Source organism: Rhinichthys klamathensis, unplaced genomic scaffold, assembly GCF_029890125.1.
Source record: "Rhinichthys klamathensis goyatoka isolate OS25496 unplaced genomic scaffold, OSU_Roscu_1.1 h1tg000281l_1, whole genome shotgun sequence".
NCBI classification, from domain to species: domain Eukaryota; kingdom Metazoa; phylum Chordata; class Actinopteri; order Cypriniformes; family Leuciscidae; genus Rhinichthys; species Rhinichthys klamathensis.
This window is the reverse complement of record NW_026606800.1, coordinates 927,170-999,258: the sequence shown is the minus strand read 5'-3', so window position 1 is coordinate 999,258 and position 72,089 is coordinate 927,170. Positions and strand designations below refer to the sequence as shown.

The 72,089-nt window shown below is 40.2% G+C and overlaps 5 protein-coding genes and 1 long non-coding RNA gene across 6 annotated transcripts; all 6 read left to right on the top strand.

Moving 5' to 3' along the window:
* Positions 1-34,209: 34,209 nt before the first annotated feature.
* Positions 34,210-35,189, top strand: taar15 (trace amine associated receptor 15). The gene is given in 4 exon segments (XM_056269407.1): positions 34,210-34,303; positions 34,306-34,593; positions 34,596-35,092; positions 35,094-35,189. Coding segments are annotated over 4 exon segments (975 nt in total).
* A 441-nt stretch (positions 35,190-35,630) lies between these two features.
* Positions 35,631-45,767, top strand: stx7l (syntaxin 7-like). Its single transcript, XM_056269408.1, has 10 exons — positions 35,631-35,719; positions 36,543-36,650; positions 37,172-37,241; positions 37,360-37,450; positions 38,981-39,118; positions 41,372-41,421; positions 43,484-43,580; positions 43,705-43,777; positions 44,881-44,963; positions 45,473-45,767. Exons 2-10 carry the CDS (start codon positions 36,572-36,574, stop codon positions 45,566-45,568), a joined length of 777 nt encoding a protein of 258 aa, XP_056125383.1. The 5' UTR covers positions 35,631-35,719; positions 36,543-36,571; the 3' UTR covers positions 45,569-45,767.
* Positions 45,768-47,252: 1,485 nt separating this feature from the next.
* LOC130103205 (uncharacterized) lies at positions 47,253-47,842 on the top strand. The gene is made up of 2 exons (XR_008809328.1): positions 47,253-47,357; positions 47,511-47,842. It is a non-coding gene; the product is annotated as an uncharacterized LOC130103205 (long non-coding RNA).
* Positions 47,843-48,951: 1,109 nt separating this feature from the next.
* Positions 48,952-50,694, top strand: LOC130103196 (trace amine-associated receptor 13c-like). Its single transcript, XM_056269403.1, has one exon. The coding sequence runs from the start codon at positions 49,546-49,548 to the stop codon at positions 50,551-50,553; it is 1,008 nt and encodes a 335-aa protein (XP_056125378.1). The 5' UTR covers positions 48,952-49,545; the 3' UTR covers positions 50,554-50,694.
* Positions 50,695-57,133: 6,439 nt separating this feature from the next.
* Positions 57,134-58,136, top strand: LOC130103200 (trace amine-associated receptor 13c-like). Its single transcript, XM_056269406.1, has one exon. The coding sequence runs from the start codon at positions 57,156-57,158 to the stop codon at positions 58,134-58,136; it is 981 nt and encodes a 326-aa protein (XP_056125381.1). The 5' UTR covers positions 57,134-57,155.
* Positions 58,137-63,363: 5,227 nt separating this feature from the next.
* Positions 63,364-64,484, top strand: LOC130103023 (trace amine-associated receptor 13c-like). Its single transcript, XM_056269204.1, has 2 exons — positions 63,364-63,378; positions 63,474-64,484. Exons 1-2 carry the CDS (start codon positions 63,364-63,366, stop codon positions 64,482-64,484), a joined length of 1,026 nt encoding a protein of 341 aa, XP_056125179.1.
* The last annotated feature ends 7,605 nt before the right edge of the window (positions 64,485-72,089 follow it).

Below are 72,089 nucleotides of genomic sequence, written 5' to 3'. Positions count from 1 at the left end.
CACCCATGGCCCAAAGTGCTGTTGTATGCTTTTCCTCCCCTGTGCCTGATAATTTTCACTCTGGCCAGGGTGAGAGAGCACGGCCTGTCTCTCACTCTAATAGCACCCAGGTGGCCCAAAGCCCCATGGCTGGCAGAGATAATCCCTCTGTTATACGCCGAGCCATGGCGCCTCCCCCCTCGCACGGACATACTGTCCCAAGCCAACGGGGAGATTTACCACCCCCACCCGGACAGGGTGGCTCTCTGGGCCTGGCCCGTGAGAGGACGAACCAAAATGCACTGGGGCTCCCGCCGCGTGTAATCGCCACTACTCAGAAGGCCAGGGCCGTTTCCGCGCGATCCCTATATGGCTGTAAGTGGCAAGTGTTCGAAGGGTGGTATGATGGGCGTGGTTTCACATCTTATCAGTGCTCGGTGCCTGATATTTTGTGTTTCCTGCAAGACCTCATGGAAAGAGGCAGGTCCTTTTCCACTATTAAGGTCTACCTGGCTGCGATTTCAGCCTGTCATGTGGGTTTTGGGGCTCCACCGTCAGGCAGCACCCTCTAACCCGCAGATTTATGGAGGGTGCACGCCGCTCTTTGCTGGTCATCAGGAGATCTGTTGAATCTGTCCCAGAGTGGGACCTCTCCATGGTGCTGGAAGCGCGGTCTCTGTATCCTTTTGAGCCTCTGGGGAGTATTTCCCTTAAGCTGCTGTCCCTCAAGACAGCTTTGCTCTCGGCCTTGGCATCTGCTAAACGGGTCAGTGAGCTACATGCACTCTCGGTTCACCCCTCGTGCGCCAAATTCTCCCTAAGTGGAGATAAGGTTTTCCTTAAGCCTAACCCGGCCTTCATGCCGAAATGCTTCCCTGCGTTCACGTCGGAGGTTTTGGAGCTATCCGCTTTTCACCCTCCACCCTTTGCCTCCCCGGAGGATCAGGGGCTGAATGCTCTGTGTCCCGTCCGTGCTCTGCAAGCATAATGACCAGGACCAGTGCTTTCCGCAAGAGCGACCAGCTCTTTGTTTCTAGGGCTCCCCTGCACAAGGGGAGTCCCATTTCAAAGCAATGCCTCTCACATTGGCTTGTGGACGCTATACTATGGCTTATGAAGCAAAGGGAGTGCAGCCCCAAGGGGCATCAGAGCTCATTCCACAAGGGGCTTAGCCGCCTCTTGGGCTTTGTTCAGGGGAGTGCCACTGCAGGACATCTGCTCCGCGGCCAGCTGGGCCTCTCCTCATACCTTTGAGCGTTACTACCGGTTGGATGTCACCAGAACTTCGGTGGCACACTCGGTCCTAGGGGTAGGGTCCTCTTAGCCCTTTCCCACAGCCCCGTTTGGTTAACCAACGAGGAGTGAATGGGCCGGCTGGCCATGTTCATTCCTGTCACCAAGCATTCGCATTCCTTATTGGGTTTAGCTATGTGCATTGGTGGTGCGGGGGCCATTATCATGTATGTGTCTCATGCATGTTTCATGCCCTGCTTGTCCACAGCAGTTAGCGTGGCGGAAAACTTGCAGGGTCATGTTTGTGGGACATGTCAGGCACCGCCTCTCTGAGGTGACCGTCCTTCTCTGGCCTTCAGAACCTCACTGTGAGTGTATTGGGCAATCGGGGAGCTGTCCATGTCTCTCCCATAGGTGGATCTCGAAACGAGATGATGAAAGAGAACAATAGGTTACTGTCGTAACCCCGGTTCTCTGAAACATCGAGTGGAGAGATCCACCAGCCTTGCCCCGCTTGCCGCACGAGAAGCGAATATACTGACTGAGGAATAGCAGCGCGCCCAGCTGTGATATGCCCGTAGGTAAGGGGGTGGGGCCTCACCTGGCATTGGCTGCGCGCTTCTGTCTGTTAGCCAGACTTGGTGCAATTGGATGCTTCTGCAGAGGTCAGGTACGGATGCCCTTCCCATAGGTGGATCTCTCCACTCGATGTTTCAGAGAACCGGGGTTACGACAGTAACCTATTGTTTTCGCTCCATTTTATTTTGCTTTCAAATTCGCTTCCAAACTCAAATTCAAATTCAACGTTGACATTCAGGAACTGCAGGAAAAGCAGTAGATTACCGAGCATAATCTCCATCTGCTGTTAGTCGACCTCACCAGCAGCGCGTTTTGTTGACGAAGACCAGAGCAACAGTTAGAACAAGCCATTCATTCATAAAAACTGTACAACAATTGAGCATGCATTACGTTTTTTTGTGATGATCATCTGGGTCAGTATATGCGGAAAAGATGATAAAGGCACAAAAGCTGTTTTTATGTTTCATTCATTAACTTAATTGTTACTTTCCCTGTCTAGCCTTACATGTTATCAGCTTTTTCTACCATGAACGGGATTATAATCGGTTTCCCTCAATACCTCATCATCATACTCAAGGATTCCCTTTCTGTCGGGACAAAACTGACAATTCCTGTAATGGAATAATACAGTGATATAAAAGACAAAACTCACACCTTATTGAGGAAGTATGCCTACATATATGTACTGCATTAGATTAAACTGGGAAGGGTCATATGAATATATCGACTATATAGCACTTTCATATTGTTGTGCTATATTGTTAGTTTAACTGTAAATCGCTTTGGATAAAAGCGTCTGCTAAATGACTAAACGTAAAATTGTCTTGACATTCGCACATTTAGGGACCGTCTCTAAAGTAACATTGGTAGTCCAATCAGGCCTAAACGTTTCTAACTTCAATAGCAAACTTCAATTTATTTGAATAAATTGCGCATTATACCTGACACATGAACACTTTACAGTTGGTTTTATGACTGTAAGTCGTTCTCTTCAAATGCTATTGAAGTTAGAAACGTGTATACCCAGTGGTGTAGTGCAGGGTATACGCAGGTATACGGCGTATACCCACTTCTTTTTCAGTCGGCATTGCGTATACCCACTAATCCAATCTCGTGAATAAAAAACACCCAGTCAGGGTCGTACCCCTAATATTAACTCTAATTTGTTGCTGCAATGATTCTCCTATCGCGACGATAACTGACCTAATCTGATCTGCTTCAATCAGCACTAAAACACCCGCTCGTCAATGTCAAAATGTTTGAGACCAATCAAAGCACACAGAAGCGCGAGCCGAGCTAATCCCAACGCGACGCTTCACTTCAGTTTACGATCATACAGTGCGAAATAAGATGCAAGTAGCTAAAAAATACGGCTGTTTTTCGATAGAATTTTTAAATGACCGACAGAAATAATCAGTTTGATCAAAGACAGTGGAAATTATAAGCTCAATTTAACAACACAATTACCCTATTAAATATATTGCCATTATTATTGTATAAATATATTTGTATAACGTTCGACTGTGTTCGACTTTTCACTGTTTGTATCACTCCGCCTGTCTGTGTTTGCGCAACTTGCATCATTAAGCCAGAAGGCGGCGACAAGTGACTGTCTTTATGAGTGAGCAATTGACTCTTCGCTAAGCCCCGCCCTCCTTAATTACTGTTGCTACGCCTGTCAAGCTTTCGCGGCTGCCACGTATATTACAGTGTGAATGCACCGGTGTCAGACATTCCCAAGGAGATAATTAGTCATTTTTGGCGAACAGGTGAAATATCTGAGAGAGCAAGACAAAAAGGACAGCAGTATGCATTCGAGGGATATATCCACGACATAATATGCAACCGATTAGAGAATAATTTCATCAAAATTGAAGCTAAAGCCTATAATGTTAGGTCCCAGCGCAAGCAGCAGCCGCCTCCTTAGCAGACCATTCACATGGGAAACACACAAATTGAACAGCTATGTTCGTGCACAGCAGAGTAAGTGAAATGTGAAAATAATCTAATAATTACAAATCAAACAGCTTATCCATCAATCTAACACCGGGAGAGCCGCGATCGGATTGGGGTAAAGTTACAGGGGTAACGTTAGAAGGCCGTCGATTAACAAAATGCTGAAATATATTTTAAAGTATGCCAGTGAGCCTCCGTCTGGCCTTTAATCGTCTTATTTTACGTTTAAATATATGCATTATGAATATGAACAAAGAACCGAACCATTATTTCCAAGCAATAGGCGTTTTTTTGTTTTGTTAATCCTGTCGACATTTAGTTGTGAATGGGTCTTCACACTGCTTGATCCATGCCCGGGATTTCCCCCTTTTGGCTTTTAGGTTTCGGGAAGAGAAAAAATGCCACCCCACCGTCCAAACTTTTAGAATACCGGGTATCAGATTTGCACAATCCATACGCACAACGCGTCGGCATGTTTCCCTCGCTCGAAAGCTTGACAGACCTCCCGCGCCTAGTTACGGTTGCTAAGCCACGATTGGCCAGTGGCGGTTTTCGGGCGTGGCTTAGCGAAGGGTCAATTGAACCATTAATTAAATGAACAGATTAGTCCAAAAACATTGATTAATTTAGGAAAGAAAAAGTAGCTGAAACTGGAACTGATTCTCAAGTTTAAGAATCTGATCAAATACTTCATGCTTTTAAAGCTACTGTTGTCCATTTTTTTGGCCATCAAAACACCTTAAAATGCTCATGTCGAGATCAGGAAAATCAATTTTCTAGGGGGGGTTTTCTAACCCCCCTAGCAATATCATTTATGTGACCTGTGTATTTAGAAAACCCTACGTACGGCCCTGATATGCAAGAATACTAGTGATTCTATATGTTCTACTGTATTCATTATATTCGTCTTGCATACTAATGCAAGACTAGTCTTACGTCACTGTTTATAACAAAGACTGAGTGTTCATCCTTTGCTGGGACGCTTAAAAAAAATATTGGGGGCATAAATTAAGAGTATACCCACTTCTCCAGGCACCACTACATCACTGTGTATACCAATGTCGTATGTAACTTTAGAGACGGTCCCTAAATGTGCGAATGTCAAGCCAACTTTATGCCAGTATCACTGAGAAACGCTGAGCATTAAACTTTGCGCGTTAAGTTAATATTCTGAGTCCTTCTGCTTGCCTGCGAGTTTGGTATTTTATATGACTGTATTAGTCCATTAAGCCTTGTATATGTCCAGCAGGGGGATCCTGACGTATTGAGGGAAACCCTAGTAATGCATGCAGCACATTGCCGCAACTAAACAACCAAGAGAAATATATGTCAAACTCAAATGTAACATTGGACCTGTACATCCGCATCGGGGGGAATAACATTACCTCGTTCACGGTAGAAAGATGCATGTAGGCTACACAGGAAAAGTAATCGTGAAGACACTGAATTTCACATAAAACAGATGTCATAATAATCACAGATACACTTACATTATTGTAAATTATTTTTTATGAATGAATGGTTTGCTCTAACTGCTCTATCTTCGTCAACAACACGCGCTTGTACCCCCTGCTGGTGAGATCGACTAACAGCTGATGGAGATTATGCTCAGTAATCTACTGCTTTTCCTGCAGTTCCTGAATGTCAACGTTGAATTTACTGTCGAATTTGAACCACTGAATTTGTGGAAGCGAATTTGAAAGCGAAATAAAATGGACCGAAAACCGCCTGTTGAATAGGTTGTATTTTTAATCAGTTTGAATATGTTGGAAGTGAAATATGAAAGTTGAATATAGATTATTGGAAATGTACTAATGAAAATATGTTTGAAATGTTTTTTAATTGAAATATTCACAGCTTAAATATTCAACCATGCTAAATTTAAGCCCATAAAAATGCAAGCCCTAAAAATACAATGCATTAAAATAAAAGCAGAGTTAATGCAATGCATATTTTTTTCAAGTAGTAAAATTCAACAGGCTTTTTGTTTCAAAAACATTTGTCATTATTTTGTAACGTTCGGCCTAATCGGCAGAGTTACGAAGTAAATTAGGGGTCAGTTTTGCCAGAAAGGTAAGTCCTTAAGAGAAACTCCTCGATCCTGCTTTGGTCTGCTTGACAGAGACCTTAGGTGTTTCTCAATGTCAAGGATACTTCCTTGGCAGGACTCGTCCTTCCAGGTCATTTCCTTCAAAGGCTAGGCGAGGCTCCTCTTAGCATTCGGAGAACACGTAAATGGAACAGGCTAGCAAGTGCACGTTATTGCGTCATTACGTCAGTGAAAAGGTCCGTTGGTCCCTGCTAAAAAAGACGAGAAAGCTATGAATAACGCTCCGAATGGTATAATATTAACGTTACATTACTTTGTACAACTTAAGTAGTTATTTATAAAAGAAATGCTGGTGACGGCAAGCTAACAATTGTTAAAATGACAGGTCCGGTTCAGTTACCCTTGTGAAAAAAAAGTGCACTTTAGTGTACTTTTCTAAAGTGTACTTATTACAAAAATAATACACTTTAAATGTATACACTTAAGTGTGAATTAAATGCAATGTTTTCGCCACACTGAATGCACATTAAGTGTAATTGATTTCAAATATATCACATATTAAGTTCAAATAAAATGCAATAAGTTGTCATTAAGAGTGATTTTTCTGGTACCACTTAAGTGGGACTTTAATACAACTTTATATTTACTTTCATAATTGCTTCTAGTCTATTTAAAATGTATTTAAAGTGCACTGCTCAATGCACTGACAAGCAATTAATGTAAACTAAAATGTACTTTAATGTCAGTTAACAATACACTTAAATGTGAATTAAGTGTAATGTTTTCGACAAACTTATTGCATATTATATGTAATTGATTTCAAATGAATCACAGATTAAGCTCAAATTAAATGCTATTAGTTGATATTAAGAGTGTTTTTTTGGAACAAATTAAGTGGGATTTTAATACATTTGTATATGAACTTTGAAATATGGTAAAGTGTACTTCCAAATATACTGACAAGCAATTAATGTGAACTAAAATATACTTTAATGTAATATACATGTACACTATTATATAATTAAATACATTTGTAATTAAAAATAAATAAATAAAGTTGCAAATTATTTCAAATTTGAACAAAAAAAAGTCTTAATAACCTTGCTACAATCAACACAAATTCAATTTAAAACCCTCCACATTTACTGACAAAACAATCTCTAAAATAAATACATAAAAACCTTTCTGTTGATGCACAAGAAAAAACCCAAGAAACACTATATATAAACAGTTACAACACTTTAAAGGGATAGTTCACTTTAAAATGAAAATTCTGTCATTATATACTCACCCTCAAGTTGTTTCAAACCTGTATGAATTTTTCTTCTGCTGAACACAATGAAGATATTTTGAAAAATGTCAGTAACCAAATAGTTAACTGGTCCCATTGACTTCCATGGTATTTTGTTTCCTACTATGGAAGTCAATGGGACCAGTTAACTGTTTGGTTACTGACATTCTTCAAAATATCTTCCTTTGTGTTCAGCAGAAGAAAGAAAGGTAACACTTTATAATAACTGCACACTATTATTCATTAGTTAAGCATGAATTAACAGTTAATTCATCATTTATAAAGCATTAATAGACATTAATAAGAAGTTTATAAATACAGCTATACATGCTTTTTCTTGATTTATAAGCATATCTATAATGTGTTTAATAATTATATTTTCATACTTTGTTAATGATAAATTAATAATTTCTAAATGAAGTATAGCATTATTTACAAACCAGTTATTTAAGAGTAGTCAGTGATTCATAAGATCACTTAAGTGTAAGTTGAGGGTGAGTATATGATGACAGAATTTTCATTTTAAAGTGAACTATCCCTTTAACTCTCATTTATAAAGAGTCTGGAGGGCAATAATGCTTATATGCACAATCATTTTCTCCCTCATACAAAGGTACCTAAACCTAAACCTATCATCACAGAAAACATTTTTGTGTTTTTACATTTTCAGAAAACATCATTCTGTATGATTTATAAGATTGTTTCCATGTAATTTACTGGTATTACTATACTTTTGGGGTAATTTGGTCCCCATAACCTAGGGATTACCAGTACAAACATCATTTTAGAAGCAAACACACAGTACATCAAACACACAACCCATGAATTAATACAAACAAAATGTGATGTGACGTTATACTGCAAAATGTGAACACTAAGATTCAGACGGGTAATGCTTTACAACAAGGTATTATTAGTTAACTCCTTCAGTTAACATGAACTAAGAATGAATAATACTTTAAGCATTTATTAGTCTTAGTTAATGTTAATTTCAACATTTAATAATCCATTATTATATTCAAAAGTTGTGTATTAAAATTATAATGCACTGTGAACTCGCATGAACAATGACTATAAATTGTATTAACTAACTTTAACAAACTATATTTTAATTAACTAATATTAACAAAGATTCATAAATACTGTAAAAATATGCTCATTTTTAGATCATGTTGGCTAATACATAAACTAATATTAACAAATGAGACCTAATTAAAGTGTTACCGAACCTTGTTAATTTTAGCTCTTAAACCTTTTCATAGCACCAAGATTAAACAGGACAAAATGCTTACTCCAGCATTACAGTGAATATAAGGTTGTCTAAAAACAAAAAAACAAAACAAAAACTGAAGAAATCTAAAGGCACAAAAACAAGAAAACCAAAATCATTTGTCACCAAATGTTTTGAAGTAGTTGGAAAGTGCTGTTTATGTCAATGTCCCGGTGCTCTCCAAAGTAAATGTGAATGGATTTGTTCCAAAGAGGCAGGAAAGTCAGAAAAAAATACCTTGAGAAAAAAAAAAGTGAAGGAAAACATTTGTTTATAAAACAGATCCAGTCCATTATTATATTTGGCTCAAATGAATGAAAGTGATAGATATTTTCCCGTTAAAGTTTATATACACCTTGCAGTATCTGCACAATGTTAGTAATTTTAGCAATAAGAGGGAACACAAAAATGTATATGTTCTCTTTTTATTTAGTACTACCCTGATGAAGCAGTTTATTCTGCAAGGTGTACGTAAACTTTTGACTGCTAACTGTTGATGTGATGAATTACCTCATCAGGGTCACACCGAAGTAGAAAGCTGGGCAAGGTTCCTCTATTTCCCACAAACACCAGGATTGCACTGACCACACCATCTTCACTGACACTGGGCTTAAAGTTATTAAAAATAGAGAACATTTATTTTGCTACTTTACAAGGAATTAAACATAACTTTATCAATTACACACATATAGGTTAATGACCCATGCAAACCCAAGACCCATGCAAATTGAGAAAGGTAATCGTGAATTTTAAGCTTGCCGCACGTATCTTCATGAAGGATGTTCCTGTATTTACCACGGTTGACACAGTAATGCGGCAGCCTTCTTCATTTGGTTTGTTACCTGTAAAATATATGATGATTATAGGGGCATATGTAAATGCACAGGTGGGAATCTATAACTTGCAAATGGAAAAGATACAAAGCATTAAAAGCTATAGGGATACTTGGTGACTTGATAGCAGTGTTTTAGCTTGGTGTGCTGGCTGGGCAAAAATTCATAATAACTCTTGTAACATCACCTCATCAATACAGGTCTGTGATTCCACACCGCTTGCCCTGTATCTCCAATAACAAATGTGAACTGATCCTGCAAAATGAATGTTTAATCCAGATAAGCACAAAAATATTACATATTCCAAAACAAATAGTAACTGAACAACTCTCTCTTCAAATTAGGGCTGCAACGATTAGTCGACGTTGTCGACAACGTCGACAATAAAAATTTGTCGACAAATATCTTTGTTGTCGAGTAGTCGTTTGATCTCACGTGACCTAATGTAAGGGCCTGCAATATCGCGATTTGACCGCTACGGCACTGTAGCGCTAGAGTGTAGTGCAGCCCTTACAAATGCTATTGCGGTAGAAGAAAACACAGCGCGAATTATGACAGTGCAAACGAATCCGAACTAGCAAGGTTTAGGTTTGGGAAAGTTTCACAAAACTTCAAATCAAGAATGCTGTCGTGTGCAATAATTGCAAGGCGCAACTTGCTTTTCTCCCGTGAAAAAGCACAACATGCATGTTGGAGTGCAAGAGGAAACATCCCGGCAAAAGAGGAGCTGGTGAGAAGTGAGTGTTCTCCAGCTGGAGCTTACTAACCAGCGGTAAATCTCTCTTTATTAGAGAATGCAATACTACTAATAATAGTAATAATATTATCAATAGTAATATAATTACAGTAATGTGATGACTTATTTTGCATAGAATAAAGCTTGATCGAGCTTAGGAGTCAGGGCTGTTTTTATTATTGTAACACTATTAGTATATTAGGTATTATTATAGTCTTATCACTTGCCTGTATTTTGTTCAATAATCATGAAGACTTACAAAACGAGATGTTATATCCTTCCTATGATATAGGAAGAATATCATGGCAGTTACTTTATCATACTATAAATTAAAAGGTGAATGAGAACGTCTCTGTCAGCTCAATTGTCATGTAAAAAAAGATTGTAAATTTATACTTATAATAATTGTTTGCAGATTAATATTTTACCATTCTTTGTGACCTGAAGTTAATGTCCCTTTTTCTGTTTCAGTTCTAAGAAAAGCAGTGGGCCTATTAAACAATGCTTAGAGAGCATTTGAGTGTGATTTGAGTTGGACCGAAATCTGAAAACTTAAAGAGAATGACCTGTTTAGTTGGCTCAAAGTTCATTAAAACAACTATTTCAAAAGCTGAAGTGATTTTCTTTTTTTATATTATAGTTAGATAATATGTATAGAATATGTTAGATATGTATAACTCAATGTTTTAACTAATTGTAAAAGCTGAATAATCGTTCCAAACTTACTGATTAGTCTGCGAAATAATCGACGATTAGTCGATTAATCGTTCTAATAATCGTTAGATTAATCGATTATCAAAATAATCGTTTGTTGCAGCCCTACTTCAAATGCAAAACGAAATTAAATACATTACAAGCATTATTTATAGAGGTGGGTGATATATTAAATATGTAACGTTATGGTGGTTAAGATTAATTAATATAAATGACTTCGAGAGTTACAATTGGATCAGCATTCAGCATGCAAATTTAACTTTAAGTCATTTAGTTTGTTTAAAATTATTTTAAAAAGTCGGTTTAAAATAAATAAATGAAAATATATATATATATAAAAAACACATTTCAGTAGACAAATTCCTCGAACACGCCCACACACGCGAGCACATTACGATGTAAGACATTATTAGAATGCAATCATAGATAAATTAGTGGAAACATGATTAATTTACCTCCCGAATCTGTTGCGTATAACTTTACTATCTGCGATTAAAAAGCACTCTTAATCGCAATATCAACTGCGGTGAAAAAAATTTCAATAAAGAAAGCATCAAGATATACTTACTTGACTGATTATTTGCAGTATAACATCTCATCTGCAAACAACCAAACGTGGCGCTCCTTTTGTTTGGGAAGCTTCAGTTTCCTCATGCACCGCCATTACAGAAACATAACAGCGCATTTTTCAAACTCTAGTGAAGTAGTGCGTCATCATGACGTAGTATTTCTGGCGCATGCTCATTAAACACCATGTTCGTATAGAGTATATTTTCATTTTAGCTTTTCTGTTTAAGTTGAAGTTGTTCTAACTCAATGGGCTCTATGCACGGCGGTATTTCCGGTGAAGGTCAAGGATGCTCGATAACTTCCGCCGATCATAGAGTCCAATGCAATACCGAGAATTTATATTGAATTGTATACTCCATGGTTATACTAAAGAAGCGTTAGTCACAAAAACTGACAAAACAGACACACCTCGTTGTGTTTATGCTTCTTTTTAAAATTATATTAAATAAACATAACTATATATAAAATTACATCTAAACGTATGAAAGTTTCGTTTCAAAGACGGGAGGACAGTAAATTTTGAAGACTCTGCCATAATCCCGTTTTCCTCGTTTTCCTCCGCTTTAATCTCCCCAACCGGAAACTGACGAGCATCCTTGCGTCAAATGCGGAACTTATGCGTGCATATAGCCTATTGTGTTGTTAGACTCTGTAAGTTCACAAAACTTTACTCTTTCATCTAAAAGTCAATATTTTTGTTCAATGTAGTGTAGATTGCAATTAAATGTGTTTAATTGACTTAGAACAACATAATGATATTGAAAGTATTCTGTTCACAGATGTAAAGTACAACACATTACTGCTAAGACTCCTCTCATAAATTAAATTGTATTGTCAAATATTATGTAGAAAACTGACAAAAATGTCAACAATAGGTTGTCCTGGATTATACTGTATTGCAAATTTATTGGAAAAATACATTCCAAGTGCATTAATGCACACAGTATATATTATAGACTAAACACATTTAAAATACATGAACAAATTATTTTTGGACAACACACTTGAGTTGAAATTAAAGTGAATTACTTTCCATGTTTTCCATTAAAAATATTATTTTATTTAGTATATTAGTCAATACATCAAAATAAATTTCATTTAATAACTTATAACTTTAATAACTTTAAAACACTATAAATTCATAATTATTTAACATGTATGTTTAAGTAAAACTTAGACACAATTAAAAAGTGATTTTTTTAAAACATGCACTTAAGTGTGTTTAGAAATATTGTGATGAAAGTGTACTTACTTTAAGTTAAGCTTAATTAGATATTATTACAAAGTGCATTTGTAAAAAGTGCACTTAAGTGTGTTTAGAAATATGATCATGAAAGTGTACTTTCTTTAAGTAAAACTTAATTAGACATTATTACAAAGTGCATTTTTAAAAAGTACACTTTAGTGTGTTTAGAAATATTGTCATGAAAGTGTACTTACTTTAAGTTAAACTTAATTACATATTATTACAAAGTGCATTTTTAAAAGTGCACTTAAGTGTGTTTATAAATATTGTGATGAAAGTGTACTTACTTTAAGTTAAACTTAATTAGATATTATTACAAAGTGCATTTGTAAAAGTGCACTTAAGTGAGTTAATAAATATTGTCATTAAAGTGTATTCCCTTTAAGTACACTTAAGTGGTCTTTAATTTTAATTATATTATATTATCTGCAAGTACACTTTTCAAAAAGTATACTTTTATGAGTTTAAGCACACAAAAAGTACACTTTCAATACAATTAAGCACACTTCTTTTTCACAAGGGTACCCATCAATAACGTATTAAATTAGTATATATTTGTATAATTTGTAATATCAATACGGTAGTAATTTGTACTGGCATTTAAACGTTAAACTTTACTTATATGACGGTTATAACAAATGTATGGTAACGTAAATATTTACATTTGAAAGCATATTGCCCCGTTATTGCTCCGACTCCGCTAACGTCCGACATTAACAAGATAGCAAAGCTACGCGCATAGGATTGTGGGCGATTTGAGAGCGCGAAGAGCGCGAAGTCTACACATATGCATCCTTTCCTGTGTATGGGATATTTTCCGAACGAAGGACTCAGTCCTTGGTTGAAATTCTGAGGATCCTCGACATTGGAACAGTCCTTCGACGGATGTCGATGACGTAGCATCCTCGAAATTCCGGCTTCCGAGGATCCTTCCTTGACATTGAGAAACGGCTCTTGTTTGTTTGCCATGCTGCTTCCTTTATGCTGGCTATTTCCTGTTTCCTGTCATGTGATCGCTCACATGACAGGCAGCCTCATAATTATTTAAAGACATACACACATAAAACAGATAAGAGGAATAAAATGGACTAAAATGACTAAGACAACATGTAAACCTATTAAAACTCTAATATAAATAAAATCATCATAATATATACATAGAGTGGTTAAAACATGTGCCATGTGTGACAGCGTCACAATTTTACTTCCATAAACATGGATCCATCATGCCTTGTTACCACTGTGCAGGCTGGTGGTGGTGGTGGTGTAATGGTGTGAGGGATGTTTTCTTGGCACACTTTAGGCCCCTTAGTGCCAATTGGGCATCGTTTAAATGCCACGGCCTACCTGAGCATTGTTTCTGACCATGTCCATCCCTTTATGGCCACCATGTACCCATCCTCTGATGGCTACTTCCAGCAGGATAATGCACCATGTCACAAAGCTCAAATCATTTCAAATTGGTTTCTTGAACATGACAATGAGTTCACTGTACTAAAATGGCCCCCACAGTCACCAGATCTCAACCCAATAGAGCATCTTTGGGATGTGGTGGAACGGGAGCTTCGTTCCCTGGATGTGCATCCCACAAATCTCCATCAACTGCAAGATGCTATCCTATCAATATGGACCAACATTTCTAAAGAATGCTTTCAGCACCTTGTTGAATCAATGCCACGTAGAATTAAGGCAGTTCTGAAGGTGAAATGGGGTCAAACACAGTATTAGTATGGTGTTCCTAATCCTTTAGGTGAGTGTATACTAGTACTTATTCATTAGATACTAGTACTTATTCATTAGCTACTAGTACTTATTCAATAGATACTAGTACCTATTTATTAGATACTAGTATTTATTCCAAATGTTACTAGTAACTATTCTTATCTTACTAGTCACAACTGATTTTTTACTATAGTCTTATGTTATGACTAGTCAGAACGGCCACTGTAGAGTTCAATTAAAAATCTTACTAGTAAAATAAAAAAATCTTACTAGTAACATTTGGAATAAATACTAGTAACTAATAAATAGGTACTAGTAGCTAATGAATAAGTACTAGTAGCTAATGAATAAGTACTAGTATCTATTTAATAGGTACTAGTATATATTTAATAGATACTAGTATCTAATGACTTAGTACTAGTATTTATTGAATAAATACTAGTATCTAGTAATAGGTACTAGTATCTAAAAAATAAGTACTAGTTCCCTTTCGAACGGTCACTTCGTATTGCGTAGCTATACGCAGTGGGGAAACTCCTTTTCCTCGATTTACTGAAGTCTATATGTAAAACGCATTTGCAGCTGCACAGCTAGCACACTGAGCGTCTGACACGCTCATAGGCTGTGCTGCAGCAACTGCACATCCAATGGCGCGGGCGACTCTGACGCGCGACCAATGAGCTAGCCCAACGTCAGAGCCCGCCGAGGGGGCGTGGCCCAGCCTATATAGACCCCCGAATTCGCCATTATAGCAGATTTTACTCCTTCAGCGACAGTACACATGTCCCTGAGCTTTTTACTGTGTATTCGCCGTCGAACAAGCCTTTCAGCCTGAGCGAGCTTCTCTTCAGCAGACTTCGCCTGCACATCGATTGTCTCCTGACGCCGTCTCACCTGTGGCTATCCGGCGACATCCTATATCCTTTGCATTATATTGTGTTCTTTTCAGAATGCCTCGTTCATCCTGCGCCACGTGCGGGTGCGGAGCCGCCGCCTTCGCCTTATCCAGCCAAGCCGCTGAAACAGGCCTCTCAGCCCCGCCCTGCGGCTGATAGCCAACGCCAGTCAAGGCCCGCGAAGCGCTACCCACTCCCCAGGCGTCAAGGCCCTCGACCCAGCGCCGTGGCCGACCAGGTGCCTCCGAAGTCGTCCTAGCACGGAGGGGAAAGAGAGAGGGCTCGTGTCTCGCGCTAGCCGGACCACCCTCGAAAAAAACAGCAAAACTTCCCACAGCTCCCTGTTCAGTTCAGGCGGCTGGGGATTTTATTATTGTAAACAGGCCCGCAGCAGTGAGCGCGTCTTTGCAAACAAACGCCGTTTTCACGGCGACCCAAATAAAGCACAAAAAGAGCATGTTTCACAATCACAACACACAGGTTCACGGTCCCCCTTCACTAGGCGGCCCCCGCCCTGTTGTAACACTGACTTCCCCCCGGGCAAAAGCCTATATAGTCAGTCAAACACTCAGTATGTGCACAAATCACATTATAAGTGTATCAGGTCCCCCTATGTTAGGCGGTCCCCCCCATTCAGTGTGTCACGCCCTAGCCACACGGGTGATGGCCTGGCAAGTGGTCATAAACACTATAAAGCGAGGCTACTCGCTCCAATTCGCTCGCAGACCCCCGAAATTCCAGGCGGTTATCGAGACATCGGTGAGAAGCAGCGTGGGTCACGTGCTTTGCACCGAAGTTCAGGAATTATTAGCAAAAGGAGCGATAGAGTCAGTCCCTCCCGCGCTAATATATTCGGGGGTTTACAGCCGCTATTTTCTAATTCCAAAGAAAGACGGCGGGCTCAGACCCATACTAGATCTGAGGCGTTTGAACAGGGCTCTCATGAGACGGCCTTTCAGAATGTTAACACTCACACAAATTCTCGCGCAAGTTCGCCCGGGGGATTGGTTTGTTTCAATGGGTCTGAAAGATGCATACTTTCATATTCAGATCGACCCTCATCACAGGCCATTCTTGAGATTCGCCTTCGAGGGGAGGGCATATCAATACACCGTTCTGCCGTTCGGTCTGTCTCTGGCACCCCCTACATTCACGAAATGTATGGATGCAGCGCTCTCCCCGCTGAAAAGCCAGGGAGTGCGTGTGCTGAATTATCTCGACGACTGGCTGGTGCTAGCGCAGTCGAGAGACGAACTAATAGTTCACAGGGATTTGATTCTCGGCCATTTAAAATGCCTGGGTCTCACAATCAATGTTGCCAAAAGCGAACTGAACCCCAGCCAGACTGTGGTCTTTCTGGGCACGGTTTTAGACTCGGTGACAATGAAAGCGCGGCTCACTCAAGAGCGCGCGCTCTCTGTGCAGACACTGGCAGCCGCATTCAGGGCGCGCGAGCGCGCGCCTCTGAAGAGGTTTCAGAAACTGCTTGGTCTAATGGCAGCCGCATCATCAGTACTCCACATGGGATTACTGCGCATGCGCCCGCTGCAGCACTGGCTGAAACGCTGTGTGCCAACCCATGCATGGCAGTCAGGCAGCTTGCGCATTATGGTGAATCACGGGTGTTTAAGAACACTGATTCCCTGGCGGGCTCAGGACTGGTACCGCAAGGGGGTGACCATCGGGATAGTTTCCAGGAGGAAGGTGGTTTTTACAGACGCATCCAACATGGGTTGGGGAGCGCTGCACGAGGGCAAGCCTGCCTCCGGCCTCTGGTCGAGCACGGAGCAGAGCTTACATATCAACTGTCTGGAAATAAAAGCAGTTGGTTTGGCCCTGGAAGCTTTTCTGTCAAACCTCAGGGGTCACCACGTCCTGGTCCGTACAGATAACGTGTCTGTGGTGGCCTACATAAATCGCCAGGGCGGTATCAGGTCAGGCAACCTGTATGCTATGGCGAGGGACCTCCTCATGTGGGCACAGGCCAATCTGAGCTCTCTGAGAGCAGCGCATGTCCCGGGCATCCAGAATGTGGGCGCGGATATGCTCTCAAGGGGCAACACTCCCCTAGGCGAGTGGTCCCTGAACCCTCAGACGGTCAGTCTAATATGGGAGATGTTCGGCGAGGCCGAAGTCGACCTTTTCGCCTCGAGAGCCAACACCCACTGCAGGGTGTTCTTCTCGAAAAACAGGGACGCGCTGGCTCATCTCTGGCCCAGCCGCCCCCTTTACGCTTTTCCCCCCGTCTCGATGATCCCACAAGTTATCGAGCGGGTCAGGGAGACCGGATGCCCAGTCCTTCTGGTGGCTCCTCTCTGGAAATCCAGACCATGGTTTCCGGAACTGGTTCAGTTTTCAGACACGACCCCCTGGCCTGTTCCGATGAGGAAGGATCTCCTCACACAGGCCAACGGAACGATATGGCATCCCCGACCCGATTTATGGGCCCTCCATGTGTGGCCCCTAAACGGGTACCCGGGGACCTTCCTGACAGGGTCTTAAGCACTATCTCTGAAGCAAGGGCCCCGTCTACTCTGCGCCTTTATGCTTTAAAGTGGTCGGGTTTTTCCAGCTGGTGCTCGAGAAATCGTATTGACCCAGAGTCATGTGAGGTTTCGGTGGTGCTCTCCTTCCTGCAGGAGCTACTGGACGCGGGCCGCACCCCGTCCACGCTCAAAGTGTACGTGGCAGCCATCGCAGCGCATCATGCTCTGGTGGCTGACCAATCACTAGGAAGGAATGACCTGGTGGTAAAGTTTCTGAAAGGTGCTAGGAGGATTAACCCCTCCAGGCCCCCTTCGGTGCCGCCTTGGGACCTCTCCACGGTCCTTAGGGCCCTGAGGGGACCACCTTTTGAGCCGCTCCAGTCGGTTGATCTAAAACCACTTTCGCTAAAGACTGCTCTCCTGTTGGCATTGGCATCTATCAAGCGAGTGGGAGATCTGCAGGCCCTCTCTGTGAGTCCTGCATGTTTGGAGTTTGGATCGGATGACTCCAGAGTCATTCTCAAACCCAGGCATGGTTACGTACCCAAGGTGCTCTCAACGCCGTTTAGAGCACAAGTTATTACGCTGTTAGCCCTTCCCCCTTCTGCCGAGGATGGGGAGGTTAATCTTCTCTGCCCTGTCAGGGCGTTGAGAATCTTCTGCGTCTTTTAGACAATCAGAACAGCTGTTTGTCTGCTTTGGTGGCCGATCTAAGGGTGATCCAGTCACTAAGCAAAGACTGTCTAGATGGATAGTGGATGCCATTTCTTTGGCCTACACCTCAGTGGGTCAGGTTTGCCCCATAGGTGTCAAGGCCCATTCGACCAGATGTATGGCCTCGTCGTGGGCTTGGTCATCTGGTTTTCCCATTCAAGATATTTGTGATGCGGCCGGCTGGTCCTCGCCTTCCACATTTATGAAGTTCTATAATATGGAGGTACCTTCCCTGCAGGCGAAGGTGCTTTCGGTATGATTGAGACCTGACAGTGGCGGGTATTGTCTACAAAAATTACTGTGCATAATCACATACACATTTATATAAACCCGCTTCGGCCGGTAATAAAGTTATACTAATAATCCCGACGGTGTTAGTATATTCTGTTAGTTGTTACTGACTTTATATATATTATTTAGACCCGACTGTGTCTGGTCTGTTATATATATACCTATATGCATATGTTATTGGGTTCTGGCTTGTTCTGTTAACTCAGGGGTCCTGAGTTGCAGTGCAACCAGTTACTCAGGGTGCGGCGTTTTGCATGGCGTCCCCACTGCGTATAGCTACGCAATACGAAGTGACCGTTCGAAAGGGAACTACTCGGTTACTATCGTAACCTCAGTTCCCTGAGAGAGGGAACGAGTATTGCGTAGCCGGCCGCACTATAGTAACTGGTGAAGTTGACGCTTCAGTCGTATAAACCTGCTATAATGGCGAATTCGGGGGTGTATATACGCCCCCTCGGCGGGCTCTGATGTTGGGCTAGCTCATTGGTCGCGCGTCAGAGTCGCCCGCGCCATTGGATGTGCAGTTGCTGCAGCACAGCCTATGAGCGTGTCAGACGCTCAGTGTGCTAGCTGTGCAGCTGCAAATGCGTTTTACATATAGGCTTCAGTAAATCGAGGAAAAGGAGTTTCCCCACTGTGTATAGCTACGCAATACTCGTTCCCTCTCTCAGGGAACTGAGGTTACGATAGTAACCGAGTAGTATATGTACTAGTCACAATTGGAATACATACTAGTCAGAACTGAATAGTTGATATCTAAATGACAGATCCCCATAGAAGTCAATAGCAAAAAAAAATGTGTTACTATTAACAAAAGAATAGTTACTAGTCACTATTGAAATAAGTACTAGTATCTAATGAATAAGTACTAGTATCTAATAATAAGTGTACTAGTAACTAATGAATAAGTACTAGTATCTAATGAATAAGTACTAGTATCTATTTAATAGGTACTAGTATCTAATGAATAAGTACTAGTAACTAATAAATAAGAACTAGTATCTAAAGAATAAGCACTAGTATCAAAAGATAGGCACTGGTACCTAATGAATAAGCACTAGTATCTAAAGAATAAGAACTAGTACTGTCAGGATTCAGGCTCGGAGACAGAGGTAAGTGATAAACATAAATGTATCTTTATTTAACTCAAAGGTAAGTATGCAGGGTTTCGGGAGTTCAACGGTGATCTCGAAGAGGATATATGTGGCAGGAATGCATCCAGGTGAGTGAATCCTCTTCTTAAGGAATAACGTGGCGGGTAACACAGATCAGTAACTTGAGTTTTTCTCTCTTTTCAGATCGTTCGTGGATAGGCGTGATTCAGGAAGGATTCCAGGTGAGTAGATCCTTTGAAGTGCACTTGACAATGAGCTCACCAGTTCAGTGATACTTTCACTTTCTCTTACAGCTCATCCAGTGGGAAACGGGATTCGTGGCGGATTCCAGGAAACGGAGAACATGAGTCATGGAGCGGATCCTGGGAACATCAGAACAAGGACAACAAGGTTAGTTTCTTTCAGGTAAGTATACTTTACGTCCGTTGCTGAAGGATGGCTCAGAGTGAGACAAGTGGTGACTGGTAAGGGTCGTTCCTGTTGGAGGCTTGACAATGACTGGGAGTGAATCGGGTGCTTTTGTGCTGGCTGGGAAGTGAGTGCTGAGTGGAAACAGGTGCAGGTGATCAGTAATCTGGGGACAGTGATCTTTGCGTGGTGACATGTGAGGGATCTGATTGGCTCCTGACAGTACCCCCCCCTCCAGAGTCCGCGCCAGCGGACCTTGGACCTCGACGTCGTGGGGGTCTGCCTCTGGGTCGTGGTGCAGGTTTCTCGGGATGCTGAGCATGGAATTCTAGGAGCAGACTGGGATCAAGAACATCATTACGAGGTACCCAACTTCTCTCTTCTGGCCCATATCCCTCCCAATCAATGAGGTATTCTAACTGACCTCCCCGACGTCGAGAGTCCAAGATCTCCTTGATGAGGTAGATGGGCTCGGGTTCAACGGGTGGTATCGGGGGGTTTTCTTCGGGTTCGACCTCGTTGACTGACTGGGGAATCTGTGGATGATGGGGTTTCAGAAGTGAGACGTGAAACGTGGGATGGATACGGTATTCTGGGGGCAACCGGAGCTGGTAAGTGACTGGGTTGACTTGCTTGACAATTGGAAAGGGTCCGATGTACTTGGGATTTAATTTCTTACATGACTGGCGCAGTTTGATATCTCGAGTGGAAAGCCAGACTAGTTGCTCAGGTTGGTATTCTGGCGTGGATCTTCGGCGGGTGTCAGCGAACTGCTGTTGTCTATTCACAGCTTGTCGGATGTGCTGATGAGTTTGGTTCCAGACCTGTTCACTCTCCTCAAACCATTTGTTAACCGCGGGCTCTTCTGAAGGTTCACCGGACCATGGGAATAACGGAGGTTGGTAACCAAGGATACATTGGAATGGAGTCAATTGAGTGGATGCTTGTCGGAGGGAATTCTGTGCATATTCTGCCCAGATGAGGTACCTACTCCAGATGTTCTGGTTGGAGTGGCAGAATGTGCGCAAGAACCTACCTAGATCCTGGATCTTTCTCTCGGTTTGTCCATTGGTTTGTGGATGATACCCGGAAGACAGACTCACTGTCACATTCATGAGAGTGAAAAATGATCGCCAGACTCGGGAAATGAACTGTGGCCCTCGATCGGAGACAATGTCCTCTGGCAGACCGAAATTTCGAAAGACATGTTCCATGAGAAGCTCAGCAGTATCAAAGGCGGTTGGAAGTCCCTTTAATGGAATGAACTTGCATGCTTTCGCGAAACGATCGATGGCTACTAGGATGCAAGTATTTCCGTCAGAAATCGGAAGGTCAGTAACAAAGTCCACTCCGATGTGGGACCAAGGTCTATTTGGAATAGGCAAGGGGACCAGTTTCCCCACTGGCAGATTTCTTGGGACCTTGGAGATGGCACATGGGATGCAACCTTGAATGAACTGAGTGATATCTTGGCGCATGTGAGCCCACCAATACTTCTCCTGAAGTGTGGCTAAGGTCTTGGTTATACCTGGGTGTCCAGTGGCCACTGAAGAATGAGCTGAGGAAATCAAGGCGTTGCGAAATTCTTCAGGGACATGAATCTTCCTGGGAGGACATCCGGGAACTCTGGGTTGCTGATGAGCCAATTCTTGAAGCTGTTCGTTTATTTCCCACTGGATAGGATTTACGAATAACCTCTCGGGTAGAATGGTCTCAGGTTGATCAACAGGGCTCTCAGGGGCATGGATACGGGAAAGAGCGTCTGCACGGGTATTCTTGGATCCTGGACGATAGGCAATCTTGAAATGAAAGCGTGTAAAGAATAACGCCCATCGGGCCTGACGTGGATTTAACCGCTTGGCATCTCTCAGGTATTGGAGATTCTTATGATCGGTTAGGACTAGAAATGGGTGTTTGGCTCCCTCTAGCCAATGTCGCCATTCTTCCAAGGCAAGTTTTACTGCGAGAAGTTCTCGATTTCCAATATCGTAGTTTGCCTCTGCTGGAGAAAACTTTTTGGAGAAGAATGCACAAGGGAGTGGCTTTGAGGAGAACTCGGAACATTGGGACAGGATTCCTCCAACCCCGGTGGTGGAGGCATCGACTTCCACCATGAATGGTTTTTCAGGGTCTGGATGGTGAAGCAAAGGGGCACTGGTGAAGGCAGATTTCAGAGCATGAAAAGCTTTCTCAGCCTCGGGGTTCCACTGCAGGATCTTAGGTTTTCCTTTTAGCAAGGAGGTCAATGGAGAAGTGAGAAGACTGTACTGGTTGATAAATCTCCTATAGAAGTTGGCGAACCCGAGGAATCTCTGAAGCTCCTTCACGGACTTGGGAGTTGGCCAGGACAGGACGGTCTCGGTCTTTTGTTGGTCCATCTCCACTCCTCGATCGCTGAGTATGTATCCCAGGAAGTCGATGGTGCTTTGATGAAAGGTACACTTCTCAGCTTTCAGGAACAGAGTGAATTCTCTGAGACGTTGTAGGACTAGAGACACATGTCTCTGGTGTTCGATTGGATTCTTGGAATAGATCAAGATGTCATCGATATAGACCAAAACAAACTTCCCTAGAAAGTCTCTGAGGATCTCATCCATGAAACTTTGTAAAACGGAAGGAGCGTTGACCAAACCATATGGCATGACAAGATATTCGTAGTGGCCAGCAGGGGTTATGAAAGCAGTCTTCCACTCATCTCCTCTTTTGATACGGATTAGATTGTACGCACTCCGTAAGTCAAGCTTGGTGAACATCTTTGCCTCTCTGAGTTGTTCGAGAGCAGCGGGTATGAGAGGCAAAGGGTAGCTAAACTTCACAGTGACTTGATTCAAGGCTCTGTAATCAATGCATGGTCTTAAACCACCGTCTTTCTTGGCCACGAAGAAGAAACTTGCGGTTCCAGAGCTAGCGAACACTGGAGTAAAAATCCGTTGCAGTCCTCCGCCCGGCCAGAGAAGGGCGCTGGGCGCGACGGGGGAGTTGCAAAGCAGGTAATCGAAGAAGCGCCGCTCGCGGAAGTTCTCACTGGAGTAAACATGGGTTCTGTCGGAGGATCGGTGGTAGGTGTGGAGCTGGTAGCAACAGCGGGCTGTCCGGAATCCATCTCTCACCTCTTTCTGTTGTTAGGTCAAGCCTTCTGTCAGGATTCAGGCTCGGAGACAGAGGTAAGTGATAAACATAAATGTATCTTTATTTAACTCAAAGGTAAGTATGCAGGGTTTCGGGAGTTCAACGGTGATCTCGAAGAGGATATATGTGGCAGGAATGCATCCAGGTGAGTGAATCCTCTTCTTAAGGAATAACGTGGCGGGTAACACAGATCAGTAACTTGAGTTTTTCTCTCTTTTCAGATCGTTCGTGGATAGGCGTGATTCAGGAAGGATTCCAGGTGAGTAGATCCTTTGAAGTGCACTTGACAATGAGCTCACCAGTTCAGTGATACTTTCACTTTCTCTTGCAGCTCATCCAGTGGGAAACGGGACTCGTGGCGGATTCCAGGAAACGGAGAACATGAGTCATGGAGCGGATCCTGGGAACATCAGAACAAGGACAACAAGGTTAGTTTCTTTCAGGTAAGTATACTTTACGTCCGTTGCTGAAGGATGGCTCAGAGTGAGACAAGTGGTGACTGGTAAGGGTCGTTCCTGTTGGAGGCTTGACAATGACTGGGAGTGAATCGGGTGCTTTTGTGCTGGCTGGGAAGTGAGTGCTGAGTGGAAACAGGTGCAGGTGATCAGTAATCTGGGGACAGTGATCTTTGCGTGGTGACATGTGAGGGATCTGATTGGCTCCTGACAAGTACCTAAAGAATAAGCACTAGTCGCTAATGAATAAGTACTAGTACTTAATGGAATAGATACTAGTATCTTAAAAATAAGTACTAGTAGCATGAAAATAGAGACTAGTAGGTTAAAATGATTAAATGTTAAAATGGCTTGCCATATAAGCACTAGTATCTAAAGATAGGCACTAGTACCTAATGAATAAGCACTAGTATCTAAAGAATAAGAACTAGTACCTAAAGAATAAGCACTAGTCGCTAACGAATAAGTACTAGTTAATTCACATAGTGGATATCTCCAACTGAATTGTAGATATCTGTAATGATAAACCCCATACAAATGAATGGCAAAAGTGACATCATTTGTCCTAGGAAGAATGTCTTTGTGGATATCTGAAACAACAATTATGGATAGGAAGAATGTAGTTGCGGATATCTGTTCTTTTTGACCAGGCAAAACTGAATTACAGATATCTGCAACACATATACAGTCTAGCTGTTAAATGTTAACATGGCTTGCCATACAAAACTGAATTACAGATATCGTACTCGGTTACTGACGTAACCTCGGTTCCCTGAGAGTAGGGAACGAGTATTGCGTAGCTACTACGCAGTGGGGAAACTCCTTTTCCTAGAAATATTGAAGCTTTCATTTAAAACGCAGTGCAGCTGCACAGTGAAACGCAGCAGAGCGTCTAGCTCGCTCATTGGCTGTGCTGCGGCAACTGCACATCCAATGGCCGAGCGCCTCTGGACACGCAACCAATCCACTGACTTGGCACAGAGTACGTCAGAGCGCGCCTAAATGGGTGTGGCCAAAGCCTAAAAATAACGCTCATTTCGGCCAAAATACCAGGTTTAAATCGACTGAAGCGACACATCCTGGCAGATTGCAATAGTGCGGCATTACGCAATACTCGTTCCCTTCTCTCAGGGAACCGAGGTTACGTTAGTAGCCGAGTACGAGAATGGCTTTCGAGAATGGTCACTTCGTATTGTGTAGCTAAGACGCAGTGGGGACGTAATGTAAAACACTGCACATTAGCAATTGGCTGAATTAACTGTAGCCTAGGGAAAACACCCAGAGGCTCAACAGAACAAGCCATAATCAGTCTCCCAGTATAGTGACACCAACAGGACAGGGTCGGGTTTATGAATAAAAACTGGGGCTCATAACCGTCCTAGGACTACTTGTGCTTATAGACAGTAATATGCTAGACAGATAAAAACCAGACACCGTTGGGTTAATATCATACTGAGAGGACCTTGGCCTGCAGGCAAGGAACCTCTAGATTATAAAATCTGACAAATGTGGATGGCGAGGACCAACCGGCCGCCGCACAAATATATTAAATTGGTACACCACTGGACCACGTCCACGATGAGGCCATGCCTCTCGTGGAATGGGCTTTAGCGCCTATGGGACAAACCTTACCCACAGAGGCGTATGCCAGCGAGATAGCGTCCACTATCCATCTGTATAGTTTCTGCTTCGTGACCGGAACCCCTTTGGTGCGGCCGCCGAAGCAAACAAAGAGCTGTTCTGACTGCCTAAATGGCGCAGAACGCTCTAAGTATATTTTTAGAGCACTAACGGGACAAAGTAGATTAGCGCCACCATCATTCTCCGAGGGTGGGACTGCTAACAGAGTAATGACCTGCGCTCTGAACGGGGTTGAGAGCACCTTAGGTACATAACCGTGCCTTGGCTTGAGAATGACCCTGGAGTCATTTATCCCAAATTCCAGGCAGGAGGGGCTCACAGAGAGCGCCTGCAAATCTCCCACTCGCTTAACTGATGCCAAAGCCAACAGCAGAGCAGTCTTCAGCGAAAGTGGCTTGAGATCAACCGACTGCAGCAGTTCAAACAGGGGACCTTTCAGGGCCTCAAGGACTGTGGAAAGGTCCCACACCGGTATGGTGGGGGGCCTGGGGGGGTTTAACCTCCTGGCTCCTTTGAGAAAACAGACGATAAGGTCGTTTCTCCCCAGCGACGGGCCAGCCACAGGAGCATGGTGAGCTGCCATGGCCGCCACATACACGTACACCGCATCCAAAAGCTCTTGTAGGAAGGAGAGCACCACTGACACTTCACATGAGTGGGGTTCGAAGTTTCTGGCTGAGCACCAGCCAGCGAATACTGACCACTTCAGAGCATAGAGCCATCTAGTAGACGGTGCTCTAGCCTCAGCGATTGTATTTATGACCTTTTCTGGGAGGTCCCGGGATACCCGTTCAGGGGCCATACATGGAGGGCCCACAAGTCGGGGCTAGGGTGCCAGATCGTCCTGTTCGCCTGTGTGAGGAGGTCCTTCCTCATTGGCACTGGCCAGGGAACAGTGTCCGTCATCTGTGCCAGCTCCGGAAACCACGCTTGGGTTTTCCAGAGGGGGGGGGCTACTAGGAGGACTGAGCATCCGCTCTCCTTGATACGTCTGATGACCTGAGGGTTCATAGAGACCCTCAGGTCAGCTGGGGTGATGATGGCGCAGTGGATAAGACACATGCCTTTGGTGTGAGAGACCCGGGTTCAAATCCACTGTGAGACACCAATGTGTCCCTGAGCAAGACACTTAACCCCTAGTTGCTCCAGAGGCGTGCGACCTCTGACATATATAGCAATTGTAAGTCGCTTTGGATAAAAGCGTCAGATAAATGTAAATTTATTAATGAATAAATTAATGAATAAATGCAGACCGGTGGGAATGCATACAGCGGTAGACTGGGCCATGGGTGGGCCAGCGTGTCCCTGTTCTTCGAAAAGAACATTGCGATGTGAGCGTTGTTCCTGGAGGCGAATATGTCGACCTCTGCCCTGCCCAACACACTCCATATCTATCAGATGATTCGTCTGTGAGTTGAGAGACCACTCGCCTGGGGGAGTGTTGTCTCGAGACAGCATGTCTGCACCCACATTTTAGACTCCTGGGACATGCGCAGCTCTCAGGGAGCGCAGGTTGGCATGCGACCAAAGTAGGAGTTTTCTGGCCATGACATACAGGCTGCCTGATCTGAGGCTCCTCCTGGCGATTTATATAGGATACCATCGACCTGTTGTCCGTGCGGACCAAGACGTGGTGTCCCCTGAGGTCTGGCCGAAATGCATTCAGGGTTAACCAAACTGCTCTCATCTCCAGGCAGTTTATATGTAAGCTCTTCTCCAGGCTTGCCCTCGTGCAGCACTCCCTAACCTTGGTTGGAGGCATCCGTGAAAATCACTTTTCTCCTGGAGGCCACACCCATAACTACACCCGACTCGTACCAGTTCTGGGCTTTCCAAGGGACCAGAGCCTTCACGCAGCACTGGTTCACCATAATGTGCAGGCGGCCTGACCGCCATGCATGTGCGGGCACACGGCGCTTTAGCCAGTGCTGAAGGGGGCGCATATGCAGTAGCCTCAGTTGGAATACTGATGATGCGGCAGCCATGAGACCAAGAAGCCTCTGAAAATTCCTGAGGGGTGCGCGTGCACCTGCTCTGAAGGAGGCTATCAGCGGTTGGATAGAGAAAGTGCGCTCTGGTGTGAGCTGTGCTCTCATTGTTACAGAGTCTATAACTGTGCCCAAAAAGATTACATTCTGGCTGGATGACAGTTTGCTCTTGGAATAATTGATTCTGAGACCCAGACATTCCAAATGGCTGAGTATCATGGATCTGTGTGTTAATGATTCGGTCCTCGACTGAGACATAATGAGCCAATCGTCGAGATAGTTCAGCACATGCACTCCCTGTTGCCTCAGGGGAGAAAGCGCTGCGTCCATGCACTTCGTAAATGTACGGGGTGCCAGGGACAGACCGAATGGCAGGACCGTGTATTGATAAGCCCGCCCCTCGAAGGCGAATCTCAAGAATGGCCTGTGGCTGGGCGTTATCTGAATGTGACAGTAAGCATCTTTCAGGTCCACCGTGAAAAACCAATCCCCGGGAGAACCTGCGCAAGGATTTGTTTGGTAGTTATCATTCTGAACGGCCGTCTCATGAGGGCTTTGTTCAAATGTCTGAGGTCTAAAATGGGGCGGGTGCCGCCGTCTTTCTTTGGTACAAGAAAATAACGGCTGTAAAACCCTGACCGGCTCTACGTGGGAGGGACCAGTTCGATCGCCCCTTTTGCTAGTAGGTTTTGCACTTCGGTGCGAAGCACGTGAGCCACACTGCTTCTCACCAAGGTCTCGACAACAGCCTGAAAACTCAGGGGTCTGCAAACGAACTGGAGCGAGTAGCCTCGCTTTATAATGTTCACAACCCAGTTTGACCCATCGGGAATGGCTTGCCAGGCCTTGGCCCTTGTGGCTAGGGGCTGAACATATATTAGGGCTGGGTCGCCTAACATAGGGGAGCCTAATACCCTTGTGTTGTGTTTTGTGCACATGTTCTCTTTTGGGTTGTTTTGACAAACCCAACAGAGAGATAGTGACAACTGAGGGCGGGCGGGGGGGGGGCGGGGGGGGGGGGGGGGGGGGGTCGCCTAATACATGGGGACCAAGTACCCTGGTATTGTGTGTTTGAAATATACTCTTTTTGTGCTTTATATGGGTCTCTGTAAAAACAGCGTTTGTTTGTATGGGCGCGTGCAGTGCAACATTGACTACATTGTGAATAACTCCAGCCTCCTGAGCTGAACAGGGAGCTGTAAGTTTCAGATGAGCTCTTTTTGAGGGCGGTCCGGCTAGCGCGAGACTCAGACCCTCTCCTTTTCCCCTCGCAGCTAGGATGGCTTCGGCGGCTAAGGGTCCAACACAATGAGGGGTCGGGGCCCCTGGCGCCAGGGCAGCGGGTAGCGCTTAGCTGACCTTGAGCGACTTCGAGTGTCAGCCGCAGGGCAGGGCCGGGAGACCCGAGGCGCTGGTTTAGCTGGCTGAGGAGGCAGCGTGAGCTGGAGCGTTTTGGCAGGAAGTGTCTCATGGCCTGAGAAGACTTCTGCGCCTCAGTGAACCTCTCAGAGAATCCTTTCACCGCCAGGCAAAAGAGACCGGTGCTGGAGATAGGAGAATCGAGGAACGCAGTTCTGTCCGCCTCTTTGATGTCAGTGAGGTTCAACCAGAGGTGGCGCTCAAGCACAACGAGGTTAGCCATGCCGCTATTGATGGCCTGGGCGGTAGCCTTTGTAGCGTGCAGCGCTAGATCTGTGGCGCTGCGCAGGTCACGAAATATGTCAGGGTTCAGGCCAGACTCGTCCATCGACTGGAGAAGTTTTGCCTGATAGACTTGCAACACCACCATGGTGTGCAAAGCCGATGCAGCCTGACCGGAAGCTGAAAAAGTGCATCCAGCGTGGGCTGAGGTTTTCCGGCAGGGCTTTGAGGGGTGCACTGCTTTAGATCTCCAGCCAGCAGCAGTGGGTGGACACAGGTGGGCGGCGACTGCTTCATCGAGCGTCGGCAACTTCTCATGTCCTTTCTCCACTGCGCCGTCGACAGATGAGAGCATAGCGGAAGCGCTCGTGCGAGCTGAGTATGGCGCGCGCCATGACTTTGCGAGTTCGTCGTAAACTTCCGGGAAGCAGGGCGCTGGTTTGTGGTGGGGGGCCTTGCAGAAACCAACCATTCAGCCGATTCCTGAACGGCTCCTCCGGTGAGGCCCATTCGAGACCGAGGTCTGAAACGGCGGCAGTGAGGATGCGCAGCATTTCGGCGTCCGAATTAGTCCTCGTGGCTTTAGCTGTAGCGCTAGCACAGGACTGTGCGAGGGCAGGGTCCACCGAGCCCGACCACTCTTCCTCAGATGCAGCAATGGAGAGGCTGTCGTGTTTGTCATCCGATAAAGAGCTAACTGCATCCCTAGCGTTGAGATGGGCAGGCTCTCGCAGTGAGAACAGCCCGCTGCAGAGAGTGCAGCTTCAGCGTGGGTGGGTCCCAGGCACCTGGCACACTCCGCGTGACCATCATTCTTGTGTAGACGAGCTCCGCACAAGGTGCAAGATGAACGAGGCATTTGAAACAACGCCTCGTCAGAAATTTGCTCTTTCACAAAAGCTGAGTATCGCAGCGCGAGCACAACAGCAGTAGTAAAAGGATATATGTAGCGTTGTCTCGCCGTATGGCCACAAGAGAGCAGCGACAGAAGAGGAGCGGCTAATCAGGGTAAGTTAAAGGCGTTGTCCGCTGTTTTCAATGCTTGCTCTGGCTGATTCTGGCTTGGTTCAACGGCGAAAAGCTTAGGTGAGGACTCAGAGACGTGAAGTGTCGCTGAAGTTGAGTAAATCTGTATTTTGGCCAAAATGAGCGATATTTATAGGCTTAGGCCACGGCTGTCACGGGATAATTAGGAAACATAAGCGAGGACTCAATTGCAGGAAAACAAAGGTAAGATTTTAATTAACCAAACAAACAAAATACAAAGTACAAACAAAACTCCCACATGGGGGAAAAACCAGAACAAATACTACCAAGGCAAAAACACGAGGAACAAGAAACAGGAACTTAGACAAACGAACCAGCACTGGACCAAAAACACAAAGGAAGCTATAAAGGAAACACACACAGGAGGGTAACGAGACAACAGGTGAGGAATGTTAATACTAAGCAGATAACGAGAAGGGAGGAGCTAACAATTAGACAGAAAGCACATGGCACAGGAATAGTCAAGAACCATGTGCTCACATGAAACTAGACTAACATAAACACAAGACAGACAGGAAATGTCATAGCTCTGTCACCACACAGAACTAATAACAAAAGCAGAAGAGACATAGCCATGACAACGGCCATTTAGGCGCGCTCTGACGTAGTCGGGGCCAAGTCAGTTGATTGGTCGCGTGTTCAGAGGCCCTCAGCCATTGGATGTGCAGTTGCCGCAGCACAGCCAATGAGTGAGCTAGACGCTCTGCTGCGTTTCACTGTGCTGCACTGCGTTTTAAATTAAAGCTTCAATATTTCGAGGAAAAGGAGTTTCCCACTGCGTATTAGCTACGCAATACAAAGTGACTGTACTCGAAAGGGAACTCTATCTGTTGTTTCGACTAGTTACAATTACGTTACAGATATCTTGAATGACAATTCCAACTATCCAAAATGTAATTACGACTATTCAGAAAGACGTTGTTAATATCTACAATGTTAATTCCCGATAGTCAAACTTAGCTTTTAAATGTTAAAAGGGTTTGCCATACGTCCGACTGCATACAGTGATGCGCAGACCGATCAGCGGCTGACTTGAAGCAGTGCAAGCCGGTTAAAAAATGTTGTCCGACTTGAGACAGCGCAGACACCAGTACAGTACAGACACGAGAGGTATGTTGTGATCTCTGTTTAGAATTTAAGATTAAAGGGTGATCTTGATCTAAAATCATGAACAAATAAACTGGCAAAGATAAATTAGTCATTCCAACTAGTGGCCTGTATCACAAGTCAGGGTTCCAAGTTTTCAACATCGACAAACAAAAGTGGTTCAAATTAGTTCAGGTTAGATGAATGTGTCACAAGTGGATATATGCCCACTTGGCCACATGAAGTGAAAACATATAAGCTCAACAAAATAGGCTTAATTACAGTTTTTTTCGATTGCTAAACAACAGTGAGCACAACTGGAGCTACATGTGCAAAACTCTAACTACAGTCTGCACTACCAACAGTCACCTGAGCTAAACAGTTCACATCACCTGCAAAACGCATTCCAAGCAACACAACTCTTAACACATGGCTCAAAACAGGCTCATGCAGACAAACACTATGCACAACCCTCACTGAGATAACACACACTGTCACTCAGAACACACTGAGGGAAAAAACACTAGCATCAAACACCAATACAGAAAATACTAACTTTTCATCTTTACAATTTGAACAATTTCAGTGACTTCATAGAAAGTAATATTTTCTTCAATGAAAAGATTGACTTTCTTTCACATGATTTATTTACATTAACAATTCTTTAAGGGTAAATGAAAATTAGCAGTTTGCTTCAATAGTCTGTAGTACGGTAATTTACGGAATTACAGTAATGAGAAAAAAGGTAGAAACTAAAAGTACATACTGTAATTCTAACAAATAATTGAGGGGCTAATCCTGCTTCTCTCTAGCATCAGGCCACAGGTTTTCGTCAACATCACATCTAATGTTCTCTCTTGCCATGCACCTGGGGAAGAACCTTCTGGAGTGCCTTATCCATCCCTGGCAGTCCTCTGGACTCGTGGCCTCACATCCGGCACGCATGGCTTCCAAAAGAGACATTTGGTCATGTGGGTGGTGATCAAACACTTTCCACCTCCAGGCAGAGAAAAACTCCTCTATTGGGTTGAGGAAGGGTGAATATGCAGGCAGGTACAAAATCATAAATCTGCGATGTGCTGCAAACCAATCTGTGACAGCTGCAGAGTGGTGAAAAGCAACGTTATCGCAAACTATGAAAAAAACTTGGGGGTTTCTTACTGGCTCCCCTTGTTCTGCTGGCACTAGCTGAGCATATAGCTCTTCTAGGAAAGCTATAAGCCTTTCTGTGTTGTATGAGCCAATGAGTGGTGTGTTGAGAAGCAAACCATCATTGGCCATTGCAGCACACATGGTGATATTTCCCCCCCTTTGGCCTGGAACCTCCACAGTGGCCCTTTGACCTATAACATTCCTTCCTCTATATCTGTGTAAATATTCTATAATTGCAATACAAAACAATTTCCTGTAATGCTTTTATTTATTGTAAGGATGTAACTCTCACCTGTTTGTATGATGGAAAATTCGCATTACAGATGCCACTGTGGATCTTTGCAGATTGGGTTGCACCCTCAACCCTATGGTTCACGACATGGTCTATAAGTGTAGCCCTTATTTAATCTGAAATAACAGCTCTTTGTCTTCTTTGTCTCCCTCCACGAACCCGCCCTCTCCCTGCCACCCTTCTCCCTCCACGAACCCGTCTTCCTTGTTCCATTTCCAAAATTAGTCTTTCTGAGCTCTACCTATATATATATATATATATATATATATATATATATATATTTACGTGTGTTCACTAACAAGTCTAAAACAAGACACCTGCTTAGCAGTGTTTGAAAGGCACAAAGCTGAAATCTATTCTGTTTTGAATGTATGGTTCACAGTTTTGACAGCAGTGTGTTAGCATTTGAACAAAGTGCTGTAAATCCACAGTGTTGTGCAGGTTGTGGTTAAAGTCATGGGATAAGTGTGTAGAGTTTTGAAAACTGTGTTCAAGCACTGAAAGACGAACTAGTGTTTGGTCCACATGAACTGCTGCTGTGCAGACTGTAGTTAGAGTTTTGCACATGTAGCTCCAGTTGTGCTCACTGTCGTTTAGCGATGGAAAAAAACTGTAAAAGCTTTATATAATGTCAAATATCATGCACTGATGAAAGTGAACAGATATTCACAAAAAAATATATTTACCTTTTATGTTTTATAAAGAATGAAATCAAGTAGCCGAACAATTCTAATATCTAAAAAAAATTAAGAAGACTGTGACCCCCTGCTTTCTTATTATAGTGCTAATAGCTCATTTTGTTATAAGTAGCAGGTGTGTGTGTGTGTGTGTGTGTGTGTGTGTGTGTGTGTGTGTGTGTGTGTGTGTGTGTGTGTGTGTGTGTGTGTGTGTGTGTGTGTGTGTGTGTGTGTGTGTGTGTGTGTGTGTGTGTGTGTGTGTGTGTGTGTGTGTGTGTGTGTGTGTGTGTGTGTGTGTGTGTGTGTGTGTGTGTGTCTGTGTGTGTGTCTCTGTGTGTGTCTGTGTGCCTGTGTGTCTGTGTGCCTGTGTGTCTGTCTGTGTGTCTTAGTCCTTTCTATTAGGAAGGAATATTCAAGAATTAAATTGCAATTATGTATCAAAGAGCACAATAAGTAAATCCAAAACAAATTGTATAGGCCTGGTTTCACAGACAGGGTTTAGATTAGGCCAGGATTAGGCCTTATAGGCCTCATTAACTTCCATCCATAGTATGGAGAAAAAAAAAATATGGAAGTCAATGAGGCCCATAAACTGTTTGGTTACCAACATTCTTCAAAATATCTTCTTTTGTGTTCATCAGAAGAAAGAAATTCATACAGGTTTTGAACATCTTGAGGGTGAATAAATGATGACAGAAGTTTAATTTTTGGGTGAACCATCTCTTTAAAGCCTTGTCTGTGAAACAGGGGGATTCAATTTTAATTGCAATATTACTTTTTTTTTAATCAACATGACATAATATAAGATTGATACATATATATAGATTGTAGTTGTTGTATGATAATTGTAAACTCTCATAACTGTAGAATGCTTACAATTCTTGGTCACTCCCATAAACGACACCTGTCATTTGACTTATATAAGCAAACTGGCAGTGAAACCATCTTTAGGATTTTGGATCTGCAGTCATATCACATGGGCATTGAATTTAAAGCAGTGAAGACTTTCTCCATGGAATATTTTGAGTATCACTGCTTTCCCTTCTGGAATACAAGCTGCTCTTTTGACTTTCATTTAAATAATGTCAATGTATTGTTTTTCTACTACTACTACTAGTACTACTAAACCTACTTGTCATCATCTCTATAACAGTTTTCAAGCAGCTTAATTCACCGACCAACCTCCTCATCCTCTCACTGGCTGTATCTGACTTCTTGGTGGGAATTTGTGTGATGCCGGTTGAAAGCGTCAGGAGCATTAACTCGTGTTTTTATATGGGAAAGTCGCACTGTCGTATCTTTCATATAATTATGTCCATTCTTGTGTCTGTGTCCCTCATCAACATCATTCTTGTGGCTATTGATCGTTATTTTGCTGTGTGTGATCCACTCCTGTATCCAAAATGACAATGAGAAAAACACTGATCTGCATAAGTTTAGGATGGACTGTATCCATCTTTTATAATCTTGTATCAGTGAATTTTGGAAACTATAACCTGACAGGGACAACTGTGATCTGTTTTAGAGAATGTGCAGTCGCTGTCAGCAACGCCTGGGGTTCAGCCGACTTGATAGTGAGCTTCATTGCTCCGTGTATAGCGATATTAATCCTGTCTGTAAGAATTCTCGCAGTGGCCTTGAGACAAGTAAAATCCATCTCCAACTTTAAAAAGAAAAGAGTCTCTCAGAAAAATCTAAAATCCTCCAGGAAATCAGAAGTGAAGGCAACAAAAACATTGAGCACAATTGTCTTTGTGTATTTCATTTGCTGGGTTCCCTGGTATATAGGTATGCTTAATATCAAACAATTTCAAAAGTCATCTTTGAGCGTCTCTGCTTTACTGTGTGTATTTTACGCTAATTCATGCATTAATCCATTTATATATGCAATATCTTCAAAAGGTCTTCAAAAGGTCAGTGAAGCTTATTGTTAGCCTAAAATTACTTCAGACAGCAACTAACCAGTTTAACTTGTTTCCTGAAGACTGTTAATATGAAAATGCATGTATTTGTTACAAAAATATGTTTGCATTGGTGATTATTGGCCTTTTGATAATAAAAAAAATTATCTTCAATCTTTATACATCCTTCATTCTCTTTGTTTAGAATGACAATTCGCAAAAATAAAAGAAATTATAGCTAGGTGATATTAGAGTGTGAAGAGTGCTGTAACTGTCTTTGTTAATTTTAATGATGAATAGCCTAATTAACATGTGGAAATAACATCATATTAAAGTCTGCTTCCTATTTGCTAACTAGTTTGCCCACAAAAAAACACACAAGAACAAGTTATGATTTATTTTTTAACTAAGGTACGTGACATTTAGAGATAGCTATCAAATTTTTGCGACTGAAAATATGTAGTAGCCTACATGTTCCTGAACGCATCACTGATCTAGAATGTCATTATATAGATCAGATATAGATCAGTGGAACGCACGCGGAAGATTGAACAGAAATCACGTGACTACTAAGGCGTCAAGAATCAGCTGAGGGCTCGGAGTTTCACTCAGGAAATCCAGGTAAACTGAACATCGAAAGTACATATCAAAGTAAAAGGGATGTCATTATACACAGTGCAAGTGTGTTGACTTAATTAAGAGTAATTTTACGGGGAAAAGTCAGTGAAGAGATCAACAAGCGTCGCTGGTTCTGAAGTTCATTCAATGTGAAAGTCTTTGACAGCTCGTGATCTGAACATTAATTTAACAATTCGACAATTTCATTTTCCTGACATTTCTTGGTGTATGTTTGGTGTGCGTCAGTAAATATAGAAACTGTCTATTTTATAAATGAATGTGTTTGTGAGTTTGGGCGCTGTGATTTCCGCATTCTTTCGTTTTGCAGGTGCGGAGGTCGTAAACATTACTAGTTAGCCTGCTAACGTAAACAACACTATTCTAGCTTTTTTTTTTCGAATCATTATTGAACTGATAACTGGTATGTCAGTAAAGCAAGGCACGTAGTCACACTATATGGGGTAAGTTGTCACAATGGGAACCATGAAGTAACACATTAGGCTTTATAGAAACATGTCAACTGTAAAATCATTATGATAAAATATCAAACAATTTGTATCCGCTTGTCCCGGCATGACATTTATGAAAAATTCTACATTTCAGTTAAAATCTTCATTATACTCTTGTATGAATGTATGAACTATAGCATACATTTGAATGTTATTGGAGGACAGAATTCACAAAGCAACCTTTTTTAAAGCAATATATGTGAAAAAATTATATTATGCAATGTTTTATATATCAATATATAGCTACTATATATTCATACAGAAAAAGAGATAGTATCCCTATGCCTGAATGTTAATGTGATTCGTAATCTTTCTAGGTTTGGTGACTCATTCTGTGATCTCCATCATGTCTGGGTCAAGTGGAGTTGATGCAAATTTGCTGGCACACAATATAAGTTCAAATATCCAGAGAATAACACTGCTGAGTGAGTCAATTTTACTCAATACCTCTTTATTTGTGTGATGTGTGGACTGTTTGCATAAATGTTACATAAAAAGTGTGAGTTTGAATCACTGATTTTGCTAAATACATTTTAAATAAGCATCCATTTTGGCCTAAAACTAACTAGAAAACTGCTGATTCAGTCCTTGCAAGGAACAAGACCATTTTAAACTACTACATTATGTCTAGACTAGTCTTCATGGGTGTTTAACCCTGCCGGAAAAGTTAATTGTCTGGTTTCTGTTGTCACAACTTCAGTTAGCCTACTTGTGAAGTTAGTGTGCATTGCACATAAATGTTCGCCATATTTATGTTATGCAGTTTAATGAGAAAATCTACATGTACTAACCACAACATGTAAAATCAAGTATAGAGGAATCAATAATAAATGGATGGTTATGAAAAACCATAATACACACTTTTACATAACCCAATAGCATGGGAGGTGTGCTTAAAAGTGGTTATCCAGTTTGTTTAGGTCTTGCCTTTTTTTTTTTTTACCAGCTAATGAAATCCAGCAGATGATGAGACATTTTGGAACAGCACAAGACACGACTATCCTGCGACAAACATTGTGAGTTGAATACAAGCAGCCAGTTCCCTTCCCTTTAATTTATCATGCGCATAAAACAAATAAAACAGTTATATATGTAAAAGCAAATATATTTGTTTTTATTTGTCAAAACATACAGACAGGAGAAACAGCAGAATGTCAATCATCTTGCTAAAGTGACAGATAAATACATGAAAGATTTCAGCTCTTTACCTGTGACCCCAGAACAGGTACAGAAATCAAACTGTCTATAATCAACTGTTATATTAACTGTATTACCTCATATTCACCACATATACATACAATAATTGCTATGAAAGCACTTAAATAGACTTTTGTATTGTAGAATTTGTATATGGTCGAACATTCAGCGTCCATAACTTTCTGATTTATAAGTATATCAATTACCAAACACCATCGCACACCTGCAGGTGATAGGTGTGTGGGGGAAAAAAGACCAACTAAGTAGGTCAAAAAATCTACAAAAAACAAGGAACTCCCGCACACTATTAGTACTTGCAAATGAGTATCAAAATTGTATTAGCAACGTTTTGGTCTCACGACCTTCATCAGGCATATACAACTATTCAAACTATCAACTATAAAATAATCACATGACCAATCAACGTAAAGATCCATTTGTAACCAATTAAGCTCAATGACTGGATACATAATTAACACCACATCATCATAAACAGTTACAAACATAATTGTTAATAATGTCAAAGTTCGGGGAAGAAAAAAAAACTTTTATAACATCACATTAAATAATACTTCATCATTCATACCCCTAGGTGATTAAAGTCTGAAGGGTAAAAATCCGAAACAGTTCACGTCTCTGTAAGAGCAATTCAATATCGCCCCCTAGGTGGCACACTCACTTTTTCAATCCCACAAAAACATCGCAACTGGATTATGGGCATCTTTTCTTCCGATAGAACTCTTTTGTTCACTAATTCTTTGTTTTAATTGACGTTACGTTTTTCCCACATAACCTAAACCACAAGGACAATGGATCAAATAAAAAAACATGAGTGGAATAATTAATAATAAAAGAATGCTTTTTTTACTTTTTTTTTGTCTTCTTTTTTAGCAACTCAGAACATGTCTTTTGAAATGATGTATTAAATGCTTCATCAACCCATTCTGAAGGGTAACCCCTATCTAAAAATTTATTTTTCATGATATTCGATTTTTCAATAAAATCTGAATCAGAATAACAAATTATCCTCAATCTATAGAACTGACTCTTAGGCAGTCCTTTTTTTAAAACAGTCGGATAGAAAACTGGTAGCGAGCAAATGTATGTTGCGATCAGTCTCTTTCGTAAACAAAGTTGTAATCAAATTTCCTTCATTCTTCTGTACCCACATATCTAGGAAGTGTACTCTGAAAGAGTTGACTTCCGAGGTAAATTCCAAGTCGTCAACCAAGTTATTTAAAAAAAGTTATTTAATTTATAAGTAAAGAAATACAAATATTCAGTGTTGGGATAGGGCTTAAACATTGACATATGACAGTATTAACTTAAAGGGACAGTACACCCCAAAATTGTAAATTCTGTCATCATTTATTTACCCTCATGTTGTTCCAAACCTGTATGACTTTATTTATTCTGTGGAACACAAAAGAATATATTTTGAAGAATGTTGATAACTAAATGGCTTTGGTTACCATTGACTTTACCAAATAAAAATGTTTGGGTGAACTATACCTATACCAGTACAGTTCAAATGTGACGTTCCTCTCTTCTTACACAGCGGCAAAGAAAAATCCAGCGAGAGCGTCTCATCACTGAATTCTCCAACGCACTGGGTGTTTTCCAGAAAGTTCAGCGCGAGGTAGCAAAGAAAGAGAAGGAGTTTGTGGAACGTGTCCGTGCGAGCTCAAGAGTTTCAGTAAGTTTCATCTTTCAATTGTGTTGAAGGAATTACATTAATAAATTGATATTATCCACCTAATTGAAAGATTTATACAGACACAAATATCTAACGTAAAGGTCAGTTTCTATAGTCCATTTCTTTGATAGTTATACACACTACTTAAATCCACATGTTTCCCCAGCTAGGATGCATCTAGTCTTGCGTAGCCAGACCTTCAGACTGACAGCAGAAGGTCTGGACTGCATTGCAGCTTTTATTGGCCAAAGACTGCCCAATAGGCCATCTTACATGTAAAGCAACCAATCACAGATCGCTTTGTTCCGCATCATGTTTAGGGGCGTGAAAATGTAAAGTAAATGTCCTTACAATACAGACCGTATTGAATCTATTAAATTATTCATTCAAGAATGTTGTGCAAGTTTACTGCAACAATGGAGCCACGAACTTTACATATTTTTGAAAATCCAGAGTTTAGTTGACACTATTAAGCTTATTGTCACAGTTGTAAACTCAACGGCTTTCTTCTACCATGAGGAGGTTTGGCATCATTACTGCTTTCCAAGCGGACCGTTAAAGAACGCGCCACACGTCTAATTCAACCAACCAGATGACGACTTAAAAACATCCCAAGTGTTTCCCATTTTGTGTGCTTTAGCTAACGGTCCATGGACGTGATGTCTGAAGCTCAGTGTTGGGAACGTTACTTTAAAAAAGTAATTAGTTATAGTTACTCACTACTTGTTCCAAAAAGTAACTGAGTTAGTAACTGAATTACTCTATAATAAAAGTAACTCGTTACCAGGGAAAGTAACTATTTGCGTTACTGTTAAAAAAAAGTTGCTATATGTCAAAGAATTTGGATTTTTAAAAAAAACAGTTTTCACAAGTCAGTTGAAATGAGTAGACCAGACAGGTGTTTGTACGTAACTTTCTATATTTATTGCACGTCGACAGACAGCAAGAGGTTTATCCTGCACCTCAAGTATTATCTTTGTAAGAAAAGTAAACCATATAAAGTGCATTTAACTCTAGCGAATTAAATCAAACTCTCTCAACCTGAGACAACTGGTCAAGTTAACAACCTGTACTTCCAAGTGTTTTGTTCACAACCAAAGTAAACTTTTAAACTACAAATTCTTAATTAAATAAATCAAACTCCCAATGTCAGACAACTGGTCTGGTAGACATTCTGTACTTCAAGTATTTTCTTCAAAAGTAAACAGTTAAATAATATAAAGTGTGTTTGCAGTAACTGTAGCAAATTAAATAAATCAAACAAACTCCTAACAACCTGAGATAAATAGTCTGGAAGACATAGGCTGCTGTATTTCTTTATCTTCATTAAAAAAGTAAACAGTTTAACAAGATGGAGTGCTTTTAAAGATTGAACTTTAGCTCCTAGATATAGCTGTATCTATATATAAGCGCGCGTCCGAGTGAAGACTGCGCGCGCCGCGAGCCACAAGAGAACAACTGTATCCATGACACTGATCGCAGCAGCACGAGCGCTCAGCTGGATCTCAAAAACAACAGATTTAAGCGCTAGATCTCTTATTTAATAGCGAACTAAATGAATGCTCTGCTAGTTAACTGGATATGTTTTATTTATTTGTATTAGGTATCCGTTCTATGACATTAGTATATTTTTTACTAACCGTATATTTACGTATATTGCGTCGTTGTACCCAGCACTTCTGAAAGTGCACTTCCGAATGCGTCTCTGTGCCCCACACATTTCAAACCAAACTGACGCCCATGAATCAACGCATAGTAACGCACTGCATTTAACGTCCAGTAACGTTAACGGCGTTGTAACGACGGAAAAAGTAATTAGTTAGATTACCCCGTTACTGAAAAAATAAACGCCGTTCTTTTAAACGGCGTTATTCCAAACACTGCTGAAGCTGAGATTAGGATGCATCTAATATAGTATGATTGAGAATCACAATTTAGTTGCAGTATCATTCTATACTGCAGATCAGGGATGGGCAACGTCGGTCCTGGAGGGCCACTGTCATACAGAGTTTAGCTCCAACCCTGAAAATATCACCTGCCTGTAACTTTCTAGTAATCCTGAAGACCTTGATTAGCTTGTTCAGGTGTGTTTGATTAGGGTTGTAGAACAATGGCCCTCCAGGACTTAAGTTGCCCATCCCTGCTGCAGATGATAGTCGGCTTGAAATATAATGATGTTTTTTCTGAGTAATAAAAGGTGGCATATTATTGGCATGTTGCAGATTTCTCTAAGAATTCTCTTTCTGCCTACAGGCTGGTGATCTAAATGATGGCTTTGGAGGAATTGCATCACCCTTTAAAAGGTTAGACACTGACTTTAAGATGCCCCTATTATGCTTTTGGGATATTAACTTTTAATGTAATGCAGGGGTGTCCAATCCTGTTCCCGTTAATGTACGTCCACATTAATCTGGATACATTTGAAAACGGCGTTTTCGTTTAAAAACGCTCTCCGTCCACACTAGCATTTTCAGGCGTTTTCCGACGTTTCAGTGTGGATGAGAAACTTCTAAATTCACCTTACTGCGCATGCGTGAAACCTCACAAAAGCTCACTGAGATGATACAGATGGAAAAATAAATAATAAAGTTATCCCGCAATTCTTCTAACAGGATAATTTTATTTAGCAAAATATCTCACCATCACTGATGCGTCCAGGTCGCACCATATGTTTGGTCTAAAACGCAACCGCTCTCATGTTTTGCCGCAGGACAGCAAATGTGAGTACATTTTCTGTCATCTTTGCAGTACTGTGATATGAAGAATGTGCAAAGTAACATATTTTAGCAACAGTGTAAAAGTGAATAGCACATAACAGGTACAATACCGGTAAACATAAATATCTATTGGTACAACATGGATCACATGACTAAACTTACGTCATCGTTTTGCAAATACCTCTGGCTTCACAGTCCACACTACAACGCAAAAACGGCATTTTCACATTTATCCGCTTTGGAGAGCGTATTCCAAAAGCTACGTTTTCATTGACTTAAAACGCTGTCTCAGTGTGGACGGAAGGCCAAAACGGAGAGAAAAATATACGTTTTCAAACAAAAACGTATTAGTGTGGACATGGCCTAGTAAGATCTTCAGGAGCACTTATAATTAAAGACAGGTGTGTTGGATCTGGGTTGATCTGAACTCTGCAGGTAGGTAGGTCTCCAGGAATAGGATTGGGCACCCCTGATTTAGTGTGTAATATATCTGTTTGTTAATGTAAAAGGCCTGCAAAGTTTCAAAGATCATAATGCATGCTAAATGGAGTTTTTGTCTCCCAAAAGAAAGAATTGAGTAATTCCAGTCTCCCTGCACGTACCTACCTAGGTTTGTAACAAATTTACATAATGCCAGCCTGTGGTCTTCATTGGCTGGCTGCGAATGTTTACTTTGACTTGCCCTCAAACGCTGTAGTTGTAGCTGAGGCCTAGAAGAATTTGGTTCTTGTTGACGACATCTCGAGAAGACACTGTTTTCTGCGCTGTGAAAGCTAATTTCACTTTGCATGCACTATCAAAGGATGAGGACCCGCGCTCGAATTGATACGTTGAAACCGTCCCAATCATTACTGTCCTTAAATGGTTAGTTCACCCAAAAATGAAAATTACCCCATGATTTACTTACCCTCAAGTCATTCTAGGTGTATATGACATTCTTCTTTCAGATGAATACAATCAGAGTTATATTAAAAAATGTCCTGGCTCTTCCAAGCTTTATAATGGCAGTGGATGGCAGATTATGTTTTGAAGTCCATCAAAGTGCATCCGTCCATCATAAAAGTAATCCACACGGCTCTGCGGGGGTTAATAAAGCCCTTCTGAAGTGAATCGATGTGTTAGTGTAAAAAAAATATCCATATTCGAAACTCCGATTGTATTCGTCTGAAAGAAGAATGTCATATACACCTAGGATGACTTGAGGGAGAGTAAATCACGGGGTAATTTTCATTTTTGGGTGAACTAACACTTTAACATTGTGTTTACAAGTGCTGAGGAAGCCTCTGGAGCTGAAATTCAGATATGGTAATGGTCATTTCGTTTTCAACACGCGCTGTAAGCGGTCGACCAATCACAAAAGACTGAGCCATCTGACCAATCAGAGTAGAGCAGGTTGTCGGAAAGGAGGGGTTTAGAGAGACTGAATCCTTTATCGAACCGTTTCAGACACTGTGAAAAAAGAAGAGATGTTGCAATGTATATTATGAGAAAATTGGAGCGGATGCATGTAAACCTATTGTAGTTGAACTAAACAAAATGAAGAACCTTTAAAATGGCATAATAGGCGAACTTTAAATGCGTCCTGTCACATTTATGCTTAAAAAAACTTGAATGTATGTCTTCAACTGTTCTCTGTGTGTGTTTTTAGTGAGATTCAGGCTCAAACTCAGAGCTATGAGGAGAACTTCACAGAAGAAGATCTGCAGCTCATTCAGGAGAGAGAATCAGCAATCAGACAGCTGGAGGTGAGACTCATTCAAACCCCAACTCATCAAAGAACTAATAATCTTACAAGTGACAAGCATTGTGCTAATGTAATACAATTTGAATAGTTTAGGCATGAGTTAAACACTCTCTCTTGTTTTTCAGTCGGACATTACAAATATTAATGACATCTTCAGAGATCTGGGCATGATGGTGCATGAACAGGGAGACATGATTGGTAAGATCTCAAGAGAGATATAACTAGTTTTTTACACTTTTAAAACTGAGTGGCAACCACGAAAAACTCTTCCCACATGATGCTAGGATATACAAGAAGGTTGCCAGGGCAATGCCAAATGGTTGCTGACCCAGGTCAAAATAGTTGACTCCCGAATATATATTAGGCCTACATTGCATTCAAAATAGTGAGTCCAAATAAACTGTTTCAAAAGTTTGCTGGTGGACACTTGAGTTTGGAAGACAGTGCGGGTTCTCCCTATACGCAAATTACGCAACCACCAGGGGGCCCCCTTGCTCTCAAAAAAGTTTTAATAGTTTAAATCTAATTTTAAGACTATGGCTGTGAGATTAAAAGAAGTTGAATCAGTTTCGTTTTTGATTTTGATCTGTCAATTAACTGGATGCTGCATACGATTTTAGGAAATTGTCTTTTTTATAACAATATTTTAGCTTTTTTTTTCTGTATAATTGCATTGAACACAGAGCAGATCCAGGCCTGGAGATTTCTCTCTTTCTCTCTCTATATATATATATTATAAATGAGTATAATACTTGTTTAATAATTATATTAAAGATATTTCAAATAAAATAAAATCTGTTGTGTTTTTAGACTTGTCTCTGAGGGGGAGTGTGTTTTTAGTGATGAAACTCTTAGACAGGAAAGTGCAATTAAAGGTGTTAAAGGGAAAAGCAGATGTTGATAATGAAGACCTGCGAGGCTTCACACACACCAGCTCAGTGGGACTGTTTGTTCAAGCACTAAACTTTTAATGACATGAGCTATTAGCAAGCACCTATTGGTGTTGTTTACATATGTGATATTTCATCCAATTTACAACAGTTTGCATCATTGTTTGTGCTACCCACCAAAACTTTGAGATGCATAACTGAATGAATTATGAAATATTGCTCACTAAGGGATTTTGAATGAAGTTCTGAGGGACTGTGCATTATCCTTAAACAACATTTTTGTTTTAAATGGAGAATAATACATTTTTTATGCAAATAACAGAGTCGGAATATTTGATCAGTTCTCACTGTAGGAAAGAAATTAATTCTGTGTTTAACCCTTAGATGTTTTATCTCCCTCTCGTCTTGCAGACAGTATAGAGGCCAATGTATCGACCACAGAGGCCCATGTGCAGTCAGCAACACAAAATCTGAATAGAGCAGCAAGTTACCAGGTACATCATTCTCACCCACACCTTATTTCGAACCCGTATGGCTTTATTTCCTCTGTGGAGCACAAAAGGAGAAATTTATCCAAATGAAAGATGGACACTGTCAGTGTCAAGCTCCAAAAAGCACAAAAATGCACCATGAAAATAGCCTAAATGACTTCTGCACTACTTCACAATCGCTTCCAAGTCATACAATAGCTTTGTTTGAGAAACAGATGCAAATTTAAGTTGGAATTTGCTGGAAAGCTTCCCTTGCACTCAATGTGTTTGAGTTCTTGTACCGGTACTTGTACGGCCTACACTTATGCTACTCGTATGCTACTTTTTTATTGTATATTGCAGCTCAAGTATATTGCATTCATATATTTTAATTAAATTACTATTTAATTAAATATTTTTTAAATAAATTACTATAATAAATTAAATGTACTGTTTTTTAGTTGTTACAACCAACTGTTACAACCATTATTATGAATATTATACTAGTGACTCATTTCTTCTGCTCCCTGTAGACGTCATTCCGCAAGAAGATTTTCATCTTCATCGCTATTCTGGTTGTGGTGGCTGTCATTATTGGTTTGATTGTCTGGGCGTCTCAGAAACAATGAGTGTGTGTCAACTCCATCTGATGCCCCACAGCATTTGCACTGGCATGTTGTCAATGACTTGCAGAGGTTTGTCACCAAGAGAAGCTAACTTGACTTGACTTTTAGCTGCAGTTAAGATATTGTCATTAATGGAATATTTAATAACAGCTTAACTCTGTGAAGGGCATCTTTGGTGTGCCATCCATTACCACAGAAAATATTTTTTTGTTTTTAAAGCAAAAAACAATGCACTGAGTTACAACATTCCACAGAGACTGTACATAAAGCTTAAAGGGATAGTTCACCCAAAAATGAAAATTCGATCATTTAGCCTACTCTCCCTCAAGTTGTTCCAAACCTGTATGAGTTTCTTTCTTCTCTTGAACACAAAAGATGTTTTGAAGAATGTTAGTAACCAGACAGTTGATGGCACCCATTGACTTCCATAGTATTTTTTTCCAATCTATTGAAGTCAATGGGGCTCATCAACTGTCTGGTTACCAACTGTCATGAACACTCAGTTATCTTTGATTTTTTATTTATTTTCATGGACTTTTAGTTTCTCACTTTGCCTTTATCTTTGTGGATTACCTGAGTTTGTTGTCATTAAAGGACCCGTTTTGTTTATTGAACTCTTTTTGGACTCTCCTTCATCCTCATCTTCTTCATCTTGTGACACTAACATTCTTCAAAATAGAAATTCATACAGGTTTGGAACAAATTGAGGGTGAATAGATGACAAAATTCTCATTTTTGGGGCGAACTATCCATTTAACTTGTTTAACCTAGAAAATAATTTTAACATTGCAACTGTTAACCAATAATGATGCCATTGCCAGCTCTGTGCATCTTCCACCCATCTGAATTGTTCTAGAAGCAAGCATTCCTTATAGTAAAATGCCCTAAAGATACATTTTCAATGGTTGAAAATGGCACAAATTAATGTTTTTTTTTCTCTGTCAGTCAGTATAAAACTGCTGCTATAAAGATGTTTAAGGGCACTTGACCTTTAAACTGTTCTCAAACACTTTATTTGAAGAAAGACACTGACTACGTTTACATGCAGCCAATAACCCGTTCAAAACCGGGATATTAGCAATAACCCGGTCGCGAACGGCCATGTAAACACCGGCAAAAACCCGAATATGCTCATATCCCGGATTTTAAAAACCGGGATATTATACCTGGGGTACCCCTTTTCTAACCCGAATTTTTGGTCATGTAAACGCGCATCGGCATATCCCCATAGTGATGTGTGTTCTGCGCATGTTCTATTCGCAAGGAATCTTGGTCTTTTGAGTAGAAAAACTTCTCGGCGCATACAAAACCCCGCGTGCAGTATACCGGAAGTAAACATGGCGAGACGCAGCACAGCATACTTTTGGAGCGAGGTCAGTAACGTTACCAGCACCAAAGCGCAAACAAAGGCGATCGCTATCTGCCCCGAACTATTCATTATCCGCGTGCTGCTGTTGTTGTTTTCTTTGGATACCGGAAGAAGAATCGGAAATGACGCATATTGCGTCTTAAGGTTGTCCGTACGTCCAGACGCTAACCGCGCGTCGCGTTTACATCGGGATATTGCAATTCCATGTATACAGGAGTAACTCTCTCTGCTCACCCATGTAAACGGGTTATCCCTAATGTTTCAGAAACCCGAATAGTGACCTTAACCCGACATTTGGCTGCATGTAAACGTAGTCACTGTGAGTACACTGCCAGTCAAAACATTAGATACTTGACACTTGAAACCATTTCTCATCATCTTAACTTTTTGATCTGAAGGCAGTTGCTTAAATGATCAAAATTAGTTTTGTAGACAAATAGAAATTGTGTTTATGCATAAATATCTATGCAATAATAACATTTTTATAATATTACAAAATTTTATAAAATTATATTAACTATGACTTTTGCCTCAATAAACTCATTAATTACTGCTTATTAATAGTTAGTAAGGTAGTTGTTAAATTTAGGTATTGGGTGGATTAAGGGATGTAGAATATTGTCATGCAGAATAAGGCATTAATATGTGCTTCATAATAACTAACAAACAGTTAATATCCTAGTAATTTGCATGCTAATAATAATTTGCAGTTCATAGTGAGAATTGGACCCTAAACTAAAGTGTTACCGAAAAGTTTTTTGTTTTTTTTTACATTATGGTCACTACATAATTTACTTCCATTTGTTGTTTCATAGCTATAATGACTTTACTATTCATCTAAAATATATAAAATAGTCATAAAGAATGAGTAGATGTGAATAAAATTTTGACTGGTAGTGTCAGATTCATTTAGGTCCACTGTGTAAGTATATATATATATGCACAAATGAAAAGGTTGCACTCTATTTTTCAATTTTTGTATTTTTAAATCCAACTTTGTTGTTTTAAAAATGAGTAATAATTATACATATATGTGAATCTCAAGCACAAACCAAACAATTTTATGGATTACAGAAATGTTCAGCTTATTATATTACCCTGAAAAGTCTCATATCCAGTAGAATGTAAAGCTTACTGCATGATAAGTAGATGAATTCTTAATGCACGTCGTGTTTCCCAATTCCTTTTAATCTTATTAATCATGAACCATGTATCCTGTCTCACTGTGCCAAAACTTCTTTGTAAAATTATTCTGAAATGGATGCTGCAATGATTTACAATTTACAATGTTACTACATTTTTGTCTGTCTCTATGATGTTGTTTTACACAAATGTTATATAACCTAAAAAGAGTACAAAGTGTTGAACAGGTAGTCACTGGATGCGAGCTAAATCAGGTTTATCCAGTTGACTGATTGTGAAAGGAAATAACCACTAGATGGAGATATTATCAAATGTGGAGTTGCATATTCAGCTCAGCTCTAATGGCAGGCGGTTGACCTTTAACCTGCTCTCACACAGGGTTGCTTTCCGTAACTTGCTAAAATGAGTAGCAAAATGCTTGCTATAGAGCTGCCTAATTAATTTATAAAGGCAATCATGTTTCTATTTTTGGCATTAGCTATATCTCATATATATATATATATATACATTTATCCAAAAGCTGAAATGTTTATGTGGAGAGAAATTATGGCAAATACAAGTTTATATGTGGTTAATCTAGAGGTGTATTTCTTTTAATTCTGAAATTAATAAAACTCAATTTGGGGTCTGAGTAAATGTTGTCTGAGTTAAGTAGGCTATTCCAAAGATTACTATTCAAAAAGAGACAATTCATGTGCATAACATTTACACAAACTTATTATTACACAGCTCTCTGCGGAATAACTGTATTTGTGTCACTTTCATATCTTTTACATCACTCTGGTCTCTCTCTTCTCAAATTCTTCCCAAATGGCTTTGGATGAAAGTGCCGCATTACGTAAATATAAGTTTAGTGACTTAAGGTCGACAAAGATCCGATTAAAACTGTGAAAAATGTCCTCCAAACTGTCGAAACTACATAGTGGAAAGTTGTTTTTTGTTTTAAAGTGGGAAACACTTGCGCATTAAGTTTTAAATAATGAAAAAAGTGATAGTGGTTATGTATAAAAATCAGCAGAACATGTTTGCCAAAGTTTGTGTCATCCACCTCATGGAACAATGCAAACCCTTTACACTGAGGATCGACTGAGACTGATTCTGCTGGAAATACCAAGACTTGATGTCTCTCCAAAGTACTTCACATGAATCTCACAGCACTGAACCTCGTTGATGGCTGTCAGGAATATTCCTGTCCAGAGAGATCAGTAGATATCTAATCATCAGTTGATCTCCCAGCTGTATGTTCTTCTCCCCTGATGCTGTTGGTCTTGGAAAGAGTCAACGTGTCAAGTCAAGTGTATAAAAGATTGTAGCACATCTTTATTGTGGAGCCTCCAGGAGTGACTGTGTTTCAGTGAGGAGCAGTTCAGAGCTGCTGGAGAGACAAATAGCATCTTCAGAGATCTGTGGTTACGCATTATATGAAGGAAGTCAGAGAGGAACAACAGTATGTTTAGATGTTTCTTCCATGTACTTCAGAATGAATCTTACTGCTGTGAACCAAACTGATGACTGTCAGGAATATTCCTGTCCAGAGAGATCTGTTTCTTTCTCTGTCTATGTGATTCTGTATGTGGCCGCAGCAGCTGTGGCTCTTCTGACTGTGTGTGGAAACCTGCTGGTCATCATCTCTGTTAGTCACTTCAAGCAGCTCCACACTCCTGCTAACATCCTCATCCTCTCTTTAGCTGCGTCTGATCTGCTGGTCGGAGTTTTTGTGATGCCGCTTCACCTGTCTTGGCTCATAGAGTCATGTTGGATTTCTGGACAAGTGATGTGCTCGGTTTTCAATTTTGTGACTTTTCAAGCAACAAGCGTGTCTGTTCACACTGTGGCTCTAATAGCAGTTGATCGGTTTCTGGCTTTACATTCTCCTTTTTTTTACTCAGAGAAAATCTCTCCCACTGTGATCTGCATAGCAACTTTATTCTGCTGGCTGTTTTCACTCTTTTATAACGTCACACTTCTCTTCATTAATGGAAATTTCACTGTCATGTGTCCAGGACAATGTCTTTATATTGTAGATGGGGTTTCATCCCTCATTGACCTCCTGGTTGTGTTTCTTATGCCATGTACACTCATCATAATATTATACACTCATGTTTTTGTCATTGCTAGGAAACATGTGACTGCTATAAGAGCCCTTCAGGTTCACAACAGCAAAGAATCCTCTAAAAACAGAGTCAGTGACAAATCAGAGCGAAAAGCTGCGAAACTGCTGGGGATTCTGGTCTTTGTGTTTCTCCTGTGTTTACTGCCATATTATATTTTTTCTTTAACAAATTTCTTAAGAGATGACTCATTTTCTGATGTTATCAACAGTGTTTTGATTCTCTTTTACCTTAATTCCTCTATCAATCCGCTTATTTACGCTATGTTATACCCTTGGTTTAAGAAAAGTTTAAAAATAATTCTAACTCTTGGAGTATTTAACACTGACTCCTCTCTAATGAATGTGCTCTCTTTAAGCTCTTAAGGAATAATGACAAAAAAATCTTTCCTTCTTTGCTTTTTAGTTGTTTATTTCGTTTTTCCTGGTGTTCTTTTTCATCATTATTGTTAAAATAGTATTATATTATATTATATTGTGATGAATAAAACCAGGTATGTTATTCAAGAAGCATGAGCTTATTATCTGCATTGTTCGTCAAAAGTAAAATGTTTGTTGGTTGCTATGTTGTTTGAGAATTTTTTATATCATATAATACAGATGCTTAATTTTAGATTTACAATGTTCTTACCTATAGGCCATCCGCTCTATTTCTTACATTTTCTTACATTACATTTTCTAACATTTAACGTGTTTAGTAGTCTAATTATTATAATCTATTATAATTATTATAGTATCTAATGAATGTCCATTTATTGTGGGGATGAATGAGTGTTATTGTCATCCTCATTGTGGAACAGGTCAGATGAGACATCTATATGTCATACTGTTTGGCTACAACAGTACAAACAGTACAAATGCAAAGTTACACTATATTGCCAAAAGTATTGGGACACCCCTCCAAATCATTAAATTCAGGAGTGCCAATCACTTCCAGGCCACATGTGGCCAAGGTTGTATAAAAGCAAGCACATACTGTAGGCATGCAGACTGCTTCTACAAACATTTGTGAAAGAATGTGTCGCTCTCAGGAGCTCACTGAATTCAAGCGTGGTACCGTGATAGGTTGCCACCTGTGCAATAAGTCAATTCGTGAAAAATCCCTACTAAATATTCCTCGGTCAATTGTTAGTGGTATTATAACAAAGTGGAAGCAATTGGGAACAACAGCAACTCAGCCACGTAGTGGTGGGCCTCGTAAAATCACAGAGCGGGGTCAGCGCATGCTGAGGAGTCGGCAACTTTCTGCAGAGTCAATAGCTACAGACTTTCAAAATTTGTGTAACAGAAATTTTGTCCCATAAACGCACTCCTAAACCTTGTGGAAAGCCTTCACAGAAGAGTTGAAGCTGTTATAGCTGCAAAGGGGGCATGTGCCAACGCCATATTAAACCCTACGGATTAAGAATGGGATGTCATTAAAGTTTATGTGCATGTAAAGGCACGCATCCCAAAACTTTTGGCAATATAGTGTATTTTCAAATACAGAAATGCATAATTCTGCTATCTCTATATCTTTCACCTCAAGGCTAAAACAGTCAAACATCTCCATTGTTGATAAGTTGTTTACAAAGAGTATTTATAGTGTGTTTAGCCTAGAGGGAATAAAAACTTCCACACTGGACTTTGATGAATGTATGTAAAATTTACATTCTTCCACAGCTCAAACCTTGATCAAACTCGCATATCTGCAATTTCCTAGTAACTCTAAAGATCTTAATTAGCTGGTTTCGGATGTGTTTGATTAGGGTTGGAACTAAACTCTGCAGGGCAGTGGCCCTTTAGGCCTAGACACATAAAGGTCATGGTATAGCTAGTTAGCATGGTCTAGTTATCCCCTGTTGGTAGATGCCGAAACTACACCATCCAGATGCGAAGAGTGGGTTGGTAATATTGACATTATTCACCCTTATTCGCACACACAGGTACCCTTTTCGCCATATTCAGGTGTGTAAACATAATTTTTTTCACTATAGTGTTAATTCGGTTTATTTTAAATGTGATACCGCATGGGTTTACATAAAATAAAGCTCAACCTCGCTTTCGGGTTGAGCTTTCCGTGACTGCGCAACTGGGGTATAGGTTGCCAGGTTGAGATGACAAACGGGTTGAAATTGTATATGATGTGTGGATTGTGTGAATATAATGCATTACAAGATCTGGCAACTGGTCAACATTAGACAAACATATTGGTCCGATTATTCATAAAGGAGTTTGGGCCATGCAAATTACGGGAGTTTCCTGGGAGAAATAACAAACCGGGAGGGGTCCGGGAGATAGGGCTAAAAAAACGGGAGAAACCCGGCAAAAACAGGAGTGTTGACAGGTACGGATTACCCCATTAAACTGCACTTGGACCTTTTCTTGTGTGCATCCCGTGACATAAATTCTGTATTGTGCCCTGGTGGCCTGTATACTGTAGCCAGCACAAATCTCAAACGTGATTTATCATTTACACTAGATATTATTACTTTTAGCACCAACACTTCAAAAGAATTATATTTGAAACTAGACTTCTCAGTAATTCTGAAAATATTACTATAAATTACAGCAACACCTCTCCCTTTGCCTTTCATACGAGGTTCATGTTTATAACCGTAATCTTGGGGTGTGGACTCATTTAAAGTAATGTAATTGTTTGGTTTTAGCCAGGTTTCTGTCAAACACAGCACATCTAGGTTATAGTCTGTAATCATATCATTAACAATAAGTGCTTTTGGGGGCTTAGCTGCTCTTTTTAAAGATGTCTATCAATGTAAGCAAATATCATTTGGGAATTACCCGTCTTTCGAATATCTGGGTATTGTGTTAAAAGGTGCTCCACGTATTTTACTTATCATTATTTACAGGCCTCCAAAATACTCTCCAGCCTTTGCTGAGGACTTAACAGAACTGTTATCAACAATTTCCTCTGAGTTTGACTGTTTTGCCATTGCTGGAGATTTTAACATTCACATAGATAATGCAGAAACCAATATGGCAAAAGAAATCAAAACTGTTTTCAAAACTTTTGATCTGACTCAGCATGTACATGGACCCACACATAATCGTGGACACACTCTAGATTTACTTATCAGTAAGGGTCTAAACATCTCATCGATTGTTATCAAGGATGTAGCACTGTCTGATCATTTCTGTATTTTCTGTGATATACTGATCTCTCCTGCCATTGAAGCTAGATCTGTGTCTGTCAAGAAGAGATGCTTAAATGAGAACATTAGTGTGCTATTTATGAAGGCTATATCTTTAAAACCAAGCATATCTGCTGACTCTGTTGATTTTCTCCTTGAATCTTTTAACTCAAAAATTAAAAGTGTAATTGATGTTATTGCTCCTGTGAAAGTCAGGAAGAATAGTGGTAGACAAAAATCACCTTGGAGAAACTCAACAGCAGTGCAAAACATGAAAAGACAATGCAGAAGAGCAGAGCGCATGTGGCGGAAGACAAAACTTGTAGTCCATTATAACATCTACAAAGACAGCATCCATGCTTTTAATATGGAACTAGGCAAAGCTAGACAGACTTTCTTCTCGAATATTATAAACAGCAACTTAAACAACACACGCACTCTTTTTGCTACTGTAGAGAGACTGACAAACCCCCCAAGCCAGATTCCCAGTGAAATGCTCTCAGACAGCAAGTGCAGTGAGTTTGCTTCTTTCTTCTCTGAGAAAATCAATAATATCAGAAAGGTGATCAGCTCATCCTTGAGTTGCGCTGGGGTCAAACAGATCAGACCACTACCTGAGAAAGTAGTTACTATGTCTGTTTTCGAAGAAATTGATGGCAAAATTTTGGAAGAAACCGTACAGCACCTTAAAACATCAACCTGCGCCCTTGACACACTTCCCACATCTTTTTTCAAAAGTGTGTTAAACAGCTTAGAAGCAGATCTCCTAGAAGTGGTAAATGCCTCACTTCTTTCTGGGAGTTTTCCAAACTCCCTGAAAACTGCAGTTGTCAAGCCCCTCCTGAAAAAGAGAAATCTGGATAAGACCATCTTAAGCAATTATAGACCGATCTCAAATCTTCCTTTCATAGGCAAGATCATTGAAAAAGTTGTCTTCAATCAGCTGAACAAATTCTTAATCTCGAATGGATACTTTGACAATTTTCAATCTGGTTTCCGATCGCATCACAGCACAGAGACAGCGCTCATAAAGATAATAAACGATATTCGCTTAAATACTGATACAGGGAAATTATCAGTGCTGGTACTACTCGACCTCAGTGCTGCATTTGACACTGTCGATCACGACATACTTCTTGACAGGCTGGAAAACTGGGTGGGGCTTTCTGGGATAGTCCTAAAATGGTTCAGGTCATACTTAGAAGGGAGAGGTTATTATGTGAGTATAGGAGACCATAAGTCTGAGTGGACACCCATGACATGCGGAGTCCCTCAAGGCTCAATTCTTGCACCACTCTTATTCAACCTGTACATGCTCCCAATGAGCCAAATAATGAGAAAGAACCGCATCTCTTACCACAGCTATGCAGATGACACACAGCTCTACTTAGCCCTATCGCCTAACGACTACAGCCCCATTGACTCTCTGTGCCAATGCATTGATGAAGTAAACGGTTGGATGTGCCAAAACTTTCTTCAGTTACAAACAAAGACAAAACTGAAGTCATTGCGTTTGGAAACAAAGATGAAGTTCTCAAGGTAAATGCATACCTTGACGCTAGGGGTCTAACAACTAAAAATCAAGTCAGGAATCTTGGTGTGTCTCTAGAGTCAGACCTTAGTTTCAGTAGTCATGTCAAAGCAATAACTAAATCAGCATACTATAATTTGAAAAATATTGCAAGAATTAGATGCTTTGTTTCCAGTCAAGACTTAGAGAAACTTGTGCATGCTTTTATCACCAGCAGGGTGGATTATTGTAATGGACTCCTCACTGGCCTTCCTAAAAAGACCATAAGACAGTTGCAGCTCATACAGAACGCTGCTGCCAGGATTCTGAGCAGAACCAGAAAATTTGAACATATCACACCAGTCCTCAGGTCTTTACACTGGCTCCCAGTTACATTTAGGATTGATTTTAAAGTATTATTACTGGTATATAAATCATTCAATGGGCTAGGACCTCAATATATTGCAGATATGCTCACTGAATATAAACCCAACAGATCACTCAGATCATTAGGATCACATCAGCTAGAAATACCAAGGGTTCACTCTAAGCAAGGAGAGTCTGCTTTTAGCTATTATGCCAGCCGCAGCTGGAACCAGCTTCCAGAAGAGATCAGATGTGCTCCTACAGTAGTCACATTCAAATCCAGACTCAAAACATGATCCAGCTTGAATCAGTCGGCCCATTCTCCTCTGACCTCTAGCATCAACAAGGCATTTTCGCCCACAGGACTGCCGCATATGGGATGTTTTTCCCTTTTCACACCATTCTTTGTAAACCCTAGAAATGGTTGTGCGTGAAAATCCCAGTACCTGAGCAGATTGTGAAATACTGAGACCGGCCCGTCTGGCACCAACAACCATGCCACGCTCAAAATTGCTTAAATCACCTTTCTTTCCCATTCTGACATTCAGTTTGGAGTTCAGGAGATTGTCTTGACCAGGACCACACCCCTATATGCATTGAAGCAACTGCCATGTGATTGGTTGATTAGATAATTGCATTAATGAGAAATTGAACAGGTGTTCCTAATAATCCTTTAGGTGAGTGTATATATATATTAGGAGGCCATGATGGACAGAGGCCACTGGGCAAATTTGGCCAGGATGCCGGGGTTACACCCCAACTCTTTCGAAAGACATCCTGGGATTTTTAATGACCACAGAGAGTCAGGACCTCGGTTTAACGTCTCATCCGAAGGACGGTGCTCTTTGACAGTATAGTGTCCCCGTCACTATACTGGGGCGTTAGGACCCACACAGACCACAGGGTGAGCGCCCCCAGCTGGCCTCACTAACACCTCTTCCAGCAGCAACCTGGTTTTCTCAGGAGGTATCCCATCCAGATACTAACCAGGCCCAACCCTGCTTAGCTTCAGTGGCAACCAGTCTTGGGCTACAGGGTGATATGGCTGCTGGCGTTTTTTTTTTTTGTTTTTTTTTTGTTTTGTTTTTACATTTTTTGTTCAAATGATTGTTGTTTTTGTTGAACATCAATTAAATTTTTACCCCTTAGATGAGGCCATTATAACATTTCAATGACAAATTAAATTTGTACCACTGTAGTTGAGGTCAAGAAAAATATTCATGACAGTTATAATGGCCTCATGACCGCCAATGTCAAATCCAACCACCTGGCAGTTTAATGTAATGTTAACCCATAAAGCTAAGTGGTTTCTTAAGTTTGCTTATTAATCTGCTATGTCATGTTTATGGCATATTTATTATGACAGGTTGTGTTGTCTTAGTAATGTCAAGTTGTCATGAAAAGACACTGACAGTTTATGATGTATTGGTTTATGTCAAGTTGTCATAAAGACATCTCAAACAATGTCATATTTGCATTAAAAATGTCAAAATTGAGCGAATGACAATTACAGTTGTCATAAACATGCATAAAACCTCCTTCATATTCATGACATGTGTCATGTCATGATTATGAAGGTGTCATGTCAGTCTTATGCACACCCCTTCAAGTAAAGTGTTTCCGAAGTTTTTAATTTTATACATTTAAAGCCTGTATAAGCCCATCTATGTTTTTGAAACTCAAAAATCAAAACTTTTCTAAATCAGTTGATCTCCAGGCTGTATGTTCTTCTCCCTTGATGCTGCCAGTCTTGGAAAGAGTCAACATGTCAAGTGTATAAAAAGGCAACATAGATTGTAGAGCGTCTTTATTATGGAGCCTCCAGGAGTGACTGTGTTTCGGTGAGGAGCAGTTCAGAGCTGCTGGAGAGACAAATAGCATCTTCAGAGATCTGTGGTTATGTACTGAACTTTATATAACAGGGAACAAAATCTTTGGATGTTTCTTCCAAGTTCTTCAGAATGAATCTTACAGCTGTGAACCAAACTGATGGCTGTCAGGAATATTCCTGTCCAGAGAGATCTGTTTCTTTCTCTGTCTATGTGATTCTGTATGTGGCCGCAGCAGCTGTGGCTCTTCTGACTGTGTGTGGAAACCTGCTGGTCATCATCTCTGTTAGTCACTTCAAGCAGCTCCACACTCCTGCTAACATCCTCATCCTCTCTTTAGCTGCGTCTGATCTGCTGGTCGGAGTTTTTGTGATGCCACTTTATTTGTCTTGGCTCATTGAGTCATGTTGGATTTCTGGACAAGAGATGTGCTCGGTTTTTAAATTAGTGAATTTTCAAGCAACAAGCGTGTCTGTTCACACTGTGGCTCTAATAGCAGTTGATCGGTTTCTGGCTTTACATTCTCCTTTTTTTTACTCAGAGAAAATCTCTCCCATTGTGATCTGCATAGCAACTTTATTTAACTGGCTGTTTTCACTCCTTTATAACTTCACTATTCTCTTCATTAATGGAAACTTCACTGTCATGTGTCCAGCAGAATGTGTTTCTACTATAGATGGGGTTTCATCCCTTATTGATCTCTTGATTGTGTTTCTTATGCCATGTACACTCATCATAATATTATACACTCGTGTTTTTGTCATTGCTAGGAAACATGTGACTGCTATAAGAGCCCTTCAGGTTCACAACAGCAAAGAATCCTCTAAAAACAGAGTCAGTGACAAATCAGAGCGAAAAGCTGCGATACTGCTGGGGATTCTGGTCTTTGTGTTTCTCCTGTGTTTACTGCCATATTATATTTGTTCTTTAGTGGTTTCGTATAATGCTGAATTGTTTTATGTCAGAGATGTTACTGTAATATTTTTCTTACTGAACTCCACCATTAATCCCATCATTTACGCCATATTCTATCCCTGGTTTCAGAAAAGCTTAAAATTAATTTTCTCAAATAAAGTGTTTAATAAAGACTCCTCTCTGATGAATGTGCTGTAAGTCATTGAATGTAAGACAGAAACAGACTTTTCCTTTTGTCTATTTTTTTTTAGATGTACTTTGCATAGGTTAATGCGTTTTGGTAATTTTGTATATTACGTAAGGGATTATGTACATCCAGCCGGTGGTTCTCTCAAAATAACCCCCGACAGGATGAGGAGGACCCCAACGCAAAGCCATCTCCTAAGATATATTGATTTCATATTAAACTGTTTTAAACAGTATTATGTATCTCATAATCCAACAGTGTACAAAACAATAGTCACAAAATGGCAGCAGCTGCGTTTGTATGAAACAAGAGAGAGCGAGTCCACGATACTGCATGGCATAATTAAATAACTGTACACAAAATATTGATTCGACTGAGTTTTAATATTTTATTAGCTCACCAAACGAAAACTTCCACGAAGAAAAAACGTTCCTTGCAGTCGTATAGCACTGCTGACTTCAGTGACCCGGATGAGCCTTTGAGCGGATGTTATCTGGGAATAACTCTAATTTAGAATAACTAAAATATTCCACAGAGCCGTGTAATAAACACAGTGAACACATGGATAGTGTCAGTAAATTGTATAACAATGGAAGTGGGGAAGTTTCTTTTCTTTTATGTCATAGTCACTTAATGAAATAAAAAGAATTGTTGAATATAGTGCTTTATGTATAGACTAAGAATACAAAAGTTTTTTTTCAAAGATAAAGTCTTTAAAGTCTTAACTACAAAAAAGTTTATATGTGATGTTATATTGTTTAAAGGTTGTAATCTAACTGCATGTTATGTGAACACCTCAGTGATTTCAAATCTCACAAGGCTTAGTTCATTTTATTAACTCACATAATCATTCAGATTTTTTAAGTATTTCTTATTACAATACTTTTACGCGAGCCGAATCGTAAAAGTCATAGAGTGCTTCTCAAACTGAAGGCTGCATCCTGAGTCTGTGTCCTTTATCAGTCCAGTCCTTTAGAGGCTTGTAGAGTCTTCCTCAGCAATAGATGCTAGAATGAGATGGTCTAGTTAGTAAGTGTGCATGGCCACATCACACATGTTCCTGCATCCATGATCACACGAAATACCTCATATTAAAAGTCTTAATATTACCTGGCTTTCTACTAATACAATAGAGTGATGGCAACCGCCTGTGGTCTCCCAGTGGTTTACATTATTGGCTGTTTAGTGTTTAAGATAACATATATCTTCATCTCCGAAAACATAATTTTACCAACGCCTGAAAGAAGAACGAACCTAAAGCAGTGTTTATTTTCACCTCCGTCACCATTAGCCTTTCCTCTGTCCAGTTACTCTGCCTGGAGCAGGGAGATCGTCCGCTGGAAGACAACACACGGGACTTCCTCCATCTGGCTTGCCTTAACTCTGTAGCCGGATTGTTCGCTCTGTTTATATTTTCATCACCCACATTTACACACAAGCTGACCTCTAACTGTAACATTCAGACGGTATCTTTCTTTTTTAGCTCAACTGTCACAAGCTGTCCCTTATATTGAAGGTTGTGTCATACGGAGGTCTCATTTCTCGGCTGCATACGTCATAGAGACTGCCTCATTTCAGTAAAGTAACAATTACAGTCCAAAATCATAAGGAAACTGCAACAATTTACGCTTCACAAGGAATAACGGTCAATTATATAATGGTTACTTTTCTGAAATAAGACATAGGCCTACACAGTAAAAAACGCAGTGTCAAATTAACACTTAAAGTGTTAATTTTAACACTACTCCGGATCATATATGGTCCCACTCTATCTAGTGTAAAAAGTACACTGTTTGTAGTGTTGAATTTATAGTGTTAATATAGCACCTTACAGTGTAGAAAAATTACACTGCGAGTGTAAAGTGTTACACTTACAATTTTTACACTCTGGGGTTTTAACACCCCTGGTGTTGATTTTAATTCCATTGGATTACACTATAAGTGTCATTTATAAAGTATTCTGTTCAGTGCAAAAACAATTTACACTATTATATAGTGTTGATGTACAAGATCAGACATTAAATCAAGAGTCTTCAGACAGATGTACAAATCCAAAGTTTATTCAACAAATGGGCAAAGTGGCTCCTTTAAAACATATGCCAGATGTGAAAAAGTCAAATTATCACATTCATGAGGAGTTGCACAGAAAAAAAAAAAAGTTAAAAAGCATAAAATCATCCAATTTGCCTAGACATGAACAAATATGAGAGGTAGATTTGAACAATATGGCAGAAAACTACTTGTCGACAGTTGTGTACCATCCATGAATGCAGTTCCTCTTTGTCCCATCAGCGAGCAGGTAGAAGTAGTATTTGAGTTTATTGCCACCGGCAGCGAGCAGGTATGCTGTGTGGTCGGTTCAATGCAATCAAGGTGTTCTTGTATGCTGGTCTCTGCCAAAGACACAAATAACAAATCAAAGTCAGCTCTCCAATTGTCCGTCTTTATAGTTTTCTCAATACAGTCAACCCAAATGGCAATATTTTGAGGCAGACAAAAAATAGTGACAGAAATGCCCAAATGTACCTTTTTGAAGACAACAAGGTGTTGTTCAGCTTGATATGAGCACATCTTTCCAGGTCTCTTGCAGCCTTGTGGTGATGGTGGAATCAAATCAAGGAGGAGACAAATTGATGCAAGATCGCTGCCCCATTCTAAATTACAGATGTGACAAATTCAGCAAAAAATGCATGAATGCGTATAGATAAACTTATTCTGAACTATAGCCTTACCTGAATCATCATGTTTCATCATCCTTTCACAGCAGATTCTGCAGTTGCCTTTCCAGGAACTTAGCTGAGGTCTTCTAACCAAAAATCAAAAGCAAAAAAAACATCAACAGTTACATAGCATAATGACAACCATATCTCTCTCAGTGCTGGGCAAAGTAGTGCCGTTCACACCTGGCATTAACATTCGTCTTGGGTGACGCACAAGTGAACAACTCGAAGTACAGGTGTAAACGCCCCCAAGACGCATTGAGATTTGATTGTTCTGATGAGGTCTAGGCTACATTCTTTTATTAGAGGGTTAGTTCACCCAAAAATTAAAATTCTGGAATTTACTCACCCTCATTTCGTTCCAAACACGCAAGACTTTCTTTGGTCTTTGAAACACAAATGAAGATCTTTTTGATTAAATCTGAGAGCTTTCTGTCCCTCCACTGACAGCTACGCAACTACCACTTAGACGCTTCAAAAAGTTCATAAAGAGATCTTAAAACTATTCCATAATGAACCAAGCAGTTTAGTCCACATTTTCTTTTTCTTCTGTTTGTTTGTTGATTAATGTTTATAATGTGAATAAAAGTTTAAATTCAATCTATTCATCACAAAACGATCTAGTCTCTTCAGAAAATTTGGACTAAAACCGCTCAATTCATATAGGTTAGTTTTATGAACTCTTTCACAATGTTTGAACTTAACTGCCATAAAAAAGTGCTAAGAACAAGCAACGTACAGATTATGTCATTCACACTTAACGTTAAACATAGGGCGAATAAATAGTTTTTAAATGCTTTCCCACCTCAGTCTACAAAAGACGGCATTTGTTGTTTGCTGTGTGCACTACAAGATAACGTTACTTAAACACGCTGTTAATAATGCACAATTTTGCGCATGAGTCACGGAAACGGAATTGTTAACGTTTTAATGTATAAAACAGCTACTTTTAGACACACACAAAAAAAATATAAAATTACCATTTGAAGAATTCTCTCATCTGCGCAGAAAAAAGGCCCAAATGGTGCTGCTTCAGACCTCCTCATCTGCTTCAGCGGCAGGCTCGTCGTAAACCCAGGCCTCGGCGCGACTGGAGGCGGGAATGCTTACTTTTATGAAGGCTGTCAACTAACCATAATGAAATAAGCTAAATATATATATATACACACAACAAATTGTAAGCACATTCCAACAAATGTATTTTAATTTTTTTAAGTAGGCCTAAATCGGCATGAGAAACATTTTCTTCTGTAGGCCTACATCTCTGCATCTTGAATGAACTTGACAAGCTTCCTTAATCCATACAAAAACGCGCAGTTAATCATTTCTAAATGTGTTCACCACCATAGTTTACTAAAAATGTTAACAAATGCATTTACTATTTAATTTTAGAAAGAGAAAAGCAATTCAACCTACCGCCTCGGTCGCATGAAGATAAAATGGCGTCGTCGTCTTGTGAGGCAGCAGTCATCGAGGGGCGGAGTCAAAACAATTCGGCGCGTTTTTTTGCACTTTCAGTGTAAAAATAAAATTACACTACGTAGCACCCTGTAACTACACTGAAGAGGAGTACTTTTTAACATTGTAGATTGTTAATTTAACTCTTTAGGAATAGATAGCTTTTAACACTGGAATTTTTACACTGCCGATTTTACTGTGTATGTGATGACATGCGGCAGACAAATGAAACCTCCGCAGGACGCAGCCTTCTAAATGAGACACAGAATGAAACGCACAGAACTGTACTATATCATAGCGAAGAATACATTTATGTTGCCTTCAAAAATCGATCAGATTAATGTATCTCAGGAGACTGGAAGTGAATCTAACATTGGATTCTGATGTGCATTGATGCCTTCCTACCTTGGAATCCTTCCTCCGAAGGATATTGTAAGTACACAACTGCAGAAAATATATCACACTGCAAGTGATTTTTGGATATTTTATTACAAAATTCTTACATATTGTACCTTTAAGGTACTTTTCACAGAACTTATTTCAGCCATTTAACCAATTCCATTGAACCCCGTTCAAAAAACCCATTGACTCCGTGACGATGAAACCGGAAGTGCTAAAATGCTAACTCTTTTCCGCGTTTTGGCCAACAAATTTGCATCATAGCTACCACTCTACAGATGTCCTGTGTTTTTGTTATTTTGTCCACCTCCAGTCTAGCTCAAGGTGAAGGTTTGGTTGTTTCGGTCAGCCCCTGCTGGTAGATGCCGTAATTTCAGCATTTTCTGGGGCCAAAGATCATCTTCCTCTAATGAAGGCCATTGCAAACTAGCTGTGTGTTCAGACAGAGATTTGTTTGCTTGCAAAATAGCAGAACACTTAATATGGTTCATAACCACGTTTAGTAGTTCTATATGACACTCTTTAGCTCTTTTGGATGAAAAGAAACAGTTGATCGCCCAGCTGTATGTTCTTCTCCCCTGATGCTGCCAGTCTCCGATGGAGCCAACATGTCAAGTGTATAAAAGGCTGCGTGGGTTGTAGCGCATATTTATCTGGTATTATGGAGCCTCCAGGAGTGACTTGAGTTTCGGTGAGGAGCAGTTCAGAGCTGTTGAAAAGACAAATAGCATCTTCAGAGATCTTTATCTGTGGTTACTCATTTTTTATAAGAAGGAAGTTGGATGTTTTTGTTCTAAAATAAATCTTACAGCAATGAACCAAACTGATGACTGTCAGGAATATTCCTGTCCAGAGAGATCTGTTTCTTTCTCTGTCTATGTGATTCTGTATGTGGCCGCAGCAGCTGTGGCTCTTCTGACTGTGTGTGGAAACCTGCTGGTCATCATCTCTGTTAGTCACTTCAAGCAGCTCCACACTCCTGCTAACATCCTCATCCTCTCTTTAGCTGCGTCTGATCTGCTGGTCGGAGTTTTTGTGATGCCGCTTTATTTGTCTTGGCTCATTGAGTCATGTTGGATTTCTGGACAAGAGATGTGCTCGGTTTTTAAATTAGTGAATTTTCAAGCAACAAGCGTGTCTGTTCACACTGTGGCTCTAATAGCAGTTGATCGGTTTCTGGCTTTACATTCTCCTTTTTTTTACTCAGAGAACATCTCACCCACTGTGATATGCATAGCAACTTTATTTAACTGGCTGTTTTCACTCCTTTATAACGTCACTCTTCTCTTCATTAATGGAAACTTCACTGTGATGTGTCCAGGAGTGTGTATTTCTGTTGTAGGTGAGGTTTCATCCCTCATTGATCTCCTGGTTGTGTTTCTTATGCCATGTACACTCATCATAATATTATACACTCATGTTTTTGTCATTGTTAGGAAACATGTGACTGCTATAAGAGCCCTTCAGGTTCACAACAGCAAAGAATCCTCTAAAAACAGAGTCAGTGACAAATCAGAGCGAAAAGCTGCGAAACTGCTGGGGATTCTGGTCTTTGTGTTTCTCCTGTGTTTACTGCCATATTATATTTGTTCTGTAGTGATTCCATATAATAGTGCTGACTTGTTTTATGTCAGAGATGTTACTGTAATATTTTTCTTACTGAACTCCACCATTAATCCCATCATTTATGCCTTATTCTATCCGTGGTTTATGAAAAGCTTAAAATTTATTTTCTCATATAAAGTATTTAATAAAGACTCCTCTCTGATGAATGTGCTGTAAGTCGTTGAATTTAAGACTAATTATTTTGGCTTTTTAGTAAACCTGACTGTGAAGACTAGTGTGTGTTGTTTTCAATCATGACAGTATTGTATAACAATATGAGTGGGGTGCTTTTTTTTCAACTCACTTATTTTATGATTGTAAAAAGGAATTGTTGAATATAATAAACATTTACTTATGTAATTAGAGTTAGTAACAGTAAGACAATTACCTATAAGTATTTTTGTGCTTATAATTACTGAAATTGTGATCCTGGTCCCCCATGCTCAATGCAATGGTTACACATAAATACTCATAATTCTGCTTTGCTGAACATCCAGAATTGTGTTAGACATAACAGCTTGCACACTGAATCAGTAGAGTGTGTAATCAGTGACACTTATCCTCCTCATATTTTAAACTTAAAAGCAGATGTGGCCATTTGTAACTTGAATACTTCTGGTGTCACCCACTTCAAGAAGTTACGTTTAGCTGTACAAAAACAGTGCATTTTGCTGCTTGATATTGCAAACTGATAATTCTTATATTATTTTAATGTATTACAAAACGTTAATGTAATAAACATTTTAAATTAGTTCATGTTGTTCATTGTTGTAATATTGTTTTTGTATTTATTTATTTTTTACAATATATAATAGTAATTTCTCTGATTGAAGTCACTCAAAATATTATATTAATTTTATAATATTAATTTTATAAAATATTATAAAATTTCCAGTAAATAAAATGTTATGGTGAAATCAGGCATTATGATGACTAAATAATCAATTCTGTAATATTATAACTTAAATGTAAGTAATGACGACAAAGAGGCAGTAGAGACTTAACTTATCTTTTCTCTGTTCATAATGCAAGAATCATCAACATCTCTCATATATCAGCATCATTTAGGACAATATGCAGGGCAATATGACGACTGGCCATCTGGAGCACCGTGAGTTTTCCCACACGGCCCACTTGAGCCATTATTCCATTTGAGTCAACATAAAGAGAACATTTCTCAATATTAAATTAAGCAATAAATCCACTTAAATATTTTGTGTAGCTGAATTTTTATTGAAATGCATAAAATCATTCAAACCACAAATTTTTAAACTACCTTAAAGGCACACTGTGGAATTTTTGGCCACTAGGGTGCGCTCGACCTGTAATTTTCACGTCTAGTGCCCCTAGAGGCCACAAGCGCCGCAGCATTGTCGCAAAAGTCAACAAACAGTCAACCGGTCAACCTCCCGTGTCTTTATGTGTGTGCAGACGGCATTTGATTTGTATGTTGGAGAAAGTTAATCGATTCACTACTGACCAAAATAATAATATAAATATAAGATTAATAATATAAATCCTATAAAGAAAACAAATTGAATAAAAGTAGCATATGCAGAAAACAATGTCTGATCAGGTAAGTCGCATTGACAAGGGTTGCCCAATCCTGCTCCTGCCGATCGTCTGTCCTGCACAGTTCATCTCCAACCCTAATCAAACACACCTGAAGCAAACAATTAACGTCTTCAGGATCTCTTTGCAATGGGTTGGAGATGAAATCGAGTAGTCGGGAAATCGTTTAACAAAACTGATATAACTCACTACATATTTCCGTTATTTGTAGTCTTCAGTTGGTTTTTCCTTTTACACAAATACAAACATATATGAGCTGAAAGGAAAAAAAACATTTACATTTGTATACGGCAGTATGTTGTGACTTATATCAGTTTTGTTACTCGAATTCGCAGTAATTATTACATTATATATACACTTTTATGCCGATGTTTATTTTAAGCTCTCCCTTTTTCTTTTTTTTTTGGTCTCCTCTGACAAAATCTTAGCTTTCTTCGCTTTCTTCCGAGTAGCTGTTGATTCAGCCATGACGACAACATACAGACGCAGGTGTTCTGACGATTCATGCTACCCATCGAGATTTGCTACTTACTGGTTATGCGCATGTGCAGACTCAGTTTTTTTTTAACAAAAGGTACATTTTCATGTGTTATAAAGTAATTTCCCTTTAAAAAATGATAACTACCATATGAATATTTGTACGGTCAGCCAGCTGAACAAGAATAATTGAAAGTTTCAGTTACTAAGGAAAGGTGTGCTTTGACAAGTCAATATTTAATGATAATTTCTACTTTTCACACCGTTTAAAAAATAAAAACAGTAGTCTACAGTATACAGTAGCTACTCATAACTTAGAATTGTATTATAATTGTATTTCATATAATATTAATCGACATTCTGTGATCGATTCGCACTACGGTAGCATTTTTCGACAAGGCAGCACAAATCGTCAGAACACCGGCAATCAAACGCGAGTTGAGCACTCACGTTAGAATTTGAGGAAGTTGGGGTGGTGGGGGAAGTGACGTATGCCGTAAAGCGGTCGAATTTTGTAGTTCTTTTTGTGCTCGGGTTCCTACCCGAAACCCGAAGTTACATAGTGCTAGTACAAGCGATACAGACACCTTCAGGCTTCGGCAGACGTGTCATTCAACCTATTGTAAGTCGATGTACCATCTCAATGGGTTTTGGTAATATATTATAAAGGTAGAAAAGTTCCACAGTGTGCCTTTAAGTAATTAATTTAAAAAAGTCAATTAATAAAAAGTATACACAGTAATAATAAATGTAGTTTTAACACAAGTTGTTTGGGCCAATCCTGAACCTGATCACAGGCTCTACTCTTCCCCACAATGGTAACCCCCCAAAACTCAAACATGACAAAAACACTTTTAAACTTCCAACATAACAGAATATTAAACAATAACATCTCGCTCTTAATCTTGAGCAAAAACGCACAAAATAACACTTAATCTGAACATTTACTCTCCTTTAACAGTTGGAAGCAAAGCATGCTGGGAAATCTGCTGTAACTTCAGTTTGAGTTCTGCTTAATACAATCAGTTATTGAGTTCTCTTAACTTTTTTAATTTCTGTGATGTTCTCCTAAAAGCTCTGAGTTTGAGCCTGAATCTTACTAAAAACACAAACAGACAACAGTTGGAGACACACATTTGCATTTTGTTTTTTATCCATAAATGTGACAGGTCAGCAGAGATGGTGGAAAAACATTTAAAGTGCCCCTTTATGTTATTTTATAGGTTCTTCATTTTGTTTTGGAGCTTTTTTACAATAGATTTACATGCATCCAAAGTAAAAAAATAAAACACAAATTTTCTCATAATATACATTGCAGCATCACCTCATCAAATGGATTGATCAAGAATTCAGTCTCTCTAAATCCTTTACGACAGCCAACTCTGCTCTGATTGGTCTAATGTTTAAAGCGCATGTCGGAAATAAAACGCCCATCATCATATCTGAATTTCAGCACCGGAGGCTTCCTAAGCACTTGATACACAGTGATACGAACAGAAACAATGACATCAGTTTTACAGAATCAATTTGATCGTGAGTCCTCATCCTTTGGAAAGTGGATGCAAAGTGGATTTGCTTTTGCAGCACAGAAAACTGGCTTCTCGACATGTCAACAACACCAACCAAACTCTTTCAGTCTCAGCTACAGCTACAGTGTTTGAGGGTCAAACTAAACCTTGTTCACGGGCTGCCAATGAGGACCATAGACTGGCATTAAACAAATTTGTTACAAAATATACGTAGGTTCATGCAGGAAGTGAGACTGGAATTACTGACGAATCATTTCAGACTTTGATTTGATTTGATTTGATTTGGAAGAAAGACTGCGAGTGTTTAGCGTGCCATTTAAGACAGTGCCCTAGTTAGTTTCACATTCCAAGTGATACATTTGTTTAGTTAGTTCTTACAACTTGTGTGGAACCACTTGACACAGCTTCTTTAAGTAAATCCAACATTCTATTTTTGAGTGCAACACAGGATAATATTCAGAGAAAGAGGGCTTTAGGACATACACAAGCACACACTCATGTTCTAAATATTGTCATGTATTATTGAATCAGTCTGTGCCTTTGATTTGAAAATATGATTGCGTGGTTCAGTCATTACACAGCATTAAAAAAATGTGTTCAGTTATATTGCAGATATAATTGCACATCTGTCAGTGAGGTTTCCAGTGACCTCAGACTCAACTACACAAATTTAGTCAATTGCCATAGCAATGCCGCATGTCAGCTGAAAACAAAGCAAATAAACCAGCCAACCAGGCAGTCTACGCAACTCTTTGACGCTTCAAAAAGCTAATAAAGAGATTGTAAAACTAATCCATTCGAATCAAACACAGTTTAGTCAAAAAAACTGATTGAATTTAGGCTTTTATTCACATATAAACATTCATTAACGACGCACACATCAGATTTAGTAAATGGAAGCTCAAGCATGTTTGCTTGAAGTGCAAGAATCAATGAGGTTCATTGTCGTGTTACGCAGCACGTTTGAGCTTCAGCAAGAACCAATGAGGTTCATTCTCGTGTAACGCATCATGTTTGAGCTTTAGCAAGAACCAATGAGGTTCATTCACGTTACGCAGCACGTTTGAGCTTCAGCAAGAGCCAATGAGGTTCATTCACATGTTACGCATCATGTTAGAGTTTCAGCAAGAACCAATGAGGTTCATTCTCATGTTACGCAGCACGTTTGAGCTTCATCAAGAACCAATGTCTCTGTCAGATGTTTGTTTGATTTTTGGCATTGCTGTATTCCGACTGTATTTTTTAACATAATAGGACTTTTTACTAAATGTATTGTACAAATTTTTTTTTTTTTTTTTTTTTTTTTTTTTTTTATGTGCTTTTTACATGTAATTTATTCTCTTTTAGGGTGACTTTTAACATCTGTCCGGGGACTGCAGATGAAAAATAGCCTTCTGGCTAACTCTGGCATATTGGCAGAAATGTTTATTAATATGCACTGTCCCTGTAATAATAAATAAAAATAAATAAATAAATAAATAAAATGAGGTTCATTCTCATGTTACGCAGCATGTTTGAGCTTCAGCAAGAACCAATGAGGTTCATTCACGTTACGCAGCACGTTTGAGCTTCAGCAAGAACAAATGAGGTTCATTCTCGTGTTACACATCATGTTTGAGCTTCAGCAAGAACCAATGAGGTTCATTCTCATGTTACGCATCATGTTTGAGCTTCAGCAAGAACCAATGAGGTTCATTCTCATGTTACGCATCATGTTTGAGCCAGAGCCATAGAGAGAAAGAGTTGCGACATAGTTGCGACATAATAGTTCCAAACACTGATAGTTTCTCCATTGAACCCCATTCATTTTCAGTGCTCCCGAAGTACGCTCGCTGGTAAATTAATGAAATTACTGTGTTTTTTTACTTTGTAGCCAGTTTTAGTAAATGTTTATTGTAAGATAATTGTAATTGCAGCGATAGCTTACGTGACCAACACTTCACTAACGTTAGCTAACTGGTAACCTGATGTATATAATATATAATATTTTTAATAATATTTTATATGTATATATATATATAATATTATATATACATACACCCAAACACACACACACAATTCATTTATTTAAATGGGTTAGGGTTATGCATGTGCTTATATGTATTTAGGAACATAGTTAATTCACTCATTAACTATCTCTCCGGTTTAATTTCTATGAAGAATATTTTTCGGTTGAATATTTACCGAACATTGCTGTATATAGTCGTTGCTTTCTACATTATGGGAGCAGTCTATTTCCCTCCTAAATTATTCATTTGTACATGCACAGCGTAATTATTTATATTTTATGTTGGTTGGAGTTCTGAACGGACTGCAGACCTCTTTGCGTGATCACGAAGGTAGGCTAATGGCTGAATCGGAATTTATAAGCAAGATCACGGGAATCAATAGCCTAATACAGCCCAGTTGTGCTAAAATAAATATCATGAGACGTCCATCATCATATTAATGACATGGAAAAGTTAAGTTAGAGCCGCTAAAGCCAGTGCTATTACTACCCATGCGAACATGAACACTAAGCTTTTCCCTCCAAAAATATAGCCTAAAACTTATCTAAGTTGTCACCCTGCCTCTCCAAATGCAAAACTGACATTAACAAAATGCAATAACAGCTTAAAAGGTACTTGGGTGTGTGTTTTATTTTATATTTACCGTTTAATAATAATGCAATCGCTGCTGTCTGTCCATTGAAGAACATGACAGCCCGCGTATGTTTTGGAACTATTGGGGCTTACATGAACCACGTGACAGCCGTCGCGGCGACATCAAAGCGTGTCGCAACTCTTTCTCTCTATGGCTCTGGTTTGAGCTTCAGCAAGAACCAATGAGGTTCATTCTCATGTTACGCAGCACGTTTGAGCTTCAGCAACAACCAATGAGGTTTATTCTCGTGTTACGCAGCACGTTTGAGCTTCCACAAGAACCAATGAGGTTCATCCTCGTGTTATGCAGCACGTTAGAGTTTCAGCAAGAACCAATGAGGTTCATTCACATGTTACGCATCATGTTAGAGCTTCAGCAAGAACCAATGAGGTTCATTCACATGTTACGCATCATGTTAGAGTTTCAGCAAGAACCAATGAGGTTCATTCTCTTGTTACGCATCATGTTTGAGCTTCAGCAAGAACAAATTAGGTTTATTCTCGTGTTACACTGCACGTTTGAGCTTCAGCAAGAACCAATGAGGTTCATTCACATGTTACGCATCATGTTTGAGCTTCAGCAAGAACAAATTAGGTTTATTCTCGTGTTACACTGCACGTTTGAGCTTCAGCAAGAACCAATGAGGTTCATTCTTGTGTTACGCAGCACGTTTGAGCTTCAGCAAGAACAAATTAGGTTTATTCTCGTGTTACACTGCACGTTTGAGCTTCAGCAAGAACCAATGAGGTTCATTCTCATGTTATGCAGCACATTTGAGCTTCCGCAAGAACCAATGAGGTTCATTCTTGTGTTACGCAGCACGTTTGAGCTTCAGCAAGAACTAATGAGGTTCGTTCTCGTGTTACGCATCATGTTTGAGCTTCAGCAAGAACCAATGAGGTTCATTCTCGTGTTACGCATCATGTTTGAGCTTCCGCAAGAACCAATGAGGTTCATTCTCGTGTTACGCAGCACATTTGAGCTTCAGCAAGAACCAATGAGGTTCATTCTCGTGTTACGCATCATGTTTGAGCTTCCGCAAGAACCAATGAGGTTCATTCTCGTGTTAGGCAGCATTTTGAGCTTCAGCAAGAACCAATGAGGTTCATTCTCGTGTTACGCATCATGTTTGAGCAACCGCAAGAACCAATGAAGTTCATTCTCGTGTTACGCAGCACGTTTGAGCTTCCGCAAGAACCAATGAGCTTCATTCTCGTGTTACAAATCATGTTTGAGCTTCCGCAAGAACCAATGAGGTTCATTCTCGTGTTACGCATCATGTTTGAGCTTCCGCAAGAACCAATGAGGTTCATTCTCGTGTTACGCATCATGTTTGAGCTTCAGCAAGAACCAAATGAGGTTCATTCACATGTTAGGCATCATGTTTGAGCTTCCGCAAGAACCAATGAGGTTCATTCTCGTGTTACGCATCATGTTTGAGCTTCCGCAAGAACCAATAAAGTTCATTCTCGTGTTACGCATCATGTTTGAGCAACCGCAAGAACCAATGAAGTTCATTCTCGTGTTACGCAGCATGTTTGAGCAACCGCAATAACCAATG

Coding starts and splice junctions, on each gene's coding strand:
- stx7l (XM_056269408.1), top strand. CDS start 36,572: ATGTCTGGGTCAAGTGGAGTTGATGCAAATTTGCTGGCACACAATATA. Junction 39,119..41,371: donor GTGCGAGCTCAAGAGTTTCA/GTAAGTTTCATC, acceptor TTCTGCCTACAG/GCTGGTGATCTAAATGATGG. Junction 44,964..45,472: donor ATAGAGCAGCAAGTTACCAG/GTACATCATTCT, acceptor TGCTCCCTGTAG/ACGTCATTCCGCAAGAAGAT.
- LOC130103196 (XM_056269403.1), top strand. CDS start 49,546: ATGTACTTCAGAATGAATCTTACTGCTGTGAACCAAACTGATGACTGT.
- LOC130103200 (XM_056269406.1), top strand. CDS start 57,156: ATGAATCTTACAGCTGTGAACCAAACTGATGGCTGTCAGGAATATTCC.